General features: G+C 31.8%; 3 protein-coding genes across 3 annotated transcripts; all 3 read left to right on the forward strand.

The window, feature by feature from the left end:
* Positions 1 to 14,814: 14,814 nt before the first annotated feature.
* Positions 14,815 to 16,092, forward strand: LOC149558558 (L-type lectin-domain containing receptor kinase S.4-like). Its single transcript, XM_089830921.1, has 2 exons — positions 14,815 to 15,212; positions 15,306 to 16,092. The coding sequence occupies exons 1-2, from the start codon at positions 14,815 to 14,817 to the stop codon at positions 16,090 to 16,092; spliced, it is 1,185 nt and encodes a 394-aa protein (XP_089687047.1).
* A 6,110-nt stretch (positions 16,093 to 22,202) lies between these two features.
* Positions 22,203 to 24,286, forward strand: LOC149558559 (L-type lectin-domain containing receptor kinase IX.2-like). The gene is made up of 3 exons (XM_089830922.1): positions 22,203 to 22,264; positions 22,753 to 23,358; positions 23,452 to 24,286. Exons 1-3 carry the CDS (start codon positions 22,203 to 22,205, stop codon positions 24,284 to 24,286), a joined length of 1,503 nt encoding a protein of 500 aa, XP_089687048.1.
* Positions 24,287 to 30,686: 6,400 nt separating this feature from the next.
* Positions 30,687 to 41,793, forward strand: LOC149558560 (L-type lectin-domain containing receptor kinase IX.1-like). Its single transcript, XM_089830923.1, has 4 exons — positions 30,687 to 30,834; positions 40,033 to 40,343; positions 40,397 to 40,611; positions 40,776 to 41,793. The coding sequence occupies exons 1-4, from the start codon at positions 30,687 to 30,689 to the stop codon at positions 41,791 to 41,793; spliced, it is 1,692 nt and encodes a 563-aa protein (XP_089687049.1).
* Positions 41,794 to 72,089: the final 30,296 nt, after the last annotated feature.

The raw sequence follows: 72,089 nt of genomic DNA on the forward strand, positions 1-72,089 counted from the left end.
CATACGACCGTGGTGGCTGGCACGCGGGGTTATGTAGCTCCAGAGTGCTATATAACGGGGAAGACCAGTCTAGAGGCTGACGTGTACAGCTTTGGGGCGGTTACTCAGGAAATCGCGTGCGGAAGGTGGCAGGTTGATCACAGCCTTGAAGAATAGTACAATTGCAGACTGGTAGAGTGTGTTTGGGATTTAAATGGAAAGGCAAAGGCACTGGATGCAGCAGATGAGAAACTTGGTGGACATTTCAATGCGGGGTAGATGTGGAGCGGCTGATTGTTGTGGGGCTGTTGTGCACCCAAAATGAGAGAGGTGATAATGGTAATTAGAAGTGAAGTTGGACTGCCATACGTTCCTTCGGATTTGCCGCTAGCTGTGTGCAGCCAGTGTACTCCGGTTATAATGAGTTCAGGCTTGTCGAGCTCTGTGGTGCTTCTTTCCGGGGTGTCGTCAAGTTCACCAGTCGTCAGGTCGACGGCTTTTTTTACTCGCGACTACAACTGGTTGTGAAAATCTGTCGTCGAGCCCTCTACATTTCACGACTAGCCTTGTCAATTTAGACTATATCAAATTGAAGTGGGAATCTAGAATGGAAATTTCATGTTATAAATCTGTGTTTGGAAAAAATTAAAAACATAATTAATTTTGTTTTATAATTTATATTGGCTTTCTTTCCTGTTCAGTATACATGCAAAAGTTTTACCTAGTTCAATTATGCAAGAGGCTCCTAAGCAGATTTCGAATATGAGATGCATGTACACCTTTTTTTGACAACACATGATCTTACAAAATTGCCACACGATCAAATGCTGAAAATTCAGCTATAACAACATATAGTTGCCACAACGATGCTTTCCCAAAAGCTATTGTTGATTTATTAGCATTACAAATAATTAAAAAATTCACATGCTAATATGCTATTATAAAGATTGAAATAAAACTTTTACATTAAAAGATAATCAAGATTAATTTTTAAAAGAGAGGAGAAGAGAGGGAAGTTGAAGAGAGATAGAGAAATATATATGTATATGTCAATGAAAAAGAGGGAGAGCGAAGAAAATAGATAGATAAAAACAAGAGAATGAGGCAGAGGGAAAAATAAATTAAGAAGTAATATGTAGAAATAGATAAGTAAAATATATTCATGAAAACTATCAAATATGTAATAAATAGAACTATAATAATATTGTATAGTAAAATAAATAAAAGATAAATTCTAACATTTAAAATTTAAAAAAAAAACAAATTACAAAAAAATAATATTTTGATATTAAAATATTCTAGTTATTTGTAATAAGATTTTTTTATTTTAAATAATTATTGATTACTCAATGCATATTTTTGTTATCACTTTATTTTTTAAAATGTGTTACTAAATTCAATTATAACTAATTTATTTTTTATTAATTAAATTTTACAATTCGTAGTAGTTTGTAAAGTATTAAGTTTATTAAATTTTACAAAATTGTGTTACCAATCTCTAGAATTCTTGTGACATATTTGTATAATAGAGATTGTGTTTGTGGAGACTTTTGTAGATTATAATCTCATTTTCCTCTAGTGTAAATAATAGAGAAATAGATATGGAAATGGAACAAAAGAAGTTCAGGAATGAAAAATCATGGATCTAATAAGAGTATGCACCATGTGATATCACTTCTTATAATCTGAACTAAATCAAACAATATAATTTTTTATTTCATCTCATTTTTGTTTGGTAAGGAATATATTTCTTAAACTTTTCAAATTTAAAATAATTAGTTTAAAATAATATATTCATATAAATGTAAAGAACAATTATTTATTTTTCTATTAATTTGCTTCATTTAAAATTTTTAAAGAAAATCTAATACACAATATGCAAAAAAAAAAAAAACTAGTCTCGAGTTAAGAACAACAACTAACAAGTGTCGTATAGTGGCTTGTATTTGTCACATTGCTTAATTAACTAGAATAGTAAAAGAATTTTTTTTAGAGTAATACAAAAATTTGAATGATACAAACAAAAATAATTGCATTTGATTGGTTGATATAGAAAATATTAATTAAAATCATTTAGGTCCATAGATAGTTTTTTCACTATTTTGGTTATAATTTTTTGAAATTTAATTTATACATTTTAGTTTTAGAATGTGTTGGAAGTATCAAGTAGAAAGTCTAAATTGAGTTATTCTCAAATTTTGAATATGGTAAAATCTTTGTGCAAAAATGAATTCAATTAAAATAATGAGATTTCAAGGTGTAGGTTTGAAAACTTCAAACATAAGTTAATTGTGTAGAGAGAAGTACTCAAGGATTATAGTTTTCTTGATATCTGCTACAATTGTACAAAACTTCTAGTTTTGATATACAAAGGTATAGTAGTTTACTTGGCACAACATGTGCTCTTTTGGTCAAATTGCTATTGTCATTTTAATATTCTTGTTGAAAATAATTAAATATTAAAAGAAAGTAATGAATTTTTAATTTTCATCCTTACATAGTTTTTTCATTATTCTTATTATAATTTTTTAAATTTAAATTTATAAATTTTAATTGTAGAATGTGTTAGAAGTATCAAGTACAAAGTCTAAATTAAGTTAGTCTGAAATTTTGACTATGCTAAAATCATTTTGCAAAAATGAATTGGATTAAAATAATGAGATTTCAAGGTATAGGTTTCAAAACTCACATGGAATTAAATTGTGTAGAGAGAAGTTCTCAAGGATTATAGCTTTCTTGATATCTACTATATGTGTACAAAACTTGTACTTTTGATATACAAAGATATAGTAGTTTACTTGCCATAACATGTCCTCTTTTCATCAAATTGTCATTGTCAATTTAATAGTCTTGTTGAAAAAAATTAAATATTAAAAGAAAGTAACAATTTTTTTTTATAGAATCAACTTTCTTACTTAAAGATTTAACCCACATAAAGATAAATGAACTAAAAATGAAAAGAAGTTATAAATAATATTAATAAAAATAAAATTATTTATCAATTTTTACATTAAAAAATACTTTTAAATATTGAATTGAAACAAACCAATCAAAAAAATTGGAAGATTTGCATTTGTCACTATTACTATCATATGAAATCATAACATTGAAATTTTAACACCTTACAACCTTAAATTCAAAATCTCAATTAAAAACCTTGAATTAATAATAATAGTAGCCAACTTGTTATATAGCTCCACTATTCAATCATTATGCTTTAAAAGATTAGAATAAAAGTCTATAGTTGGTAAGTCTTTTATAAACTGCTAAGGTGGATAAACTTAGTAGGTAACCCTCAAAATGAGGAGGAACTAGATTTGAAGTTTCTATTCTTGAAAATTAAGAATGTAGTTATAATAAGTTGAATTCATACAAATTATACATCTCAAGTCCTTTTCAAACCATTAGTTTCTATTACACTTAATTGTATTTTAGTGTATAAATCTTTTAATTAAATTGAGAATTTATTAAACATGTTTTATATGGTTGATATATATATATATATATATATATATATATATATATATATATATATATATATATATATATATTAGACTGCAAGAATTGGTGCAACACGACCCCCCTATAAATTGTAGTGCGCCTGGTAAACTTTTTAACGTGATCGGTAGCGCTGGCGCGACACGCCCACCGGTACCACGAGGACAGGGGAGACTAGAACCCGTGACCAACCCCCTGCAATAGGGAAGATTTAGCCAACCAAGCTAGGGCCCTTGCCTTATATGGTTGATATTTTAATATATATGTGCATCCTAAAATATTTGTGTACAATATGAGTAGTGCTTCCTTCAAATTGGCTCCTATAAGATCCAATATAAATGAACCAAATAAATTAACATAAAATACTTTTAATAATTTTAAAACTTAAAATTTCACATTTAAACATTAGTCAAATGAAAAATGAAAATAAAATAAAAATAATTACATTTGATTTGTTGAAACTAGGACTAACTGATTGAATAGTGTATTGCCTAGATCAAATACAATAATAAAGACCAAACTAAATTAATCTTGTTTGTTTATGTTTATATAAATATATATATCATGTGATTTAATAATTAATAAAACATGTGTAAATTCATGGGTACGAAATGAAACATTAAAGAACATAAATTTGTGATTGAAGAAACACTTACCTTACAATTATTAGTTCCTGTCGAAGCTGGGATACTAGTGTTTTTGCTTAATCCAAACTCTTGATACTAGTGTTTTTGCTTAATCCAAACTCTTTTTCAACCGGCCAATGAAATTTAACAATTTTATTGCTTGTTGGTAATAAGCTAAAGTTACATTATTAAAATTTATTTAAATAATTCAAATATTAGTATTTATTTGCAGTCCAATTGGAAGCCAAGGGAAAAGGCAATGAGAAAATTAGTTCATTTAAAATGTTTAAATAAAGAAAAATTAAAATGACACTTGTGAGACAATGGCATATGTTTGAGAAGTTTACTATATATTTATGCTATAGTGTATCTGTAATGGCTTCATTGACTGCATTAAATGAAAATTAATACTAAAAGATTTAGCTGGATTTCTCTAGCTCATACATTTAGTGATTATTAAATGAATTTGTTCCAACATCATCCTTTATCCATTTTGTATCAGAATTATGAGGCATTCTAACACCAAATTTTTTGTCATATTTTCCACATTTATGTGTTTCTAGATTGAGGCTGATGCAATTAGCGCAGCAATATTGTTTTAGATTTTCCCTCTTATTTTGTAGGTTGAAAAATGTTTTCATGGATAGATTTTATTGGTAATTGAGCTAATTTTGTTTCTGGTCTAACTTGAGATTCATTTCTTGCAAGCCATTTTTCCACTAAAGTCGACATTCATCACTGGATGACTTATACCAGTCAAAGTTTTATCTGCAACAGATCAACAGGAATCAGTTCACTTAATTATTCGTCAATATAATTGCTAAATTGAACCCAATGTATCTTTTATTCTAGAAACTTCGCAAAATTTACTTGTGAATACAAAGTCAAAACTACACTTGAGAGTGCTCAGTGAATCTTTTTGAATTGAGTTCTCAAAGTTTTGTTTTATATTTCATGAGAGCGTTGCCCAAAGAAAAAAATTGCAGAGCTTTTTGTTCCTAAAGTGAAAAATAACATATATAGTACTTAGCTCTCATAAAAATAATTGCTCTGACCTCACATGGCCATATAGTTTATTCTTGTGTATAAATTTATGCTCTATCATGAATAATATACCTAGTTTATTTTTGGTTCTTTGGATTTCCAAATGATTTTTTTCCAGGGAATATTTCCTTCTTTCTTTGTTTTTTATTCTTTGATGATAACCACTTTGAAACGAATAGGAGATCAATAATCAGGCACAATCATTGCATATGGTTTGAACAATCAGTTGCTAAAAATCACAATGTTGATGATATTTGAAAATAAAATCAACATTTTCAATCTCTAATATAGAATGAAAGCGATCAACGTAGGTGACTTGAAGGTCCTATTTGGCCACATGAAGAGGGGCTTCGATGCGCTTGTAATGTGTTCATATCAAGTTAGAAACTATAAAAGGTATTAGGTTAATGATGGGTTTAATGTAAAGATTTATGACTTATCATAAAAAGAAAAAACTAATAATATGTTTCAAACATTTTTACTTTTATTTTTGTTAGGGCTTGAAAACCTAGTACTATATAAATTGCTCCCTCATAGCTCTATATAAAAAGATAATTTCTTAGATTCATAGAGAAAGAAGCAATAAAAAATTTAGGAAATTGTAGGAAAGCACATGAAAAGTTACCTTACATGCCTAATTTTGACACAAAAATTGTTCCAATTTTTTTTCCTGTATTGCTTGGAATATTTCTACTACTCAGACGAAAAATAACAAGATGTTCCATTCACCACTCAAATGGTACAAAAGACCATTGGCATGAATCCATTTTAGCAATGTAATATTTAAAGATAATGGTTGTAGATCGCCTTTTACAATGGTATATCTAGTGAAATTAAAATAGATATTTCAATAATCTCACATATTCCATTGTAATACCATTTTCTGAACCCAACAAAGAGATGCTGTGGAGACCATCCAGATTCTCAGTGCAAATTTCACAATTCCTTGATGAGTTGAAGACATTGGCAGCGAAGACAAAACTCTACTAGATTTCTTTGCAACACTTGATAAGTTTCATTTGATTTCCAAATCCTGGTGCACTTGCCTGGATTTCGAGATTCATCCCCTAGAATTGTTTGCCCAATATCTAAATTTGGATGATCATGATCCATTCAGATAATACCCTTAGGTTTGTAATGTATTTTGAGTAGTGACGTTGGATAGGTTAATATGAGAATTGAGATTTAAATCTTCCTCGAAGCTAATCCCAGTCTCTTTATCAAGGAAGAATTCTCTTTCTTGGAAGATCATTAAAAAAGAGAGAAGTAAATGCCTGAAAAGAATAAAATAACAAGCCTAAAATATGTATGTGCATCCATAACCTGTGCATGTGAATCCATGAATACTAATAGCATACTATGCTTAATTATCATCTTTTCAGACTATCATTTTGTAAATTTTAGAAACAACGGTTGATTTTATTTCATTCAACTTGAGAAATTCTGAACATGTTACCTCCATGAACCATGTCTATATAGCAACATCTAACTTTCACTTGATTTCTGTTGAGGGACTCTGTTCACTTACTAAATCCATTTGCTCCAGCTGCAATATCAAATTGCCAAGTGGCTTCCTACCTTTGCATAAATGACACTTAGCCATCTTTGTAAAAAAGCACGTAGTTGCATTGAAGATCTCCACATGTTAGTGTGGACTCCATGTAGGGGCTATGTGGCTTCTTGTAGAGTCTAAAAAAATCAGCAACTAATTTATGGTATAGAATTAAAAAATATAATTAATCTTGTTTATCATATCAGGGGATTGCTTTTGGATGGTTTGGTTTCTTGTGTTTTCTTGAAGGCTCGGCTAGAAATAAATTATGAATTCAAATAATTTTATTGAATGTCATCAATACAAATTTTGTCTAAAGAACTTCACATTGACTGAAAACCAAGCATTGGTAAACTAGGCATTATCAATTTCAATTGTCGAAAAAATAAAATATAATATCACTATTTTAAACTAAAATCTTAGCATTTATTTAGTTTTAATCATAAATAAATTAATATACATCCTAAAATTAATGTAAAGTTGTTTAATTTTATAATTTAATTTGATTAATTGATTTTATTTCAATGATATGTATTCATATGGCATACTTTGATTATGTCATATTACTTTTTATAAAATTGATTACTAATATATATATGTGTGTGTGTGTGTGTGTGTGTGTGTGTGTGTGTGTGTGTGTGTGTGTGTGTGTATGTATGTATGTATGTATATATGTATATATATGTATATGTGTATATATATATGTATACATATATATATGTATATATGTATATATGTATATATATATATATGTATATATGTATATATATATGTATATATGTATATATATATGTATATGTATATATGTATATATGTATATATATATACATATATATATTTATATATTTATATATATGTATGTATATATGTATGTATATATGTATGTATATATACATATATATACATATATATATATACATATATATATATATATATATATATACATATATACATATATGTATACATACATACATACATACATACATACATACATACATACGTGTATATATATATATATATAACATCAACAACAACATTTTAAAATAATTGAATATCAAATTTTACTTTAAATTGATTTTAATATATGTTAATATTAACTATGTTTTAAACTTTTCTATACATATCAATTTTAATAACATCAAAAACTATTTTTATTTTCATTTAATTATTTATTAATTTAATAAGCTTACATTTTTATTACAAAATTTATAAATTAATATTTAAATATTTAATTAATTTTTTGATATTAATATTTGAACTTTTAATTTTTCATGTAATTTAATTTTAATTTAAAATATTTTGATTGAAGAAAAAAATAATTTATAATCATTTTAAATTTATTTTTTAATATATTTCAATTATTGATAATCTAGAATAGTTAACTTGGTCTTCACAAATTGAAAACCCTCTCACATTTGACATTTTGTTTCAAGTTCACAATGAAATGTACAACTAGACATTACCTAAACCCCACCACGCTAACTTGCTTCCCTCGGTTTATAGGGAATAACGGATCATAATATTACTAGCTTATATATATATATATATATATATATATATATATATATATATATATATATATATATATATATATATATATATATATATAAGCTGAGAGTTATCCTTCTCGAGGCGCCTATTGCACTTAGTTAGATTATGAAAATAGGTGCCTCGAGAAGGATAACTCTCAGCTTTTTTATATTTATAAAAATATATATAAGCTAGTAGTAGATGCGGCGCACAACTAATAATGTTATTTGTTTAAATATATTATATTTATTTTTCTATTATTATTTTTATTTTTCAAAATATTATTTTAATATATTAAAGTTATTTAATTATTAGAATTAATAACTTTAATTATTAATAAATATTAAAATAAAATTTGGCATAATGCATTTGAATAATTAATTTTGAACGACTTGATAAAATGTTATTTTTTTAAAGGGTCAGTATCGATTTTATATTTTTATATAGTTTATTATTAGTTTTAATGATTGTGCATAGATAATATGACATCTAACATATGAATAAGAGCATAAATTTTATACATAATATACATATCAATGTCAGCAATTCCATAAATATTATTATTAGTGTTGATGATTATGCATAGAAAATGTAACATCAAATATCGTAAGTGTACCTTTAAACATCATTTGAAGAGTGGAATTTATTTATTTATTTTGTTGTTCACAAAATTCACATAGATGAAATAGTGAAAATAACTTATTCATGTTGTTGTTCATAAAAATTACATAGATGAAATAGGAAATATAAGCCCAAGTAGAAGTATTCAGATGAAGTATAGGAAATATGAGAAGAAACTAAAAAAAGAACATTTCTCCATAATGATGTAGTTGCATCACATATTGCTTAGTGATAAGGATGGTGTTGCGACCTTTATTAGAGCAATGATCGTGGTGGACTTCTTTCATCATTTTTGGAAATGCATTTGTTTTTGCAGATGTGTCACGCATAACTTTGGCAACATCTACCATTTCCATTATTTCTAGTTCATCAACAGTATCAATTGACAATGCAGCATTCTCCAAAGCTTTGATTATATGTGAGCACGATTCCTGGATTATTCGTTTACATTTATCTAAATCAATCTCAAAGAAATTATTTGAGGTTATGGAAGTAGCAGGACTCGTAACAATGATATTTGACTCTCCAATAGAAGAATCCATGGCTCAAATGATATGCTGCAAAATTTTAGGCAAATATCAATAAAAAAAAATATAAAACAATTATAAGATATAATCAAATACAGAACACACAAATTAAATGTAGCAGTTATACTTAAATATAGACCAAATGAAGTCAATACAAATAAAGTTTAGTTCACTAATTTTAAAATTATGAAACAAAACCAAATTAATATTGAATGATAATTAGAATAAGTAAATTATATTCATTAATTTTTTTCCTTCAAATTATATAATGAATCTTTTATTTAATAGTTTAAATAAAGAAAAGTTATCCATAATATTGTCATCAAATATTAAGAGACATTGAAGCAAAAGTAAATATAATTTGTAAACATAAAGTGATATCAATGAATGAATCAGTACAATAATTACTTAAAACATAAGTAGAATTAGTTAAGATATAATTATTACTTAATACATCATTACAATTAATTAAGATCTATAAAAATAAAATATCATGAGAAAAAGATAGGATTTCTCAAAATAGAATAAATTAAAATGAAGAAAGTTATTTTTATCATTTATCATTGTATAATAGAGACATTTGTAAAACATGGAATATAGTAGGAAGTGTTACAAACAAAATACTAATGTGTTCAAAAATATTTTTACAGACACAACATTTAAGAATAAAATATCACATCAACTATCTTCAAGGCACTTAAAGTCTATTTTCTTCATCCTTGCGCTTGGAAATTTGTCTACCCTTTTTCATTTTCTCATAATGATCATATGTGAAAGGAGGCATTACTCTCAAACACTGGAGAGATTTTACACGTGAAACTGCCTAAAATGTCAATCTTGCTCTTTGTCTTGGTCCTATATCAATTGTTGTTTTAGGAAGAGTCAATCCCTGATATTTGTGAATAGTCAATGCCCATGCCAACCTCAATGGCAGTTGAAGTGTTCTACCCTTCTGTATTGGTGGTATTGGAATTATCTTTAGATTATGATCTTTGAATGGTAACCCTAAATAACCATCAAACTCAACCATCACATATGTTGGAGGCTCAGGTGGAGCACTACCTTGCTTGTAGACAATTTTTCGAATGTATCCAAGAGCCCCATTTACAAGACTAGCCTCTATACATACATTTGAAGTTAGCATGAACCTTGAATCTTTACTTATTAACAACTCTAGATCAAGCTCATCATTTGAACAGTCATCTATTGTATTAATAGTACCTGTTTTTGGTGCAACACAACGTGCAACGAGATGCTTCAATGAATGTAGCATTTTTTTATTATGAGCATGAACATTTTCATTTGTTGATAACAAATGAACATCATTATCAAATTCAAAATTTGTTGCAACATCTATGTTGATAGGGGTCCTTGACATTAGCAACCTCCAATCATCAATTTGTGGGTTTGCATCTCTTAGATTCATCAAAAGTTGTCGAAATCTTTGTTGGTCAATATCTTCCCCATCTTGTCTAAATATCTTATCTAATGTGAGAACAATCTTGAATTCTTTCCATAGCAAATTTGTGCCCCCATTTTTGTCATACGTTGCTCTATCATTGACAGGAGGCAACTAGCCCAAATCTCCCACCAATATTATAGATACACCTAAAATACAATTGACGAAGATAATTATTTTTAAAACTATGTATTAATTCATAAATTTGATTCAAATATATTATATTTCACACATGAGTTAGCTATTCATGATGCAAAAATAGAATCTTTACCTCCAAAGCTTATATAGTATATTTCACACATGAGTTACTTATGAAATTGATTGCTCTGGAAGTGTACTCTTCTCCTTGATAATCAATAGACCAATTTGTTTGTCTATCAACATCTCTTCTCCCCAACATGTCTATTTCTAAGCAATGTATATTTTAACCCTGGTGCAACCTAGATATAATCTCCCATTCATGTTTTGTAGTATTTCTATGGACATCTTCATTGTCTTCAATTTCATAATCATTTGGGTTTTCAACATTTTCTACAGACATTATACGTTGAACATGCCAAGGGTTGTAAGTGAATGTCTCCCAACTTTGTATGATAGAGGCATCATCATGACCAATATCCCGTTTAATATCACAGAATGGCTTGTAGAGAAGTAACTCTGATAAACAAAACTCAATCCATTTACCTGATTCACTTGAAGGGATAGATACAAACCTAGGAAATACTCTAACAATTGCAGCGTTTCCCATAGGCTCCCATTTGTTGTCTCTTTTTCTCTTAGGATTATATATCCATGATCTAGCTACATTAATTAATGTAACACCTTCCATACATAATGGCCTTTTTTTATAACCATCAATGAAAGATTTTGTTTGTTCTTTATTATTCTCTTCATCATTTTCATTTTCATTATTTAGAGTTGCAGGTTTGAACATCTCAAGTGAGACATTTAGATTGACAAATCTTCTACTACACTCCACTAATGGAAGCTCTAATAACATATGGCAAGTTTCTTGAGTACCAATGTCTCTTTCTACAATTGTCTTAGTTAGAAGCCTCCTATATGCCCGTGCTACTAAATCATCTGGATTTTTCATATTGGATAGACGCATCAACATTTGCTGGTATGTTTCTGAGCTTTTCTCTACTTTTGTTGCATACTTGGCGATATATTTTATGACAACATGTTTGAAAAGAACAGGTTGCCAATTTATACTTGCTCTCCATAATTGTAGTATGTGGCGATTATGTGAATTGACTCTACCATAATTTCTCATTGGTTCAAATTTCTTTTCCCCTGTTTCCATGTCTTCATATAATTTTGATCCCCCCAGGTTTAATGGCCAAGGAGAATTATACCTACACTCCATGTAAGAAATATTATATTAAGCTCTATCATTTTGTAGTAATTATTTATATATATTTAGTAAATATTCATTGGGATGAAATAATTACCTGCAAACCATCTTTCCCTTTTTTTCGTAGGCATGCACCCTCCTTACAATTCGTGTGTCGCTCCACACAATTTAATATTTCCTCATAGTCACGGTCCAAATCCACCTTTGCAAGTTGTCTTGTGTTTTTGAGACATGGATGTTGTTGAAAATTGACCAATGCCTACAATTGAAGGTAAGAAAAGATAAGTACACTAATTAATATCACATTACATGAATATATATAAATTGATTAACATGCCTGTATATTTCATTGATGAGGATCATTTCTAGGGTTCCATGCATGAACAATGGAGTGAAAATATCTTTCAACACTTCTTCTTTCCTCCTCATTTGACCAGTAAATTTTATCCACATCAGGTGCTCCTTCAATCCATATGAATCCATGTATGTGCGGGGACCTCGTATGTTGCCATTCATATCTACACCAAAAGTCCTTGACATTCATTCCCTTTTCTAGAATCTCTTTTCTAAACATTGAGTTTATTAATTGGATATAGTGTGCAACTATGTGAGGATAGTCAATAATATTTTGTCTTCTCCAATTCTAAGGTTCTTGTGGATCAGTTGGCATTGTTCCTAGCATAAGTGAATGCAAATCAGGCCAATACATATTTGTTGCACTTAATGTGAAAAATATTGTAGGAGTACCAATTTGATGAAGCAAATCTGTCAATTCAGCACAAGATTTAGTCCAATATGACCGTGTTCCCCTTAATGATATCCCAAACCACATCAATTTATTTTCTAGATTGCAGTGGGGTGTGTTTTCCATATTTTTTCGCAACTCATGGATGGTAATGGGCATGTCTTTAAAGTTTCTTTTCACAAACACTGACGATGAGTTTTGTGCACGATGTCTCATTATCATGTTGAATACAAAATATCTAAATCTGGGATGTTTTCCAAAATGATGATCCCTATAACGCATCAGATGTTTCAAAAATTCGTGAAGATAAACCTACCACAACCATGGCTCTAACCAATCACAACTTCCATTAGGAAACAATGTTGGAAATGCCATATCAAGTAATCCTAATGTCACATATTCATTAATGGGAGATACACCTATTCTTGGCCAATCTATCAATGATGTTGGATTCACATCACGGTTATTGACCCATGCACGAATAAGTTCCATTTCTTTTTGGGCATTAGGTGGTCTTCAAGCCATTGATGTTGTATGATCTATTATATTTCCTTCATCTGACTCCATGAATGGACCAACAAAAATAATCTCATTTGCACTTGAATCAAATTCCATATAGACTGTCTTTAATTTGGCAAAGATATTTTCATCTGCATTTCTAGGTAGATCATTGAGAGCATTTTCATTAATTTGGACATCTGAATAAAATTTATCATGCTCTACTTTGTATTTGAGTGCTTTGTAGATACAATCCCTATTCACAGTAAAGTTATAGTTTGTTCCACATTGATCTCTTCGTCTAACAATAATAATTGGAAAATTATCTATTGTGTGTGGCAATATATTGGAAACATGTTCTATATTTTGTGGGAAACTTATTTTATGCCCTTTATATTTATATTGACCGCCTGTTGCATGTGTAACTTGAAGTATGGGGCTGACACATGCAATTAGCATTTCCTCAACTTGGGTCAAGTTCGCAAGCTCCTCAGGTTGTGGCCCTAGATCCATATTATTTAAAGCTGAAAATCTATTGTTTCCCTTTTCTTGTCAACATCTATTGCATACTGGACCTTCTAATGTATGGACCACTTTCATTCGTAGATAGCATTCCTGACAAATATAACACATCTGTGGCATTTTCAAGCTATCCAGTTGTTGTCGAAACTACATTTGGGATCTATAAAAATTATCCTTAAGAAATACAGTTGGGTTTTGTATATTTTCTCTGTTGCCTTGTCCACCTAAATTTATCCTATTTTGGCTTGTGGGATGAGGTGCTTTAGGAACACGCTCTGTTGTTCTTGAATTTTCATTCTGGTGACTCATTTCCAAAAATATAGGTAATGCTTGATTGTACCTCTCACTTGACTCAAAATCAACTTCATGTCTCCCTTGTGTTTCAAAATGAGGTACTTCATTGAATGTTCGTTGACGAGTAATTCTATCCCTATTTTGTAATTCCAATTCTTGTATTAGCAATCCTGCCCTTTTTCTAGGATAATTTAATCGTCGAACTTCATTTTTCCTTCTTCTTTCTTCTTCTCTTTTAGCTTGTGCCATTTGTTCTTATCGTTGTCTACGATACTCTCTCTGGTATTCTCTCTAGTATGCTCTTTCTTGCTCCATTTGGTATTGTCTTCTTTCTTGATCTGATTGGAAATTCATACTTGATTTATTCATTTCTATGAAATAAATTTGCAACCAAAAATTAAAAAAATAGTAGATTTAGTAAATTATTTTTTATAAAATTGGTTTAAAATATCACATTAATTTAGTGGCATTGCACTTTAGATAAGATAGATATTTATTCATTTCTAATTAATAGTTTAACAATTCAAAAATACATATAGGAGGAACTTTTATATAGTCTTGTATGTATAATACATCCAGTCTATTAAATCGCTATACACACCAAAATCTCACAAACGCGACATGGGATGCCTGGGTGGATTATGACGGTGTAGAAAAGGTTCTGCACTTCTTTCTCTGGTATAATTCTTCTAAACCCAAAATCCCTCTATTTAACCACACAATAGATCTGAGCAATTGTCTACCAGAGTACATCAACATTGGCTTCTTGGTTGCCACTGGAGAGTACACAGAGACGCAGACCGTAAAAGTTTGGAATTTTACTTCTGAATGTTTGTGGGAAGTCGGACCTCTTGGTGAATTACTTAGAAATGGCAATGCAAACAGATTTTCTGTGAAAGTTTATTTGATATGCGTGTTCTTCATTGTTGTGGTCCTATGTGGCTTCATAGTTGTTCGCTAGTGGTAGCATTTCAGAAAAAGGGGAAGAGAAGGTAAGGCTAGGGAAGAGAGCGATCCAGAGCTGGACAAATGCTGTTCTCATGGTCCCCGTAGCTTTTCCTATGCTGATCTCAGTGCCGCGACAGGAAATTTCTGCAAGAAAGAAAAGCTTGGACAAGGCGGCTTCGGCTGCGTTTACAAAGGAATCCTGCCCAGCACCGGGGAGGCGTTGGCTATGAAAAGAATAGCTCAAGGATCAAGACAAGGAAGAAAGGAGTATGTCTCCAAAGTTCAAACAATCAGCAGGTTGAGACACCGTAATCTTGTGCGGCTTTTAGGATGGTGCCACGAAAAGGGAGAGTTACTTCTGGTCTACGAGTACTTGCCAAATGGGAGTCTGGATAAACACATTTTTGGGGAAGAGAAGGATACGCTTGATTGGAGCCGAAGATATAGTATCGCCTGTGGCATTGCCTCTGCTCTTGTTTATCCCCATGAAGAGTGGGGCCAGCGTGTCGTTCATCAAGACATGAAGGCAAGCAACGTAATGTTGGATTCTGATTTCAATGCCAAGTTGGGTGATTTTGGTTTGGGGAGACTGATGGAACGTGACCATGATTCTTCCCATACGACCATGGTGGCGGGTACAAGGGGGTATGTTGCTGACGTGTACAGATTTGGGGCGGTTACACTAGAAATTGCCTGCGAAAGGCGGCCGATTGATCACAGCCTTGAAGAACACAACTGTTTCCCTTTTCTTGTCAACATCTATTGCATACTGGACCTTCTGATGTACGGACCACTTTCATTCGTAGATTGCATTCCTGAAAAATATAACACATCTGTGACATTTTTAGTTGTTGTCGAAATTACATTTGGGATCTATAGAAATTATCCTTAAGAAATATAGTTGGGTTTTGTATATTTTCTCTGTTGCCTTGTCCACCTAAATTTATCCTATTTTGGCTTGTAGGATGAGGTGTTTCAGGAACACACGCTGTTGTTCTTGAATTTTCATTCTGGTGACTCATTTCCACAAATACAGGTAATGCTTGATTGTACCTCTCACTTGATTCAAAATTAACTTCATGTCTCCCTTGTGCTTCAAAATAAGATGCTTCATCAGATGTTCATTGACGAGTAATTCTATCCCTATTTTGTAATTCCAATTCTTGTATTAGTAATCCTGCCCTTCTTCTAGCATAATTTAGTTGTCGGACTTCATTTTTCCTTCTTCTTTCTTCTTCTCTTTCAGCTTGTGTCATTTATTCTTGTCGTCGTCTACGATACTCTCTCTGGTATTCTCTCTCGTATGCTCTTTCTTGCTCCATTTGAAATTGTCTTCTTTCTTGATCCGATTGGAAATTCATACTTGATTTATTCATTTCTATGAAATAAATTTGTAACCAAACATTAAAAAAATAGTAGATTTAGTAAATTATTTTTTATAAAATTGGTTTAAAATATCACATTAATTTAGTGGCATTGCACTTTAGATAAGATAGATATTTATTCATTTCTAATTAATAGTTTAACAATTCACAAATACATATAGGAGGAACTTTTTTGTTTAGATAAGATCTACAAATATACTAAATACCAAATAGTCTTGTATGTATAATACTAAATTTATTTGAGAAAAAGGAAAAATAACATACGTTCATCAAAATTGATAAGTTGAACAAACAAATTAATAAAAAAAATTGATAATGTCAAATAATATGACTCCTAGATTTATTATACTGATCCAAAAACATGTGGAATTCATCAGTGAGGAAAAGGTTATTTTTGCCATCCATGTGCTCTTTATCATAGAAGATGTCTTTCATAAATTCAAAGAACCCAAATGATTTCTTCCATGCGTCATGAATTTCCTTTGTATATTGTCCCATCTGCAAGATTTGAGAATCTTGGACACCTCGAACATGAAAGCTCGCATTATGAATTTCATCTGGAATTTTTTTACAAGACTCAGAAATGATTGTTCCCAATCTATCTAAATAAGTTTGAACAATTTGGCTTGATTGCACCAAGTTGTTTGGAAGAAGTGGGCTTGTGATAGTGTTCTCAGAATTATTTTGTTGAGCATCGATAGTTAATTTTTTTTTGATATCTATAATGTAAGGATAAAAAATGGTCAGTATCAAAATGAAAAGAATTAAGCTATGCATATATAGCAATAAATTGGTATTTGAAAGAGAAGAAGATTTGTTTGATTCTTTCTTATTGACATAATTCTACGCATTTAATTTCTTTTAACAAAAAACTTATATCTTCTTAATATTATTTATATAATGTTCTAATCTTTGATGTAAAAATTTAATAGTAAAACCTAACTTCAAATATTAAGGAGAAAATAGATAACATTTCATGAAATATATTTTTTTTATTTTCTTCATATTTTGATAGACGTTAAAATTGAGATTTATAAGTAGAATAAAATTTATAAAAATTAAAAGACATTCTTAAATATAAAATTTAAATTTCTTGATGCATCATTTCATTTAAATGTGTATTAATCTTTCAGACTTAGTTGATAGATCTAATTGAACTTTTCTAATCTATTTTAATATAAGGTTGAAATTTATAAATTTGAGAAAATTTTTACAAAATGTTAGAGATTATATCAAGGCCTAGACCCTACTTCTTACATACATCACAAGACAAGGTAGAGACCATGTAGTTTCTATTGTAACAAAGTTTTTAAAACTTATTTTTCATAAATATTGTTCTTTAAAAATACATAACTAAATGATACCTATAATTTTAAACTTTCTTTTATTATCAAGCAATAAAAAATTATTTGCCCATAAGTCTATTCTCAAAAGATGCATAACAACAATACAATAATATTGATCAATCAATATAACATGAAAAATAGTATAATCTAAAATTTTATATATTAAAAATGATCTATCTATTAAAAAGATTACTACTCATTAATAAAAATTAATGTATCATGCATTAAAAATATATAAATTAATTATAATTGTACATGTGTATCTATGTTTATTTATCTAAACTTGGATGTTTGATAAACTATATAATGGATTGGTTTCAAATCAATTTTTGATTTCTTAAAAAAAGAACTCCTATTTTTATTAAAGAGTTTCCTGAAAGTATTAGATTTAAATTGCTTCATGATGTATAATGAGCTTATCTAAATTATTCTTGTTAGAATCTGAAAAGATTAATAACCCAGAAAACTAGTGCAAAGAGTAAATATCTAAAATATGAATGCAAATGATACAAAATCAAAATAGCATCATAGAGTTAGTCTCCAAGAGAGTAATGCAAATGCTGGAAGCAAAATAGCATTAAGAGGATGCAAAAACAATCGATACAAATACAAGCCAGGTAGCATGCTTATATAGGCTAAGAAGAGGGAGGAGGTGGCAACACCAACCAATGAGGAGCAACCATCTATCGAACTAAAGATAGCAAAGTATCTTCCCAAGATAGCTAATGGATGCTCACATGTAGGAAGGTGACACCTCACAACCATTCACCTAATAAGACATGCTTTATTAACCTAAGCGAGATTATTAAAAGTGTAGGAAAAACCTAGCAAAATAGAAAAAATAAAAAACTACACTAACACCCCCCCATAAGCGAAGCTTAGGTGGATGTAGAAATGGGTCTCGGCAATGAGGCCATGTTAGGTACCCAAGTACAATGCAAGAAGATGCAACCTCTGAAAGTGGGAAAAGAGAGAAAACCACAAGGGAAAAACCCTCCCCCAAAAAGAGGTAAGAACCTAGTGAAGAACTGAAGAAGTCTCCCACTAGGGAAATTGTCCCCTAAAACAGGAACAAGGAGTGATCATGAAGAAACAGCATCACTGAAGCATGAAGAACCGCAAAACTCTATCAAAATGCTGATCTGTAGAACCCCCATGGAAATAGAAGGCACGAACCATCAACCAAAGGAACCTCCATGGAAATAGAAGGCACAAACCATCAATCAAAGGAACCTCCATGGAAATAGAAGGCACGAACCATCAACCAAAGGAACCTCCATGGAAATAGAAGGCACGAACCATCAACCAAAGAAGCATAGAACAATAATATATCCTCCCCTTAAGGTAGGTGAGGTGACAGGCAGCTGAAAAGATGGGCCAAAAATCTCCTACAACACAGGAGCCAAACACATCGAGACTGAGGTAAAAACACAAATAAAGGCATGTGTCATCGACACTGCATGAGGAATTAGAGAAAGAGGGCCTATAAGCGGCAAGCAACTATCCCCCCCATGGCACTTTATATAATAGTGCGAGTACAATGAATCACAATGATGAAAAGGATCCTGAATCGCAAGAGTGGCACTTTATCTCAGTGCGTTGCATAAAGATGCTTACAGTGAATATCAACAATGATAAAAAAAAACATAAGGCTGAAACAACAGAAGGTAAAGCCCAAAACGAAGCAACTGAAGCAACAAAATCGATCTCCGGACCTGAAACAAACAGAATATCCACCAGAATGCTAAAATGCAAAAGACTGAATAAGATGTGTCTGGAATAGAATCTGGAATAACAACTAGCATCACTAGAAAGAGCACAGAAAGAGCTTTCCAACGATATAAAGAAGTCCAGAATCGGAGATCGGAAGCTCAAGATACGCCTCCCAGAGTGCAAAATAGAACATCCAGATTTGACTGTCATAACAGGCAACCAAACTGCATCAAAAATAAAAAACACCTATACCAACATCTCCGTCTCGGAACCAGCTTTCCAGCGCTTCTTTCAGATCGAAAAAATACCTCCGTATGCAAAAGTTATGGCCAAAAAACCGAAGGTAGGTCCAAAAGAGAATTTGAAGGAGAGTGCAAGCAAGGCTGATGACGTCAGCAATTTAGGGCATTAAATTTGACGGCTAGACAGCCGTGGCCGCAAAAAAGAGTGTCACGTGGCATCGCCACATGGTAGTACGGATGACGGGGCAGTGGTGACGTGGCGGGTCCACGTGGCAGTGTGCCACGTGGTGCCCATGCCACCTGTCACCCCCGCAGTGGCTGCAATGGCTGACGCGGCTGCAGAGCTGTCGGGCTGAGTGGAGGCTGCCGGGGCGGCGGAGCTACCGGCAGAGGTGGCCGTAGGGCAACGGACGAGGAGGAGCCGCCGATGGAGGGCGGAGGACCGAAGGCGGCCGGGCCGCGGCTAAGCTCGGGCGGCGCTGCCTGCTGCGGCCACTGCGGGCTGCGCGTGGGTGGCGGCCTCGCGGTGGCGTGGCTGTGGCCCCGCGGTGCCGCGGCGGCGGCGCCCGAAAATTTAAATTTTTGATGCCGAAAATCGTCTGTACGATCCATACGGAAGCCCTGCAACCAAAAATTTTTTTTGCCTCGCGGAGCTCTGTCTCCAAAAATGACAAGTTTTATATGAATCCTGACTGCAAACAGCCTTCCGGATCCAATCGTGATGTCTGTTCGGGCCCAAAGTGCTTCGAAAATTTGCTGATCCCCTGATTTGAAGAAAAATTGCATTCAAATCTGTGACTGCCAACGGAGAGGGGTATGGCTGTAGCTTTGCATGCTTGATTCTGAAAAATATACAGCTTGCATGCAAAATCTAAAAGATACCCAGATGGTTTTTCGGGGCTGCGAACAAAACCCAAAAAGAGTTTTTTGTCAAAAATTTTCTGATTCTCAGGATCATCCAAAGATGCAAGAGAAGAGCATACTTCATTTTTCAAAAAACTACAATAAAGTTTATTTGCCCCCCCCGAATCTCTCAAATAAGGAAACTAAAATCTACTCTTACACATAGAAAAGCTCTGATACCATGTTAGAATCTGAAAAGATTAATAACCCAGAAAACTAGTGCAAAGAGTAAATATCTAAAATATGAATGCAAATGATACAAAATCAAAATAGCATCATAGAGTTAGTCTCCAAGAGAGTAATGCAAATGCTGGAAGCAAAATAGCATTAAGAGGATGCAAAAACAATCGATACAAATACAAGCCAGGTAGCATGCTTATATAGGCTAAGAAGAGGGAGGAGGTGGCAACACCAACCAATGAGGAGCAACCATCTATCGGACTAAAGATAGCAAAGTATCTTCCCAAGATAGCTAATGGATGCTCACATGTAGGAAGGTGACACCTCACAACCATTCACCTAATAAGACATGCTTTATTAACCTAAGCGAGATTATTAAAAGTGTAGGAAAAACCTAGCAAAATAGAAAAAATAAAAAACTACACTAACAATTCTACTACTATTTAATATCATGATAGTAGTTGATAAAACCTATAATAGTATAATTAGCTAATCTCAAATCCATCTACTTTTATTTAATAGTACAATAATAGTTCATAGGACCTATAGCATATAATTAGTTGATTAAAAATTACTCTACTTTTGTTGAAAATCTTAATAATAGTTTGTAGGAGCTATAATTGATATAAATCTCATCTACTTTTATTTAACATCATGATAATAGTTCACATGACCCATACTATATAATTAGTTGATCTAAAATCTATCTACTACTCTTCAACATTATGATGATAGTTCATAGAATGCAACTCTTATATAAAGATTTAAAATCTTACAATATCAAATCTAAAAACAACGTTGAACCCATCTACTACTACATTTTTTATTCTTGCTAAAATATTTTGAATATTAATTTAACTAAATCATAATTTTATACTAATATATTTCTCGAGAACAAATTATTTATTTAAATAAATTTTAAAAATTGTAAAACATATAATTATAAAAAATTGCAAACAATTATTATTATTATTTACTAAACAAATAAGTAAACTTTGTGTAGATCATTTAGTGAGGACCTTGACTTGCCATCATTTCTTATGCAAATAAGTTTAAATTTTCTTTCCACTTAATTTTTTTTTAGAATATAGGAAAAACCAATGAGTCCTTAATCTTCCAACATTTCTTTCAGTGAGTCTATTCTTTTCTCATATATTTCTATTTAAATAGAATAATTCAATTTTCACCATGGAGCTTCTCATTACATGGGAGACCATCATTCCTTAAGGAGAGATGGGAAACCTACAGGCCGTCGAAGGTCCATCCCGACTAACGAATTGGAAGGTCCTAATCATGTAAGATAATAATGAAGAGAGAGGCCTATGTGTTCGTTCCTATCTCGAAATGGAATCGGCTGAACAATTGCAATAGCCTTCTTCCTATGAAAGGCACTAAAAAATATAATTGCTAACAAATTACCCTCAGAGACCCTCTAAATCACATATTAGGATGGCTAAATTCACTTACCCTACATGGGCCTTCCTTTTCTTAACCTATGTTTCTCTTTTCCTATTATCATGGCATGCAGGAAACGTTACTTTTAGCTTCCCTCCTCTAACAGGTATAGAAAGGAAAAATGATGCCACATATCAAGAGAGTAATCAAGGAGCCCTGCAGCTTACACGAAATGAAGCATTAGGGAACCTTAAGAACAGTTCCGGCTAGGTGTATTATACTGACCATATTCTGCTATGGAATAGGTCTATTGGAGCTTTGGCCAATTTTTCAAGTTACTTTAAATTCAATATTGATCTGAACAACAAAATATACGATAATCGTGGAGATGGACTTGCGCTCTTCATGGCACCATTCAAACAGAACCACCGGAGGACGCTTATGGTGGATTTCTTGGCTTGTTTAATGAGGAAAGCTTTAAACAATCATCTTATCAGATGGTTGCTGTGGAGTTTGATACATACAATAACGATTGGGATCCTGATGACAATCATGTTGGGATCGACGTCAATAGCATTTTCTCGAAGTTCATTTTTCCCCTGAATACATCCAGTCTATTCAATCGCTCTACACACCAAAATCTCACAAACGCGACATGGGAGGCCTGGGAGGATTATGATGGTGTAGAAAAGGTTCTGCACTTCTTTCTCTGGTATAATTTTTCTAAACCCAAAATCCCTCTATTTAACCACACAATAGATCTGAGCAACTGTCTACCAGAGTACATCAAGATTGGCTTCTCGGATGCCACTGGAGAGTACACAAAGACACACACCATAAAAGTTTGGAATTTTACTTCTGAATATTCGTGGGAAGTCGGACCGCCTGGTGAATTGCTTAGAAATGGCAATGCAAACAGATTTTCTATGAAAGTTTATTTGATATGCGTGTTCTTCGTTGTTGTGGTCCTATGTGGCTTCATAGTTGTTCGCTGGTGGGAGTATTTCAGAAAAAGGGGAAGAGAAGGTAAGGCTAGGGAAGAGAGCGATTTAGAGCTGGACGAATGCTGTTCTCATGGCCCTTGAAGCTTTTCCTACGCCGAGCTCAGTGCCGCGACAGGAAATTTCTGCGAGAAAGAAAGGCTTGGACAAGGCAGCTTCGACAGCGTTTACAAAGGAATCCTGTCCGGCACCGGGGACGCGCTGCCTATGAAAAGAATAGCTCAAGGATCGAGACAAGGAAGAAAGGAGTATTTCTTCGAAGTTCAAACAATTAGCAGGTTGAGACACCGTAATCTTGTGCGACTTTTAGGATGGTGCCACAAAAAGGGAGAGTTACCTCTGGTCTACGAGTACTTGCCAAATGAGAGTCTGGATAAACACATTTTTGGGGAAAAGGAGGATACGCTGGATTGGAGCCGAAGATATGGTATCGCCTGTGACATTGCCTCTGCTCTTGTTTATCTCCACGAAGAGTGGGACCAGCGTGTCGTTCATCGAGACGTGAAGGCAAGCAACGTAATGTTGGATTCTGATTTCAATGCCAAGTTAGGTGATTTTGGTTTGGCAAGACTGATGGAACATGACCAGGAGTCTTCCCATATGACCATGGTGGCGGGCACGCGGGGGTATGTTGCCCGAGAGTGCTACATAATAGGTAAACCCAGTCCAGAAGCTGATGTGTACAGCTTTGGGGCGGTTACACTAGAAATTGCCTGCGGAAGGCGGCCGATTGATCACAGCCTTGAAGAACACAATTGTTTCCCTTTTCTTGTCAACATCTATTGCATATTGGACCTTCTAATGTACGGACCACTTTCATTCGTAGATAGCATTCCTGACAAATATAACACATCTGTGGCATTTTCAAGCTATCCAGTTGTTGTCGAAACTGCATTTGGGATCTATAGAAATTATCCTTAAGAAATACAGTTGGGTTTTGTATATTTTCTCTGTTGCCTTTTCCACCTAAATTTATCCTATTTTGGCTTGTAGGATGAGGTGTTTCAGGAACACGCTCTGTTGTTCTTGAATTTTCATTTTGGTGACTCATTTCCACAAATACAGGTAATGCTTGATTGTACCTCTCACTTGATTCAAAATCAACTTCATGTCTCCCTTGTGTTTCAAAATGAGATACTTCATCGGATGTTCGTTGACGAGTAATTCTATCCCTATTTTGTAATTCCAATTCTTTTGTTAGCAATCCTGCCCTTCTTCTAGCATAATTTAGTCGTCGGACTTCATTTTTCCTTCTTCTTTCTTCTTCTCTTTCAGCTTGTGTCATGTGTTCTTGTCATCGTCTACAATACTCTCTCTGGTATTCTCTCTGGTATGCTCTTTGTTGCTCCATTTGGTATTGTCTTCTTTCTTGATCCGATTGGAAATTCATACTTGATTGAGTCATTTCTATGAAATAAATTTGTAACCAAACATTAAAAAAATATTAGATTTAGTAAATTATTTTTTATAAAATTGGTTTAAAATATCACATTAATTTAGTGGCATTGCACTTTAGATAAGATAGATATTTATTCATTTCTAATTAATAGTTTAACAATTCACAAATACATATAGGAGGAACTTTTTTGTGTAGATAAGATCTACAAATATACTAAATACCAAATAGTCTTGTATGTATAATACTAAATTTATTTAAGACAAGGAAAAATAACATACGTTCATCAAAATTGATAAGTCGAACAGACAAATTAATTAAAAAAATTGATAATGTCAAATAATATCACTCCTAGATTTCATTATAGTGATGCAAAAACATGTGGAATTCATCAGTGAGGAAAAGGTTATTTTCGCCATGCATGTGCTCTTCATCATAGCAGATGTCTTTCATAAATTCAAAGAACCCAAATGATTTCTTCCATGCTTCATGAATTTCCTTTGTATATTGTCCCATCTGCAAGAGTTGAGAATCTTGGACACCTCGAACATGAAAGCTCGCATTATGAATTTCATTTGTAATTTTTTTACAAGACTCAGAAATGATTGTTCCCAATCTATCCAAATAAGTTTGAACAATATGGCTTGATTGCACCAAGTCATTTGGAAGAAGTGGGCTTGTGATAGTGTTCTTAGAATTATTTTGTTGAGCTTCCATAGTTAATTTTTTTCTGATATCTATAATGTAAGGATAAAAAATGGTCAGTATCAAAATGACAAGAATTAAGCTATGCATATATAGCAATAAATTGGTATTTGAAAGAGAAGAAGATTTGTTTGATTCTTTCTTATTGACATAATTCTACGCATTTAATTTCTTTTAACAAAAAATTTATATCTTCTTAATATTGTTTATATAATGTTCTAATATTTGGTTTAAAAATTTAATAGTTAAACCTAACTTCAAATATTAAGGAGAAAATAGATAACATTTCATGAATTTTTTTTAAAATTTTCTTCATATTTTGATAGACGTTAAAATTGAGATTTATAAGTAGAATAAAATTTATAAAAATTAATAGACATTCTTAAATGTAAAATTTAAATTTCCTGATGCATCATTTCATTTAAATGTGTATTAATCTTTCAGACTTAGTTGATAGATCTAATTGAACTTTTCTAATCTATTTTAATATAAGGTTGAAATTTATAAATTTGAGAAAATTTGAACAAAATGTTAGAGATTATATCAAGGCCTAGGACCTACTTCTTACATACATCAAAAGACAAGGTAGAGACCATGTAGTTTCTATTCTAACAAAGTTTTTAAGAATTATTTTTTCATAAATTTTCTTCTTTAAAAATACATAACTAAATGATACCTATAATTTTAAACTTTCTTTTATTATCAAGCAATAAAAAATTATTTTCCCATAAGTCTATTCTCAAAAGATGCATAACAACAATACAATAATATTGATCAATCAATATAACATGAAAAATAGTATGATCTAAAATTTTATATATTAAAAATGAGCTATCTATTAAAAAGATTACTACTCATTAATAAAAATTAATGTATCATGCATTATAAATATATAAATTAATTGTACATGTGTATCTATGTTTATTTATCTAAACTTGGATGTTTGATAAACTATATAATGGATTGGTTTCAAATCAATTTTCTATTTCTTAAGAAAACAACTCCTATTTGTATTAAAGAGTTTCTTTAAAGTATTAGATTTAAATTGCTTCATGATGTATAATGAGCTTATCTAAATTATTCTACTACTATTTAATATCATGATAGTAGTTGATAAAACCTATAATAGTATAATTAGCTAATCTCAAATCCATCTACTTTTATTTAATAGTACAATAATAGTTCATAGGACCTATAGCATATAATTAGTTGATTAAAAATTATTCTACTTTTGTTGAAAATCTTAATAATAGTTTGTAGGAGCTATAATTGATATAAATCTCATCTACTTTTATTTAACATCATGATAATAGTTCACATGACCCATACTATATAATTAGTTGATCTAAAATCTATCTACTACTCTTCAACATGATGATGATAGTTCATAGAATGCAACACTTCTATAAATATTTAAAATCTTACAAGATCGAATCTAAAAACAACGTTGAACCCATCTTGTTAGAAATGGAAAAAGAAATATGGAAATAACCAAAAATTAGGAAAGAATCTAAGTGAGTTAATGCATGAAAAGATATTACCATAAGATAGGAGAGAGAAAGCGTCAAGATCCAACACCATGAGACAAGATATTTGGAAAGGGGAAAGCAAAGAAAACCCCTCGTGACATTATGAATGAGGCATGGAAAGCCTAAGAAGAGAGAGAGAGAGAGAGAGAGAGAGAGAGAGAGAGAGAGAGAGAGAGAGAGAGAGAGAGAGAGAGAGAGCAATTGCTCATACAATAATTAAGAAGAAGAAGAAACCTCATTAGAAATGAGAGAGGAGGGTCATCTCTTAAATAGAGATTAGAGAGAGGAGTTAGAATGTAACACCCATGTCTATGAATGCCACCATTCATAAGTTTGTGAGGCCAAGTGTGAGATTCCTCTTAAGGAGGAATAATCTAAATTACAAATTACAATAAATATTTTTCCTCACATATTCCACTAGATGAAAAAATAAGATGTAGTGGAAAAAGGACAAAAAAGAAATATATTAGGAAACCTTGGCTTATATCCTAATATATTATAACAATAAAGAAAGGAGTTCTAACCTTGGTTTATAAACACACCAAGGAAAGCTTACAACTTCTAACACCCGTCTTTAATCTCTACTTGGGGTAATTATATCAAGGGGTATTAAACCCATAATTTACAAAAATCTGTAACTTAATCTTCAATACGAAGTAATTTGATTGTCTTCAAGCCATATGGTACATTTTAAAATCCAAGAGAAGTACATGAGTCCTTTGAATTTGATCAAGTGGAAGCATAGACACATCTTCTTATGTGAAAAATCGAGAAGGTTCCTTGATGGATCACCTAAAAAAAAGCAAAAGACAAGACAACTATCCACAAGTAGAATTACATTGAATGGACAAGTTAGTAGAAAAAAATGAAGTTATAATAATTTAATCAAGGAGGAATAAAGAGAGATTAGAATAAATAAATATGTTCACCAACATGTAATGGAGTTAACATGATATCTAAAAATAAGTTGTAAGCTCAAAATGATCATAATAGATGCAATAAATCTCTCATGAAAGGAACATACTGATGCACAAATGACCATAGACAAGGCCAACTAATGAAACCTACATCAACATTGCATTAATCACATAGATATAGACAGTCCATTAATGAGTCATCCCACTACAAGTGAATGGGTCAGGACTCCATAACCTACATGACCCACGATCTAGGCAATAAAGTATGCAGAACATTATCACATTGTATATTTATCAAAGAAATATAAGAGAGACAATAATAAATAAGTAGAACATGTGCCTCAAGCACAAAATAATTCAAGTTACAGTTTTTCTAAGAATTATTGCCGATGTGGACCAAAGGAAGGGTTTATGAGGAGTAACAACATATTGCCTTCAAATAAGAAATTCATCATGGACAAGTAACATCATTGCCACGAGGAAAAAAATCAGCATGGGTCAAAAAAACTTCTCAAATAAAATCTCCAATATTGGAGTGCTCCAAGATATGGTGGCCTCGTCACCTATACACTAAAAAATGAGCAAGATGTAGGAAGTCATACCATGAATAAATCACAACTAGGAGCATACACCAAGGAGACAAAGAGATTGAAATGGGAAATCCCCATAAAATATCATCCTCACATTGAGGAACAAAGTGGAAAAAATGGAGGGAAACTCCACTGAAGTAATTGCACACCAATTATAGGTTGGAGGGATACTCCACGGGCCAGATAAGGCAAATATGAGTCAGTTTAAAACTGTCGGGTCCACCATAGTTAACCTTGAAAAATTGGCTCCCGATGCAACTTAAAAAAAATATATTTAATAAAAGAATGGTATTAAACCATGAAATGCTACTATGAGCATAAAGAGATACTATAAAAGCATAAAACTGCACCATGTACAGATAGATCAATAGAACAGAGTAAAATCAAATCATTAAATAAGTAAGGCAATAGTGTAAGATTACTCATAAACCTGAATAAATTGAAATAAAAAGAAGTATTTGAAAGAGCAATAAGCATAAATTATTAGATATTAGTTAAAATCTCCATGTAGGGTGAACACAAGTGAGAAGATATTAAGGATGGGCCCACCAACAAAGACAAGAATCCTCCTAGATTATGGCAAGAAAAGGAATTATAAATGAGGATATTTATTTATTTGTTTAAAAAAAACATAAAAACTCTTAACTTTTTATGTAAAAATGATAATAAAACTTTAATTAGTTTTAATACTAAGAAAACTTCTTTAAAAGAAAAATCCTTAAACTTCTCCTTTTTTTTAAAACTTAAAACCACATAATTTTAGATTCTTTTCATCATGGCAATAAGGGTAGCAGAAGAAAGAGAGACCAAAAACCTTTCAATCAAGCCATCAAGCTACCTAAACAAGAAAACAGTTGTTCAACCTAAACCAAAACCAAACACCAACTTTCACGATGTCCGTTTCAAACTCAATAATGTTTGCACACTTGTACTGAAACTCGAGAAATGGATAGAACAACAAGAACGAGATACTGGACCAAAACCAGAAAACTGACTTTCCTGGAGGGCTGTTTCATAATCAATAATATGGACAGATTTCTTCCGAAACTCGAGTAATGGATAGAAATTGAACTTGTGAACCAAACTATATACCAAATTTCTCGGTGGTCTATCTCAAACTCATCAATGTTAAGGCTTCTTCTATAACTCCAATAACAGACCAAAATGGTCAATCTATTTAAAAAAAACAACCTGTCTAGCCAATGGGGAGGGCGACAAAATAAAAATTCCCTTCCCACTGAAATATTCCCACAAGAAAAGACAAGAATAAAGACTGTCGAATCCAACAGTCGAAACTACAAAAGAAAAAAGTACCAAAAATAGAAACCTGATTGTGCACCAGAACAGTCAGACCGTCTTAAGGCCAAATTGGATGATGTCAAAATCAAAATATCCGTGTAGCCCAAAAATTTTAAGAAACAAAAATTTATTCAATGAAACAACCAAACAGAGAAACAAAAGCCCATAAATTTGACCACAAACTGCAGTCGATCAAATCCAGAAACCATCTTTTCCTTCCAAGAATCAATCAAAACTTAGATTTAGTTTGCTCCTGCAGTTGAAGGCTAGAAAACCCAAAAATAAAACTAAACCTAATTTCTAGGCTCTCTGATTCAAAAGCTCAATAGAGAGCACAAAAGGATCCAAATACCACTTATAGTCCCTTGTGGCTTTGCCAAAAACCTGATTGCAAGGAAGCTTGAGAAACCTCAAAGAACAAAAAAAACCCCACTTCCAAGGAAGCCTGGAGAAATGAGCGACGAAGCTTGTAAATAGAGAATATGATACCCAAATGCTTAAAATCCATTCACACTCAACCAAAAAGAAATCCCAATTCCATTCGCTTGGCGACATCGTTTATGACACGTGAACACGAAGAGGATATGAAAGAGTCTACAAAAGAAGAGATAGAAAACATAGATGGTAATGTGGATGACATAGAAGAAAATCAAGATGAAGAATCGGGCGAAACCCCTAGAAACCCTATCAAGACAACCAAAACCTTGAGTAGATACGGAAGGAAGAAAGAAGAAAATAGCAGCCATGTCACCTCGTGCAGCAAAGAAGAACACAACTTCACCGGCTCCAAAAAAGGCTACGGCGAAGCTAAAGTAGGCGGTCAAGGCAGAGGAACCTACCACTGCCGTAAAAATAGAGTTGAAGGAAGAGCCCACGGTCACAGCCATGGAAGAGACTAAGGAGGACGTGGAGAAGGCTCTGGAGCTTGCTATTGAGCCCACAAAAGATGACAAAGAAAATAGGACAGCCACACCTTGGACAAGGAAAAGCGGAATGAAGATTACATGGACAAGAATATGCCGAGCAGTCTTGGGTGTACACTCTAAACACACGCAGAGAAGAATATGAAAAATGACCACAGAAATTTTCATAATATGTTTAGATAAGGATTTCTATTTCCATTTCTTTATGTTAGAAATGGAAAAAGAAATATGTCCTCCAATGTACTGCAACCACAAATGCCATCCTCATAGTAAAATATATACAAAAAAAATTTATAGAAATAATAAATTTTAATTTAAAAAAAAATTGCACACTATATAATAAAAAATACTATTTAAAATAAGAATTATAAATTCTACTTGTTAAAAGAAGAACAAATTTTTTATTTTTTATCAACAATATATCAAAACCTGCACAAATTAGAACAAACAAAAGTTAATCAAGTTTGGTGGTAAACCAGCCAAATCCAAAAAAAATTCAATTTCTTCCATCTTAAAAAGATTAAAGAAGAAATTAGTGAAATCTCTCTCAAGAGTCTCTGAGAATCCTACCTTCATGCAAACACTCAAAACAAAGATTAAACTGCTCTGATACCATGTTAGAAATGGAAAAAGAAATATGGAAATAAGCAAAAATCAGGAAAGAATCTAAGTGAGTTAATGCATGAAAAGATATTACCATAAGATAGGAGAGAGAAAGCTTCAAGATCCAACACCATGAGACAAGATATTTAGAAAGGGGAAAGCAAAGAAAACCCCTTGTGACATTATGAATGAGGCATGGAAAGCCTAAGAAGAGAGAGAGAGAGAGAGAGAGAGAGAGAGAGAGAGAGAGAGAGCAATCGCTCATACAATAATTAAGAAGAGGAAGAAACCTCATTAGAAATGAGAGAAGAGGGTCATCTCTTAAATAGAGATCAGAGAGAGGAGTTAGAATGTAACTCCCATGTCTATGAATGCCACCATTCATAAGTGTGTGAGGCCAAGTGTGAGATTCCTCTTAAGGAGGAATAATCTAAATTACAAATTACAATAAATATTTGTCCTCACATATTCCACTAGATGACAAAATAAGATGTAGTGGAAAAAGGACAAAAAAGAAATATATTAGGATACCTTGGCTTATATCCTAATATATTATAACAATAAAGAAAGGAGGTCTAACCTTGGTTTATAAACACACCAAGGAAAGATTACAACTTCTAACACATCTACTACTACATTTTTTATTCTTGTTAAAATATTTTGAATATTAATTTAACTAAATCATAATTTAAAAGGTTTTCTAATATCAATAATTTGAGAACATATCTAAATTTTAACAATATAACATGAAAAATAGTATAATCTAAAATTTTATATATTAAAATTGATCTATCTATTAAAAAGATTACTACTCATTAATAAAAATTAAAAATTAAAACATATAATTATAAAAATAGCAAACAATTACCATTATTAATGTTATTTTAAAATAGCTTTGTAATGTTATTTTAATAATAGATAGAGGAATATAATCATTGATTCAAATAATCTAATGAAGAAGTCAGATTAATTAATACTATAATATCTAAATTCTAAAAATGTAATGTTTTGAATGAAGAGAAAGAAATAGAAAGAAATTTGCAATTGAGTAGAATTTCTAATATAACAAAGTTTCTAAGAAAATTTAAGGAAACTATGCAGATTTCAAAATAGGAAAAAACTACACAATAAAAGTTTCTAAAATGGAAGAAATACAAATCTACAATGTTTCTAATTGAGAAGAATTTCTATTCTATCAAAGTTTCTAAGAAAAATTAAGGAAATTATAGAGCTTTGAAAATAAGAAAAAATAACACAATAAAAGTTTCAAAAATAGAAGAAATCAAAACACATAAACATACATACTCAGAATAATGATCCTGTTGCTCAATCCAATGTTGAATAGAAATCATAATATTGATCCTGTTACTCAATCCAATGTTGAATAGAAATTAGAATATCGATCCTGTTGTTCAATACAATGTTGAATAAAAAAGAAAATAGGCTCTTGCCATATATAATGTTGATGTGCGATGGTTCAACTTCAAAGAATTGAAAACATGTAATGCGTAAAAATGGAGCATAAGGCAAGACATTTGGTTTTCTTGTCATAACAAATTATTGGCTTTCTTCTTGCTCGAGTCAATGATGAAGAAATATATTTAGAAATGTCTAAATGTGTCTTCACACTGTCAGCAAAAATTTTTTATTTCATGACGACCCGACTGGACCTGACGTTTGCAAATATGGACTCGCAGGACGCGTGTTTAGTGTTTGGAAATATCGAACCGTTCAAATCGAAAATATAGTGTGGTGAACAAGGGAATGGGAAGCGTCAGTGTTAAGCATTGCTGGTCAAGTCCGAATGGAATTTCAATAAAGGACGTGGTATAACTGTTCAACTACCTTTCAAATTTTTTCAAAATGTTAGATTGTTTACAACAAAATGTGCTCCCATTGTAGAAGCTTCTCGGCTCAATTAACACCTCTTAGAGAAAACAAATTGACGAGGCATTAAAATACTATACGAAAAAATGGATGTCTATGATATCCGACATTTGTGGACCATGCCTATTTGCCTCGAAAAAGACTGAACTCGTTGAACGTCACAACGACAACCCCTGAGAGTTTCAACCTATTCGATGTTTTTCATTCGTAATGGCCAAAGGCATTCCCTGACAAATTCTGTAGTGGATGACAACGAAAATATTTCTTTTGCACGCTCTTCATATCTCAACCAAGACCTTGATGGAACCTGCGCGTCGTCGAGGTTTCATCATCACTAACAATTTCCAAGGTCTTATTGGTAAAAAAATAATAATGAAATTTAACGCAACACAGAGAGGCCTATGTGTTCATTGGTATGTAAAAATGTAATCACCCGACCGACTGCATTATGAAATGCTCAACTTCTATGTGTTTTCTAGGAAATGCCGAATCATAAAATCAGTAAGTAAAATAGAGACAACAAACTAACGAGGAATTTAACATTTTATAAAAATAACTCGACTTATATGCTAACCACCATCTTATGCACCATGCCTGTTTGCCTTCAAAATGACTAAAATTTAATATCAAACAAGAAGCCCATGAATTTCAACGTCAGTTTTGTACTTTGTTAGAATATCCATGAGGATTTCCACTAAGAATGCCATATCACTTGGTATCGAAAACACTTTCCCATCTGGTGTCCCAAGATTAGAGTTTGGCAAGATGAGTAGAATATTAGTTGGGAGGGTTTAAAGATATTTAGTCAAATGTTGTGAAGTGAGCAATATCGGTTGAAATTTTATATTATATCATATAAGGACAAGGTGCTCAATATTATATGTGTATCATATGTGTTTTAAATGTTAAAAGAGTAAACAAGATTAGCATTAAAATATCAAGAGCACCATATTGGTCTAGAGTATTTTCTCTTCCATGCGAGATATCCAAATACAAATAACAAAGAGTGATTGTCACTGTATCACACTTTTTAAGCTGTATGACGAATTCTAGATGATGCACTCCACATTGGATGGTTAATTTTAAACTCCATGATGTTCCAACTAGGTAGTGAATCCTCCATCGGTCGTTGCATATACCTATGCACTTAATCAACTCTTCTAATACATTCATCCTTACTCCATTATTACAAATCTAAAATCTTTCTCTAGCTCAAAAATATGATATAGTGCAATACATTTGAAAAGATGAGAAATTTTTAAATGGAGAAATCACAATATATATAAACTTGCCTGCCACCAAAAAAAAATACCTTATACATCACCGAACCTGTAGACACTGAGACAGACAATAACAGAAAAAAGAGTTTAAATAAATGGAAAACTACAACATCGTGTAACAGTTATCCTAATGGTTGAATAATTTTGGAGTGGCATGAAAGAAATAGCCACCAAAAATAGAATAACAAAATATTCATTTTTCAAATTTAAATAACAGAAACCAATTACTTAAGAATTCTAATCATAGAAAAACCAATGCAATCACCTCTCCTTTATCATAAAATCTAAAGACTGCACTACGAAATGGGGGAAATCATACCAGAGTTAAGCTCTACTACCATAGATATCCTTAACAAGCCTAATATTTGTACAACTTAACACACAATCTCAATGTGGAAGTGGGAGAAAACCTTGCACAAATTTATCTACAAAATTGTATTTCAATAATCTGTCAAAAACTCACAAATTTGATGACAACAAAAAATTACAGATAACTTTTGATAGTGACCCCAAAAGGAAAAACAAATATCAAATCAATTTTCACTTTTGTTTGCAGGGAACTTAAAAATCATCGTAGACTCTAGAATAGATCCAAAAGGTCTACAACAATTCACGAGAAATTTAGGAACAATCTGGAACTATAAATGGAAAGGCATTCACCCACGACAGTTGTAACTATAGTATTAAATGTCATATTTAAAAAGTATTAAGTAATCTTACATTATTCTTGCATTTCAGTTTTCTATTTTATCGTTCCAGTCCACTCTAGCCTGGGCAATAAAAAAAACATTACAATGTGTTAATAATTTTAAACTCCCATTTGTTCATTGGTTGGAATAGTTTTCTTTTAAAATTCTTAATAGATAAAATATAAAACCCCTAGCAAAATGCATACGAACTAATGAGAAAATAAGAATAACTAATAAAAATGAAATTAAAAATATGTATGCACTACATAATATAGGATAAATTTTATTGATGTGTGATATTGCTATCAAGATTTAACTGTGTAGTTTTTGAGTCAAACTTATTGACCCATGTTTCATGAATAGTGATTCAACATGAATCCATCTCTCATTAGAATAAATAGAATTCTTGGTTTCTGAAATTAATAATTCTGCATATTGTAGGAAAAACTATTCTACTATCTTTTTGATTGAGGTTTTTGGTGTTTCACTTTTAATTTTTCTTAGTATCCTATTTGGTAACCATGCCACTTTCTTATAGTTTTTCAAACCCATTGAGCTAAATAAAAAATAAATTAAATCGATGTAAATTCTCTCAACTCATTACATTTTTGTATTTTTGCATGGCTCTAGTAATGATTTACTCTACAAAGAAATCCCTATATATCTTGCGCCAAAACATGCAATCCATCAAGTAGTCTCTTGAAGTGTAAATAAATGCTCATATGATGATAATATTATTGAAAACAATGCAATATATTTTGTCGCTCATTTTAGCATTTGACAAAATATATATGTGCTTAGGTCTTTGCATGGATTTCGATTTGGAATTGCTTAAGATTTGTTTTTTAATTAGTTTTTTCCTAGTATACAACATCAAAATATTTACAAACATGGCAAATTTTGAATCTATTATAATTCAATTTTTTGCATTTTGCCAATAAATATTTTCCAACATCAACCGTCTATCAAATTTTTTTGCATGTATGTTGAAATTTTCTCAACTGACTCAATGAGTACATTTTTGTTTGCAGATTCATAATTTCTTACATTTTGGGGTGCTATTCTTACAATGGTAAGGGATAAAAGTAGCATTGGGGACCATAAATTACAAATGGAACAACAAACAAACTAAAAAATAGGTTTCCTCTTGTCTTATATTGCCTCAAAATTAAATAAAAAATAGATTTTCATTTGTCATTAAATGTTTAATTTTTTAAAAATTGTTTATTCGTAAATTATTTCTAATTATTGATAATTTTTGTAATTTGGATAAATAAATGTAGATAATTTTAATAATCCTTATAGGACTTAGATTAGTCTAGTTTAAATTAAATATTTATGTGCTAAGCTAAATGAGTAAAGACATAATAATTGAGCTTGTATGTTTGACAAAGATATAACTATGTTATTGGCATGGGCTTTTCAGTATTGTAGCTGGTAGACATCAATGGAGTTGTCCTTTTCTCAAATGATACGTTTTATGAAATCATTGCATATAGAGCATGACATCGGAACTATTATACTGCTACATCCTAAGCTAAATGAGTAAAGATATAATAATTTAGTCTAAGACCTTCAAAGTAAAGGTGTAGGTGGGAGCTTGTATGTTTGACAAAGATATAACTCTGCTATTGGCATGGGCTTTTGAGTGTTGTAGGTGGTAGACATCAATGGAGCTATCCTTTTATTAATTGATATGTTTTATGAAATCATTGCATATAGAGCATGACATTATTGGAACTATTATACTATAGCCAGCCTATGAATATGTTTTTTCTACTATTCTTGATTTCCTCTTCATGCCCTCTTGACTCCATATGTCATATACAGGCTTGTTTCTCTTCACAAGAGTGCACATATACTTACAAGACAAGCATGTTAAATACTCCTATTGTCTGAGACTGTAAAGCTTAACACATAGAAAATAATATTTATTTACAATATGTGTATATCTAGTTTCTATGATATTACAATTTCCATAAGACGTCCTACTAATTCCATTTGTCATTCCTCATTAATACAACTAAATTGGTATGTCGCTAAGCTTCCATTAACATTTGCAAGAACCATGCGATCTTGAACAACACTATAGCCATGATTGTTGTCAAGTCTTCCCTCATTTTACATGTTATCACAAGTACCTACAAGTAAAATTTCATCCAATTTAAAGTTCAATGCTGTATGCATTATCTTCAATTCCATTCCTAGACTTCTTAAGATGTCCCTATGATGTACCTGCATCATGAACTTCATGAATCATTTCTACATTTGATTTTTTTCCATGCTTAATGTCCAATTTTTGTTATAATTTGAATCATTATGCTAAGATGGGAGCTCTAATTTTGTAAAAAACGTAGGCTCCATCAAGATCAACAAAAGCTTTTAAAGTAATAGCATAGAAGAAACTAAAGAAAAGAAATGAAGTCTTGTAAGTAAAAGGATCCTAGCAACCTATGCAAAGGAGAAGAAAATACATGTCAATTGAATTACAAGAATGTAATCATTGATAACGAGGACAATTTTTCCATAGAAAGCCAAATTATGATAGTGCTAAGAGGGTTTTACAATATAATCATTTGTTAATAAAGAAGGCAAATTTTAAATTCTAGAAAAACTAAGAAAGATTTAAGTTAGAGGCCTTTCCTTATAGATGATCATATTATGATTTATGATGAATCCATAAAGGCTAGATTTCTTTTCTTCTCTTAATATATATCGATAGAGAAATCTAGAAACCCCTTGGATCCATGTATTTGGGGTTCCATTATAGGAAAAAATAGGAGATAGAACAGTAACCCAGATGGTTGCTAGATATGCTAGAAAAACCATGCTCTTTCGTAGGAAAATCGTGTCCAAAGGTTTCAAAAGAATGTGTAAAACATTTAATGTTCTTTTACAAAAAAAATGCATTTTATGGTCCTAAAACAACTTAATAGGTCATTTCTGATATGTACTTATGTTCTACTTGCTTACTTGTATGACAATTAAACACAGTAGGCTGATTGTATGTTATCATTGGCTGGCCCATCTTGTCCATAGTTAGAGAAGCTTATTTTATTGTTGTGAATCCACTGCGTGTTGTGTAGGGGGAATGATAGCAAAACCAAGTCGAAAGAAAGATCTACTTTATATTATGCTATTAGTCAAATATCTATTTAAAGAATTGGCATAGATATGCTATTTTATAAGTTTGGACATCTTAAAGTGACACAAAAATTTTTGAAGATGAGGTAGAAAAGACATCAATTGCTAAGAAAGATTTGGAGAATGAGCATAGAATGCTTGGATCAATGTATTTCCCAAAAAAGCATGACACAAGAGATTTCAACAGAGAATACCTAGACCAACACATTGTCCACAAAGTTATGACACAAGAAAGTTCAATGGAAGACTTTCTAAAAGAAAATGGAATCAAACACTCATTTCCAAAATAGCAAGCTTGGATTAGGAATTAAATTAAGATGCAACAATTCATATTTTCTAAACTTGGAGTACAAATACATTGAAAAAAAAATAGCATGATAGCCTTGGTATGCTTAGCATAACCTATACAGTCAACTAAGAGAAACTGAAAAAATTGACTTTAACACTCAAACCATCTAAAATCAGTTCTTATTGTTTTGTAACTATATATAATTATTGATGACTACTTGTTTTGCAAATTTTTGGTTGTATTGAATCAAGCTATGGCAATTACTTCCTTGAATGTCATGCTTTTTTAAGTTTTAGCTACTATGATGGCTTTGTTTATTTGGATATCCAAGTTTAAAGCTTGGTTGCAGACAAATTCTGCAGTAGCATGTTTGCACCATTTGTTGGAAGGTCAACTACTGAATTTTAAAAGCCTTACCTCTACATACTAGATAGACATCTGTATGCTAGACAATAGTCTGCCTTGGTTAGTTAAGCATGGTGAGCTTGTATTTACCTGTAGATTGTAGCATTTGATCAACAAAACATTTATGCATTTTACTTATATCCCATTCACATTTTGTGTCATAATCTTTATTGAAAATATGAATACCATATTGTTCAAGCCAATGGTAAGACAAACTCTTGACACAAAGTTTGGTCATTACTTGACTTGGCTTTAATATGTTGAGGGGAAGCACATGGTACAGGTGGTTGCAAGAAGAACCTCTTATAGAATTATCACATGAATGAAGAATGAGACAAATCTCAAACCACATTGTATGGTTCTTTGACCTTTCCTCTTCTTTTCATAACTAGTGGTTGGTCAATAAAAAAAGGGGAAATTTGGTTTAATGTTTAAATACTAATAGTTGCCAACTAGAATTTACAAGGTCTAAGTAAACTTTGTGTAGATCATTTAGTGAGGACCTTGACTTGCCATCATTTCTTATGCAAATAAGTTTAAATTTTCTTTCCACTTAATTTTTTTTTAGAATATAGGAAAAACCAATGAGTCCTTAATCTTCCAACATTTCTTTCAGTGAGTCTATTCTTTTCTCATATATTTCTATTTAAATAGAATAATTCAATTTTCACCATGGAGCTTCTCATTACATGGGAGACCATCATTCCTTAAGGAGAGATGGGAAACCTACAGGCCGTCGAAGGTCCATCCTGACTAACGAATCGGCAGGTCCTAATCATGTAAGATAATAATGAAGAGAGAGGCCTATGTGTTCGTTCCTATCTCGAAATGGAATCGGCTGAACAATTGCAATAGCCTTCTTCCTATGAAAGGCACTACAAAATATAATTGCTAACAAATTACCTTAGAGACCCTCTAAATCACATATTAGGATGGCTAAATTCACTTACCCTACACGGGCCTTCCTTTTCTTAACCTGTGTTGCTCTTTTCCTATTATCATCGCATGCAGGAAACGTTACTTTTAGCTTCCCTCCTCTAACAGGTATAGAAAGGAAAAATGATGCCACATATCAAGAGAGTAATCAAGGAGCCCTGCAGCTTACACGAAATGAAGCATTAGGGAACCTTAAGAACAGTTCCGGCTGGGCGTATTATACTGACCGTATTCCGCTATGGAATAGGTCTACTGGGGCTCTGGCCAATTTTTCAACTTACTTTCAATTCAATATTGATCTGAACAACAAAATATACGATAATCATGGAGATGGACTTGCGCTCTTCATGGCACCATTCGAACAGAACCACCAGAGGACGCTTATGGTGGATTTCTTGGCTTGTTTAATGAGGAAAGCTTTAAACAATCATCTTATCAGATGGTTGCTGTGGAGTTTGATACATACAACAACGATTGGGATCCTGATGACAATCATGTTGGGATCGACGTCAATAGCATTTTCTCGAAGTTCATTTTTCCCCTGAATACATCCAGTCTATTCAATCGCTCTACACACCAAAACCTCACAAACGCGACATGGGAGACCTGGGTGGATTATGATGATGTAGAAAAGGTTTTGCACTTCTTTCTCTGGTATAATTCTTCTAAACCCAAAATCCCTCTATTTAACCACACAATAGATCTAAGCAACTGTCTACCAGAGTACATCAAGGTTGGCTTCTCGGATGCCACTGGAGAGTACACAAAGACACACACCATAAAAGTTTGGAATTTTACTTCTGAATATTCGTGGGAAGTCGACCTCCTGGTGAATTACTTAGAAATGGCAATGCAAACAGATTTTCTATGAAAGTTTATTTGATATGCGTGTTCTTCGTTGTTGTGGTCCTATGTGGCTTCATAGTTGTTCGCTGGTGGCAGTATTTCAGAAAAAGGGGAAGAGAAGGTAAGGCTAGGGAAGAGAGCGATTCAGAGCTGGACGAATGCTGTTCTCATGGCCCTCGAAGCTTTGCCTATGCCGAGCTCAGTGCCGCGACAGGAAATTTTTGCGAGAAAGAAAGGCTTGGACAAGGCGGCTTCGGCACCGGGGACGCGCTGGCTGTGAAAAGAATAGCTCAAGGATTGAGACAAGGAAGAAAGGAGTATGTCTCCGAAGTTCAAACAATTAGCAGGTTGAGACACCGTAATCTTGTGCGGCTTTTAGGATGGTGCCACAAAAAGGGAGAGTTACCTCTGGTCTACGAGTACTTGCCAAATGAGAGTCTAGATAAACACATTTTTGGGGAAAAGGAGGATACGCTGGATTGGAGTCGAAGATATAGTATCGCCTGTGACATTGCCTCTGCTCTTGTTTATCTCCACGAAGAGTGGGACCAGCGTGTCGTTCATCGAGACATGAAGGCAAGCAACGTAATGTTGGATTCTGATTTCAATGCCAAGTTGGGTGATTTTGGTTTGGCGAGACTGATGGAACATGACCAGGAGTCTTCCCATACGACCATGGTGGCGGGGACACGGGGGTATGTTGCCCGAGAGTGCTACATAATAGGTAAAACCAGTCCAGAAGCTGACGTGTACAGCTTTGGGGCGGTTACACTAGAAATTGCCTGCGGAAGGCGGCCGATTGATCACAGCCTTGAAGAACACAATTGTTTCCCTTTTCTTGTCAACATCTATTGCATATTGGACCTTCTAATGTACGGACCACTTTCATTCGTAGATAGCATTCCTGACAAATATAACACATCTGTGGCATTTTCAAGCTATCCAGTTGTTGTCGAAACTGCATTTGGGATCTATAGAAATTATCCTTAAGAAATACAGTTGGGTTTTGTATATTTTCTCTGTTGCCTTGTCCACCTAAATTTATCCTATTTTGGCTTGTAGGATGAGGTGTTTCAGGAACACGCTCTGTTGTTCTTGAATTTTCATTTTGGTGACTCATTTCCACAAATACAGGTAATGCTTGATTGTACCTCTCACTTGATTCAAAATCAACTTCATGTCTCCCTTGTGTTTCAAAATGAGATACTTCATCGGATGTTCGTTGACGAGTAATTCTATCCCTATTTTGTAATTCCAATTCTTTTATTAGCAATCCTGCCCTTCTTCTAGCATAATTTAGTCGTCGGACTTCATTTTTCCTTCTTCTTTCTTCTTCTCTTTCAGCTTGTGTCATGTATTCTTGTCATCGTCTACAATACTCTCTCTGGTATTCTCTCTGGTATGCTCTTTGTTGCTCCATTTGGTATTGTCTTCTTTCTTGATCCGATTGGAAATTCATACTTGATTGAGTCATTTCTATGAAATAAATTTGTAACCAAACATTAAAAAAATATTAGATTTAGTAAATTATTTTTTATAAAATTGGTTTAAAATATCACATTAATTTAGTGGCATTGCACTTTAGATAAGATAGATATTTATTCATTTCTAATTAATAGTTTAACAATTCACAAATACATATAGGAGGAACTTTTTTGTGTAGATAAGATCTACAAATATACTAAATACCAAATAGTCTTGAACGTATAATACTAAATTTATTTAAGACAAAGGAAAAATAACATACGTTCATCAAAATTGATAAGTCGAACAGACAAATTAAATAAAAAAATTGATAATGTCAAATAATATCACTCCTAGATTTCATTATAGTGATGCAAAAACATGTGGAATTCATCAGTGAGGAAAAGGTTATTTTCGCCATGCATGTGCTCTTCATCATAGCAGATGTCTTTCATAAATTCAAAGAACCCAAATGATTTCTTCCATGCGTCATGAATTTCCTTTGTATATTGTCCCATCTGCAAGAGTTGAGAATCTTGGACACCTCGAACATGAAAGCTCGCATTATGAATTTCATTTGTAATTTTTTTACAAGACTCAGAAATGATTGTTCCCAATCTATCCAAATAAGTTTGAACAATATGGCTTGATTGCACCAAGTCATTTGGAAGAAGTGGGCTTGTGATAGTGTTCTTAGAATTATTTTGTTGAGCTTCCATAGTTAATTTTTTTCTGATATCTATAATGTAAGGATAAAAAATGGTCAGTATCAAAATGACAAGAATTAAGCTATGCATATATAGCAATAAATTGGTATTTGAAAGAGAAGAAGATTTGTTTGATTCTTTCTTATTGACATAATTCTACGTATTTAATTTCTTTTAACAAAAAATGTATATCTTCTTAATATTGTTTATATAATGTTCTAATATTTGGTTTAAAAATTTAATAGTTAAACCTAACTTCAAATATTAAGGAGAAAATAGATAACATTTCATGAATTTTTTTTTTTTTTTTCTTCATATTTTGATAGACGTTAAAATTGAGATTTATAAGTAGAATAAAATTTATAAAAATTAAAAGACATTCTTAAATATAAAATTTAAATTTCCTGATGCATCATTTCATTTAAATGTGTATTAATCTTTCAGACTTAGTTGATAGATCTAATTGAACTTTTCTAATCTATTTTAATATAAGGTTGAAATTTATAAATTTGAGAAAATTTGAACAAAATGTTAGGGATTATATCAAGGCCTAGGACATACTTCTTACATACATCACAAGACAAGGTAGAGACCATTTAGTTTCTATTCTAACAAAGTTTTTAAGAATTATTTTTTCATAAATTTTGTTCTTTAAAAATACATAACTAAATGATACCTATAATTTTAAACTTTCTTTTATTATCAAGCAATAAAAAATTATTTTCCCATAAGTCTATTCTCAAAAGATGCATAACAACAATACAATAATATTGATCAATCAATATAACATGAAAAATAGTATGATCTAAAATTTTATATATTAAAAATGATCTATCTATTAAAAAGATTACTACTCATTAATAAAAATTAATGTATCATGCATTATAAATATATAAATGAATTATAATTGTACATGTGTATCTATGTTTATTTATCTAAACTTGGATGTTTGATAAACTATATAATGGATTGGTTTCAAATCAATTTTCTATTTCTTAAGAAAACAACTCCTATTTGTATTAAAGAGTTTCCTTAAAGTATTAGATTTAAATTGCTTCATGATGTATAATGAGCTTATCTAAATTATTCTACTACTATTTAATATCATGATAGTAGTTGATAAAACCTATAATAGTATAATTAGCTAATCTCAAATCCATCTACTTTTATTTAATAGTACAATAATAGTTCATAGGACCTATAGCATATAATTAGTTGATTAAAAATTATTCTACTTTTGTTGAAAATCTTAATAATAGTTTGTAGGAGCTATAATTGATATAAATCTCATCTACTTTTATTTAACATCATGATAATAGTTCACATGACCCATACTATATAATTAGTTGATCTAAAATCTATCTACTACTCTTCAACATGATGATGATAGTTCATAGAATGCAACACTTCTATAAATATTTAAAATCTTACAAGATCGAATCTAAAAACAACGTTGAACCCATCTTGTTAGAAATGGAAAAAGAAATATGGAAATAACCAAAAATTAGGAAAGAATCTAAGTGAGTTAATGCATGAAAAGATATTACCATAAGATAGGAGAGAGAAAGCGTCAAGATCCAACACCATGAGACAAGATATTTGGAAAGGGGAAAGCAAAGAAAACCCCTCGTGACATTATGAATGAGGCATGGAAAGCCTAAGAAGAAAGAGAGAGAGAGAGAGAGAGAGAGAGAGAGAGAGAGAGAGAGAGAGAGAGAGCAATCTCTCATACAATAATTAAGAAGAGGAAGAAACCTCATTAGAAATGAGAGAGGAGGGTCATCTCTTAAATAGAGATCAGAGAGAGGAGTTAGAATGTAACACCCATGTATATGAATGCCACCATTCATAAGTGTGTGAGGCCAAGTGTGAGATTCCTCTTAAGGAGGAATAATCTAAATTACAAATTACAATAAATATTTTTCCTCAGATATTCCACTAGATGACAAAATAAGATGTAGTGGAAAAAGGACAAAAAAGAAATATATTAGGATACCTTGGCTTATATCCTAATATATTATAAAAATAAAGAAAGGAGGTCTAACCTTGGTTTATAAACACACCAAGGAAAGCTTACAACTTCTAACACCCCTCTTTAATCTTTACTTGGGGTAATTATATCAAGGGGTATTAAACCCATAATTTACAAAAATCTATAACTTAATCTTCAATACGAAGTAATTTGATTGTCTTCAAGCCATATGGTACATTTTCAAATCCAAGAGAAGTACATGAGTCCTTTGAATTTGATCAAGTGGAAGCATAGACACATCTTCTTATGTGAAAAATCGAGAAGGTTCCTTGATGGATCACCTAAAAAAAAGAAAAAGACAAGACAACTATCCACAAGTAGAATTACATTGAATGGACAAGTTAGTAGAAAAAAATGAAGTTATAATAATTTAATCAAGGAGGAATAAAGAGAGATGAGAATAAATAAATATGTTCACCAACATGTAATGGAGTTAACATGATATCTAAAAATAAGTTGTAAGCTCAAAATGATCATAATAGATGCAATAAATCTCTCATGAAAGGAACATACTGATGCACAAATGACCACAGACAAGGCCAACTAATGAAACCTACATCAACATTGCATCAATCACATAGATATAGACAGTCCATTAATGAGTCATCCCACTACAAGTGAATGGGTCAAGACTCCATAACCTACATGACCCACGATCTAGGCAATAAAGTATGCAGAACATTATCACATTGTATAATTATCAAAGAAATATAAGAGAGACAATAATAAATAAGTAGAACATGTGCCTCAAGCACCAAATAATTCAAGTTACAATTTTTCTAAGAATTATTGCCGATGTGGACCAAAGGAAGGGTTTATGAGGAGTAACAACATATTGCCTTCAAATAAGAAATTCATCATGGACAAGTAACATCATTGCCATGAGGAAAAAAATCAGCATGGGTCAAAACAACTTCTCAAATAAAGTATCCAATATTGGAGTGCTCCAAGATATGGTAGCCTCGTCACCTATACACTAAAAAATGAGCAAGATGTAGGAAGTCATACCATGAATAAATCACAACTAGGAGCATACACCAAGGAGACAAAGAGATTGAAATGGGAAATCCCCATAAAATATCATCCTCTCATTGAGGAACAAAGTGGAAAAAATGGAGGGAAACTCCACTGAAGTAAGTGCACACCAATTATAGGTTGGAGGGATACTCCACGGGCTAGATAAGGCAAATATGAGTCAGTTTAAAACTGTCGGGTCCACCATAGTTAACCTTGAAAAATTGGCTCCCGATGCAACTTACAAAAAATATATTTAATAAAAGAATGGTATTAAACCATGAAATGCTACTATGAGCATAAAGAGATACTATAAAAGCATAAAACTGCACCATGTACAGATAGATCAATAGAACAGAGTAAAATCAAATCATTAAATAAGTAAGGCAATAGTGTAAGATTACTCATAAACCTGAATAAATTGAAATAAAAAGAAGTATTTGAAAGAGAAATAAGCATAAATTATTAGATATTAGTTAAAATCTCCATGTAGGGTGAACACAAGTGAGAAGATATTAAGGATGGGCCCACCAACAAAGACAAGAATCCTCCTAGATTATGGCAAGAAAAGGAATTATAAATGAGGATATTTATTTATTTGTTTAAAAAAAACATAAAAACTCTTAACTTTTTATGTAAAAATGATAATAAAACTTTAATTAGTTTTAATACTAAGAAAACTTCTTTAAAAGAAAAATCCTTAAACTTCTCCTTTTTTTTAAAACATAAAACCACATAATTTTAGATTCTTTTCATCATGGCAATAAGGGTAGCAGAAGAAAGAGATACCAAAAACCTTTCAATCAAGCCATCAAGCTGCCTAAACAAGAAAATAGTTGTTCAACCTAAACCAAAACCAAACACCAACTTTCACGATGTCCGTTTCAAACTCAATAATGTTTGCACACTTGTACTGAAACTCGAGAAATGGATAGAACAACAAGAATGAGATACTGGACCAAAACCAGAAAACTGACTTTCCTGGAGGGCTGTTTCATAATCAATAATATGGGCAGATTTCTTCTGAAACTCGAGTAATGGATAGAAATTGAACTTGTGAACTAAACTAAATACCAAATTTCTCGGTGGTCTGTCTCAAACTCATCAATGTTAAAGCTTCTTCTATAACTCCAATAACAGACCAAAATGGTCAATCTATTTAAAAAAAACAACCTGTCTAGCCAATTGGGAGGGCGACAAAATAAAAATTCCCTTCCCACTAAAATATTCCCACAAGAAAAGACAAGAATAAAGACTGTCGAATCCAACAGTCGAAACTACAAAAGAAAAAAGTACCAAAAATAGAAACCTGATTGTGCACTAGAACAGTCAGACCGTCTTAAGGCCAAATTGGATGATGTCAAAATCAAAATATCCGTGTAGCCCAAAAATTTTAAGAAACAAAAATTTATTCAATGAAACAACCAAACAGAGAAACAAAAGCCCATAAATTTGACCACAAACTGCAGTCGATCAAATCCAGAAACCATCTTTTCCTTCCAGGAATCAATCAAAACTTACATTTAGTTTGCTCCTACAGTTGAAGGCTAGAAAACCCAAAAATAAAACTAAACCTAATTTCTAGGCTCTCTCATTCAAAAGCTCAATAGAGAGCACAAAAGGATCCAAATACCACTTATAGTCCCTTGTGGCTTTTCCAAAAAACTAATTGCAAGGAAGCCTGAGAAACCTCAAAGAAAAAAAAAAAACCCCACTTCCAAGGAAGCTTGGAGAAATGAGCGACGAAGCTTGTAAATTGAGAATCTGATGCCCAAATGCTTAAAATCCATTCACACTCAACCAAAAAGAAATCCCAATTCCATTCGCTTGGTGACACCATTTATGACACGTGAACAGGAAGAGGATATGAAAGAGTCTACAAAAGAAGAGATAGAAAACATAGATGGTAATGTGGATGACATAGAAGAAAATCAAGATGAAGAATCGGGCGAAACCCCTAGAAACCCTATCAAGACAACCAAAACCTTGAGCAGATACGGAAGGAAGAAAGAAGAAAATAGCAGCCATGTCACCTTGTGCAACAAAGAAGAACACAACTTCATCGGCTCCAAAAAAGGCTGTGGCGAAGCTGAAGCAGGCGGTCAAGGCAGAGGAACCTACCACTGCCGTAAAAATAGAGTTGAAGAAAGAGCCCATGGTCACAGCCATGGAAGAGACTAAGGAGGACGTGGAGAAGGCTCTGGAGCTTGCTATTGAGCCCACAAAAGATGACAAAGAAAATAGGACAGCCACACCTTGGACAAGGAAAAGCGGAATGAAGATTACATGGACAAGAATATGTCGAGCAGTCTTGGGTGTACCCTCTAAACACATGCAGAGAATAATATGAAAAATGACCACAGAAATTTTCATAATATGTCTAGATAAGGATTTCTATTTCCATTTCTTTATGTTACAAATGGAAAAAGAAATATGTCCTCCAATGTACTGCAACCACAAATGCCATCCTCATAGTAAAATATATACAAAATTTTTTTATAGAAATAATAAATTTTAATTTAAAAAAAATTGCACACTATATAATAAAAAATACTATTTAAAATAAGAATTATAAATGCTACTTGTTAAAAGAAGAGCAAATTTTTTATTTTTTATCAACAATATATCAAAACCTGCACAAATTAGAAGAAACAAAAGTTAATCAGGTTTGGTGGTAAACCAGCCAAATCCAAAAAAAATTCAATTTCTTCCATCTTAAAAAGATTAAAGAAGAAATTAGTGAAATCTCTCTCAAGAGTCTCTGAGAATCCTACCTTCATGCAAACACTCAAAACAAAGATTAAACTGCTCTGATACCATGTTAGAAATGGAAAAAGAAATATGGAAATAAGCAAAAATCAGGAAAGAATCTAAGTGAGTTAATGCATGAAAAGATATTACCATAAGATAGGAGAGAGAAAGCTTCAAGATCCAACACCATGAGACAAGATATTTGGAAAGGGGAAAGCAAAGAAAACCCCTTGTGACATTATGAATGAGGCATGGAAAGCCTAAGAAGAGAGAGAAAGAGAGAGAGAGAGAGAGAGAGAGAGAGAGAGAGAGAGAGAGAGAGCAATCACTCATACAATAATTAAGAAGAGGAAGAAACCTCATTAGAAATGAGAGAGGAGGGTCATCTCTTAAATAGAGATCAGAGAGAGGAGTTAGAATGTAACTCCCATGTCTATGAATGCCGCCATTCATAAGTGTGTGAGGCCAAGTGTGAGATTCCTCTTAAGGAGGAATAATCTAAATTACAAATTACAATAAATATTTGTCCTCACATATTCCACTAGATGACAAAATAAGATGTAGTGGAAAAAGGACAAAAAAGAAATATATTAGGATACCTTGGCTTATATCCTAATATATTATAACAATAAAGAAAGGAGGTCTAACCTTGGTTTATAAACACACCAAGGAAAGATTACAACTTCTAACACATCTACTACTACATTTTTTATTCTTGTTAAAATATTTTGAATATTAATTTAACTAAATCATAATTTTAGACTAATATATTTCTCAAGAATAAATTATTTATTTAAATAAATTATAAAAATTTTAAAACATATAATTATAAAAAATTGCACACAATTATTATTAATCCACATAGTAAATAAATCTAAACAAATTTAAAAGGTTTTCTAATATCAATAATTTGAGAGCATATCTGAATTTTAACAATATAACATGAAAAATAGTATAATCTAAAATTTTATATATTAAAATTGATCTATCTATTAAAAAGATTACTACTCATTAATAAAAATTAAAAATTAAAACATATAATTATAAAAATAGCAAACAATTACCATTATTAATGTTATTTTAAAATAGCTTTGTAATGTTATTTTAATAATATATAGAGGAATATAATTATTGATTCAAATAATCTAATGAAGAAGTTAGATTAATTAATACTATAATATCTAAATTCTAAAAATGTAATGTTTTGAATGAAGAGAAAGAAATAGAAAGAAATCTGCAATTGAGTAGAATTTCTAATATAACAAAGTTTCTAAGAAAACTTAAGGAAACTATGCAGATTTCAAAATAGGAAAAAACTACACAATAAAAGTTTCTAAAATGGAAGAAATACAAATCTACAATGTTTCTAATTGAGAAGAATTTCTATTCTATCAAAGTTTCTAAGAAAAATTAAGGAAATTATAGAGCTTTGAAAATAAGAAAAAACAACAAAATAAAAGTTTCAAAAATAGAAGAAATTAAAACACATAAACATACATACTCATAATAATGATCCTATTGCTCAATCCAATGTTGAATAGAAATCATAATATTGATCCTGTTAATCAATCTAATGTTGAGTAGAAATCAAAATATCGATCCTGTTGTTCAATACAATGTTGAATAAAAAAGAAAATAGGCTCTTGCCATATATAATGTTGATGTGCGATGGTTCAACTTCAAAGAATTGAAAACATGTAATGTGTAAAAATGGAGCATAAGGCAAGACATTTGGTTTTCTTGTCATAACAGATTATTGGCTTTCTTCTTGATTGAGTGAATGCCGAAGAAATATATTTAGAAATGTCTAAATGTGTCTTCACACTGTCAGCAATAAACTATTATTTGATGACGACCCGACTAGACCTGACGTTTGTAATTATGGACTCGCAGGATGCGTGTTTAGTGTTTGGAAATATCGAACTGTTTGAACCAAAAATACAGTGTGGTTAATGAGGGAATGGGAAGCGTCAGTGTTAAGCATTGCTGGTCAAGTCCGAATGGAATTTCAATAAAGGACGTGGTATAACTGTTCAACTACCTGTCAAATTTTTTCAAAATATTAGATTGTTTACAACAAAATGTGCTCCCATTGTAGAAGCCTCTCGGCTTAATTAATGCCTCTTAGAGAAAACAAACTGATGAGGCATTAAAATACTATACGAAAAAATGGATGTATATGATATCCAGCATTTGTGGACAATGCCTATTTGCCTCGAAAAACATTGAACTAGTGGAATGTCACACCAAGAAGCTCCGAGAGTTTACACTTGTTCGATATTTTTGATTCATAATGGCCAAAGGCATTCCACGATGAATTTCGTAGCGGATGACATCGAAAATATTTCTCTTGCACGCTCTTCATATCTCAACCAAGACCTTGATGGAACTTGCGTGTTATCGACGTTTCATCATCACTAACAATTTCCTAGTTCCTATAGGTAAAAAAACAATAATGAAATTTAACACAATGCGGAGAGGCCTATGTGTTCGTTGGTATGTCAAAATGTAATCACCCGATCGACTGCATTAAGAAATGCTCAACTTCTATGTGTTTTCTAGCGAATGCCGAACCATAAAATCAGTAAGTAAAATAGAGACAACAAACTAACAAGGAATTTAAAGTTTTATAAAAATGACTCGACTTATATGCTAACCACCATCATTTGTACCATGCCTGTCTGCCTTCAAAAAGACTAAAATTTAATATCAAACAAGAAGCCCATGAATTTCAATGTCAGTTTTGTACTTTGTTAGAATATCCACGAGGATTTCCACTAAGAATTCCATATCGTGTGATATCGAAAAGACTTTCCCATCTGGTGTCCCAAGATTACAATTTGGCAAGATGAGTGGAATATTAGTTGGGAGGGTTTAAAGATGTTTAGTCAAATGTTGTGAAATGAGCAATATCGGGTGAAATTTTATATTATATCAAATAAGGACGAGGTGCACAGTATTATATGTGTATCATAAGTGTTTTAGATGTTAAAAGAGTAAACAAGATTAGCATTAAAATATCAAGAGCACGACATTGGTCTAGAGTATTTTCTCTTCCATGCGAGATATCCAAATTAAAATAACAAAGAGTGATTGTCACTATATCACACATTTTAAGTTGTATGACAAATTCTAGATGATGCACTCCACATTGGATGGTTAATGTTAAACTCCATGATGTTCCAACTAGGTAGTGAATCCTCCATCGATCGTTTCATATACCTATGCACTTAATCAACTCTTCTAATACATTCATCCTTACTCTATTATTACAAATCTAAAATCTTTCTCTAGTTCACAAATATGATACAGTGCAATACATTTGAAAAGATGAGAAATTTTTAAATGGAGAAATCACAATATATATAAACTTGCCTGCCACCAAAAAAAAATACCCTATACATCACCGAACCTGTAGACACTGAGACAGACAATTACAGAAAAAAGAGTTTAAATAAATTGAAAAGTACAACATCATGTAACAGTTATCCTATGGTTGAATAATTTTGGAGTGGCATGAAAGAAATAGCCACAATAAATAGAATAACAAAATCTTCATTTTTCAAATTTAAATAACAGAAACTAATGACTTAAGAATTCTAATCATAGAAAAACCAATGCAATCACCTCTCCTTTATCATAAAATCTAAAGACTGCACTACAAAATGGGAGAAATCATACCAGAGTTAAGCTCTACTACAGTAGATATCCTTAACAAACCTAATATTTGTACAACTTAAAACACAATCTCAATGTGGAAGTGGGAGAAAACCTTGCACAAATTTATCTACAAAATTGTATTTCAATAATCTGTCAAAAACTCACAAATTTGATGACAACAAAAGTTTACAAATAACTTTTGATAGTGACCCCAAAAGGAAAAACAAATATCAAATCAATTTTCACTTTTGTTTGCAGGGATCTTAAGAATCATCGTAGACTCTAGAATAGATCCAAAAGGTCTACAACAATTCACAAGAAATTTAGGAACAATCTGGAACTATAAATGGAAAGGCATTCACCCACGACAGTTGTAACTATAGTATTAAATGTCATATTTAAAAAGTATTAAGTAATCTTACATTGTCCTTGCATTTCAGTTGTCTATTTTATCGTTCTAGTCCACTCTAGCCTGGGCAATAAAAAAAACATTACAATGTGTTAATAATTTTAAACTGCCATTTGTTCATTGGTTGGAATAGTTTTCTTTTAAAATTCTTAATAGATAAAATATAAAACCCCTAGCAAAATGCATACGGACTAATGATAAAATAAGAATAATTAATAAAAATGAAATTAAAAATATGTATGCACTACATACTATAGGATAAATTTTATTGATGTGTGATATTGCTATCAAGATTTAACTGTGTAGTTTTTGAGTCAAACTTATAGACCCATGTTTCATGAGTAGTGATTCAACATGAATCCATCCCTCATTAGAATAAATAGAATTCTCGGTTTCTGAAATTAATAACTCTGCATATTGTAGGAAAAAGTATTCTACCATCTTTTTTATTGGGGTTTTTGGTGTTTCACTTTTAATTTTTCTTAGTATCCTATTTGGTAACCATGCCACTTTCTTATAGTTTTTCAAACCCATTGAACTAAATAAAAAATAAATTAAATCGATGTAAATTCTCTCAACTCATTAGATTTTTTGTATTTTTGCATGGCTCTAGTAATGATTTACTCTACAAAGAAATCCCTATATATCTTACGCCAAAACTTGCAATTCATCAAGTAGTCTCTTGAAGTGTAAATAAATGCTCATATGATGATAATATTTTTGAAAACAATGCAATATATTTTGTCGCTCATTTTAGCCTTTGACAAAATATATACATGCTTAAGTCTTTACATGGATTTCAATTTGGAATTGCTTAAGATTTGTTTTTTAATTATTTTTTTCCTAGTATACAACATCAAAATATTTACAAACATGGCAAATTTTGAGTCTATTATAATTCGATTTTGTGCACTTTGCCAATAAATATTTTCCAACGTCAACCGTCTATCAAAAAAAATTTCATGCATGTTGACATTTTCTCAACTCACTCAATCAGTACATTTTTGTTTGCAGATTCATAATTTCTCACATAATGGGGCCCTATTCTTACAATGGTAAGGGATAAAAGTAGCATTGGGGACCTTAAATTACAAATGGAACAAAAAACAAACTAAAAAATAGGTTTCCTCTTGTCTTATATTGCCTCAAAATAAAATAAAAAATAGATTTTCGTTTGTCATTAAATGTTTAATTTTTTTAAAACTGTTTATTCGTAAATTATTTCTAATTATTTATAATTTTTGTAATTTGGATAAATAAATGTAGATAATTTTAATAATCCTTATAGGACTTAGATTAGTCTGGTTTAAATTAAATATTTATGTCCTAAGCTAAATAAGTAAGGATATAATAATTGAGCTTGTATGTTTGACAAAGATATAACTCTGTTATTGGCATGGGCTTTTGAGTGTTGTAGCCGGTAGAAACCAATGGAGTTTTCCTTTTCTCAACTGATTCGTTTTATGAAATCATTGCATATAGAGCATGACACTAGAACTATTATACTACTACATCCTCAGCTAAATGAGTTAAGATATAATAATTTAGTCTAAGACATTCAAAGTAAAGGTGTAGGTGCGAGCTTGTATGTTTGACAAAGATATAACTCTGCTATTGGCATGGGCTTCTAAGTGTTGTAGGTGGTAGACATCAATGGAGCTATCCTTTTATTAATTGATATGTTTTATGAAATCATTGCATATAGAGCATGACATTATTGGAACTATTATACTATTGCCAGCCTATGAATATGTTTTTTCTACTATTCTTGATTTCCTCGTCATGCCATCTTGACTCCGCATGTCATATACAGGCTTGTTTCTCTTCACAAGAGTGCACATATACTTACAAGTCAAGCATATTAAATAATCCTATTGTCTGAGACTGTAAAGCTTAACACATAGAAAATAATATTTATTTACAATATGTGTAATTCTAGTTTCTATGATATTACAATTTCCATCAGAGGTCCTACTGATTCCATTTGTCCTTCTTGATTAATACAACCAAATTGGTATGCCCCTAAGCTTCTATTAACATTTGCAAAAACCATGCGATCTTGAACAACACTATAGCCATGATTTTTGTCAAGTCTTAACTCATTTTACATGTTATCACAAGTACCTACAAGTAAAATTTCATCCAATTTAAAGTTCAATGCTGTATGCATTATCTTCAATTCCATTCCTAGACTTCTTAGGATGTCCCTATGATGCACCTGCATCATGAACTTCATGAATCATTTCTACATTTGATGTTTTTTCCCTGCTTAATGTCCAATTTTTGTTAGAATTTGAATTATTGTGCTAAGATGGGAGCTCTAATTTGGTAAAAAAGTAGGCTCCATCAAGATGAACAAAAGCTTTTAAAGTAATAGCATAGAAGAAACTAAAGAAAAGAAATGAATTCTTGTAAGTAAAAGGATCCTAGCAACCTGTGCAAAGGAGAAGAAAATACATGTCAATTTAATTACAAGAACATAATCATTGATAATGAGGACAATTTTTCCATAGAAAGTCAAATTATGATATTGCTAAGAGGGTTTTACAATATAATCATTTGTTAATAAAGAAGGCAAATTTTAAATTCTAGTAAAACTGAGAAAGATTTAAGTTAGAGGCCTTTCCTTATAAATAGAGAAATCTAGAAACCTCTTGGATCCATGTATTTGGGGTCCCATTATAAGAAAAAATAGGAGATAGAATAGTAGCCCATATGGTTGCTCCATATGCTAGAAAAACCATGCTCTTTTGTAGGAAACTCCTGTCCAAAGGTTTCAAAAGAATGTGTAAAACATTTAATGTTCTTTTACATAAATAAAATGCATTTTATCGTCCTAAAACAACTTAATAGGTCATTTCTGATATGTACTTATGTTCTTCTTGCTTATTTGTATGACAATTAAACACAGTAGGCTGATTGTATGCTATCATTGGCTGGCTCATCTTGTCCATAGTTAGAGAAGCTTATTTTATTGTTGTGAATCCACTGCATGTTGTGTAGGGGGAATGATAGCAAAACCAAGTAGAAAGAAAGATCTATTTTATATTATGCTATTAGTCAAATATCTATTTTAAAAATTGGCATAGATATGCTATTTTATAAGTTTGGACATCTTAAAGTGACACAAATTTTTTTGAAGATGAGGTAGAAAAGACATCAATTGCTAAGAAAGATTTGGAGAATGAGCATAGAATTCTTGGATCAATGTATTACCCGAAAAAGCATGACACAAGAGATTATATCAAGGCCTAGGACCTACTTCTTACATACATCACAAGACAAGGTAGAGACCATGTAGTTTCTATTCTAACAAAGTTTTTAAGAATTATTTTTTCATAAATTTTGTTCTTTAAAAATACATAATTAAATGATACCTATAATTTTAAACTTTCTTTTATTATCAAGCAATAAAAAAATATTTTCCCATAAGTCTATTCTCGAAATATGCATAACAACAATACAATAATATTGATCAATCAATAAAACATAAAAAATTTTATAATCTAAAATTTTATATATTAAAAATGATCTATCTATTAAAAAAGATTACTACTCATTAATAAAAATTAATGTATCATGCATTATAAATATATAAATTAATTATAATTGTACATGTGTATCTATGTTTATTTATCTAAACTTGGATGTTTGATAAACTATATAATGGATTGGTTTCAAATAAATTTTCTATTTCTTAAAAAAGCAACTCCTATTTTTATTAAAGAGTTTCCTTAAAGTATTAGATTTAAATTGCTTCATGATGTATAATGAGCTTATCTAAATTATTCTACTACTATTTAATATCATGGTATTAGTAGATAAAACCTATAATAGTATAATTAGCTAATCTCAAATCCATCTACTTTTATTTAATAGTACAATAATAGTTCATAGGACCTATAGCATATAATTAGTTGATTAAAAATTCTTCTACTTTTGTTGAAAATCTTAATAATAGTTTGTAGGAGCTATAATTGATATAAATCTCATCTACTTTTATTTAACATCATGATAATAGTTCACATGACCCATACTATATAATTAGTTGATCTAAAATCTATCTACTACTCTTCAACATGATGATGATAGTTCATAGAATGCAACACTTATATAAAGATTTAAAATCTTACAAGATCAAATCTAAAAACAGCGTTGAACCTAGCTACTACTACATTTTTTATTCTTGTTAAAATATTTTGAATATTAATTTAACTAAATCATAATTTTATACTAACATATTTCTCGAGAAAAAATTATTTATTTAAATAAATTTTAAAAATTGTAAAACATATAATTATAGAAAATTGCAAACAATTATTATTATTAATCCACATAGTAAATAAATCTAAACAAATTTAAAATGTTTTCTAATATCAATAGTTTGAAAGCATATATGAATTTTAAAAAATATAACATGAAAAATAGTATAATCTAAAATTTTATATATTAAAATTGATCTATCTATTAAAAAGATTACTACTCATTAATAAAAATTGAAAATTAAAACATATAACTATAAAAATTGCAAACAATTACCATTATTAATGTTATTTTAAAATAACTTTGTAATGCTATTTTAATAATAGATAGAGTAATATGATCATTGATTCAAATAATCTAATGAAGAAGTTAGATTAATTAATACTATAATATCTAAATTCTAAAAATCTAATGTTTTCAATGAAGAGAAAGAAATAGAAAGAAATCTGCAATTGAGTAGAATTTCTAATATAACAAACTTTCTAAGAAAATTTAAGGAAAGTATGCAGATTTCAAAATACGAAAAAACTACACAATAAAAGTTTCTAAAATGGAAGAAATACAAATCTACAATGTTTCTAATTGAGAAGAATTTCTATTCTATCAAAGTTTCTAAGAAAAATTAAGGAAATTAAAGAGCTTTGAAGATAAGAAAAAGCAACACAATAAAAGTTTCAAAAATAGAAGAAATCAAAACACATAAACATACATACTCAGAATAATTATCCTGTTGCTCAATCCAATGTTGAATAGAAATCATAATATTGATCCTGTTACTCAATCCAATGTTGAATAGAAATTAGAATATCAAAGCTGTTGTTCAATACAATGTTGAATAAAAAAGAAAATAAGCTCTTGCCATATATAATGTTGATGTGTGATGGTTCAACTTCAAAGAATTGAAAACATGTGATGCGTAAAAATGGAGCATAAGGCAAGACATTTGGTTTTCTTGTCATAACAGATTATTTGCTTTCTTCTTGCTCGAGTGAATGACAAAGAAATATATTTAGAAATGTCTAAATGTGTCTTCACACTGTCAGCAATAAACTGTTATTTGATGATGACCCGACTGGACCTGACGTTTGCAATTACGGACTCGCAGGATGCGTGTTTAGTGTTTGGAAATATCAAAGTGTTCAAACCAAAAATACAATGTGGTTAATGAGGGAATGGGAAGCGTCAGTGTTAAGCATTGCTGGTCAAGTCCGAATGGAATTTCAATAAAGGACGTGGCATAACTATTCAACTACCTATCAAATTTTTTCAAAATGTTAGATTGTTTACAACAAAATGTGCTCCCATTGTAGAAGCCTCTCGGCTTAATTAATGGCTCTTAGAGAAAACAAACTGACGAGGCATTAAAATTCTATACGAAAAAATGGATGTCTATGATATCCAGCATTTGTGAACAATGACTATTTGCCTCAAAAAAGACTGAACTCGTGGAATGTCACAGCAAGAACCCCCGAGAGTTTCAACCTGTTCAATGTTTTTTGTTCGTAATGGCCAAAGGTATTCCATGATAAATTTTGTAGCGAATGACATCGAAAATATTTCTCTTGCACACTCTTCATATCTCAACCAAGACCTTGATGGAACCTGTGTGTCGTCGAGGTTTCATCATCACTAACAATTTCCTAGGTCTTATAGATAACAAAACAATAATGAAATTTAATGCAACACAAAGAGGCCTATGTGTTCGTTGGTATGTCAAAATGTAATCACTCGATCAACTGCATTAAGAAATGCTCAACTTCTATGTGTATTCTAGGGAATGCCGAATCATAAAATCAGTAAGTAAAATAGAGACAACAAACTAACGAGGAATTTAACGTTTTATAAAAATGACTTGACTTATATACTAACCACCATCTTCTGTACCATGCCTGTCTGCCTTCAAAAAGATTGAAATATAATATCAAACAAGAAGCCCATGAATGTCAATGTCAGTTTTGTACTTTGTTAGAATATCCATGAGGATTTCCACTAAGAATTCCATATCGCTTGATATCAAAAATACTTTCCCATCTGGTGTCCCAAGATTACAGTTTGGCAAGATGAGTGGAATATTAGTTGGGAGGGTTTAAAGATATTTAGTCAAATGTTGCGAAGTGAGCAATATCGGGTGAAATTTTATATTATATCATATAAGGATGAGGTGCTCAGTATTATATGTGTATCATATGTGATTAGCATTAAAATATCAAGAGCACCATATTGGTCTAGAGTATTTTCTCTTCCATGCGAGATATCCAAATACAAATAACAAAGAATGATTGACACTGTATCACACCTTTTAAGTTGTATGATGAATTCTAGATGATGCACTCCACATTGGATGGTTAATGTTAAACTCCATGATGTTCCAACTAGGTAGTGAATCCTCCATCGGTCGTTGCATATACCTATGCACTTAATCAACTCTTCTAATACATTAATCCTTACTCTATTATTACAAATCTAAAATCTTTCTCTAGCTCACAAATATGATATAGTGCAATATATTTGAAAAGATGAGAAATTTTTTAATGGAGAAATCACAACATATATAAACTTGCCTCCCACCAAAAAAACATACCCTATACATCACCGAACCTGTAGACACTGAGACAAACAATAACAGAAAAAAGAGTTTAAATAAATGGAAAACTACAACATCGTGTAACAGTTATCCTGATGGTTGAATAATTTTGGAGTGGCATGAAAGAAATAGCCACAACAAATAGAATAACAAAATCTTCATTTTTCAAATTTAAATAACAGAAACCAATGACTTAAGAATTCTAATCATAGAAAAACCAATGCAATCACCTCTCCTTTATCATAAAATCTAAAGACTGCACTATGAAATGGGGGAAATCATACCAAAGTTAAGCTCTACTACGGTAGATATCCTTAACAAACCTAATATTTGTACAACTTAACACACAATCTCAATGTGGAAGTGGGAGAAAACTTTGCACAAATTTACCTACAAAATTTTATTTCAATAAGCTGTCAAAAACTCACAAATTTGATGACAACAAAAAATTACAGATAACTTTTGCTAGTGACCCCAAAAGGAAAAACAAATATCAAATCAATTTTCACTTTTGTTTGCAGGGAACTTAAAAATCATCGTAGACTCTAGAATAGATCCAAGAGGTCTACAACAATTCACGAGAAATTTAGGAACAATCTAGAACTATAAATGGAAAGGCATTCACCCACGATAGTTGTAACTATAGTATTAAATGTCATATTGAAAAAGGATTAAGTAATCTTACATTGGCCTTGCATTTCAGTTGTCTATTTTATCATTCCAGTCCACTCTAGCATGGGCAATAAAAAAACATTACAAATCCTTAATAATTTTAAACTGTCATTTGTTCATTGGTTGGAATAGTTTTCTTTTAAAATTCTTAATAGATAAAATATAAAACCCCTAGCAAAATGCATACGGACTAATGAGAAAATAAGAATAATTAATAAAAATGAAATTAAAAATATGTATGCACTACATACTATAGGATAAATTTTATTGATGTGTGATATTGCTATCAAGATTTAACTGTGTAGTTTTTGAGTCAAACTTATTGACCCATGTTTCATGAGTAGTGATTCAACATGAATCCATCCCTCATTAGAATAAATAGAATTCTCGGTTTCTGAAATTAATAACTCTGCATATTGTAGGAAAAACTATTCTACTATCTTTTTGATTGAGGTTTTTGGTGTTTCACTTTTAATTTTTCTTAGTATCCTATTTGGTAACCATGGCACTTTCTTATAGTTTTTCAAAACCATTGAGCTAAATAAAAAATAAATTAAATCGATGTAAATTCTCTCAACTCATTAGATTTTTTGTAGTTTTGCATGGCTCTAGTAACAATTTACTCTACAAAGAAATCCCTATATATCATACGCCAAAACTTGCAATCCATCAAGTAGTCTCTTGAACTGTAAATAAATGCTCATATGATGATAATATTTTTGAAAGAAATGCAATATATTTTGTCGCTCATTTTAGTATTTCACAAAATATATACATGCTTAGGTCTTTGCATGGATTTCGATTTGGAATTGCTTAAGATTTATTTTTTAATTATTTTTTTCCTAGTATACAACATCAAAATATTTACAAACATGGCAAATTTTGAGTCTATTATAATTCGATTTTGTGCATTTTGCCAATAAATATTTTCCAACGTCAACCGTCTATCAAAATTTTTTTCATGCATTTTGACATTTTCTCAACTCACTCAATGAGTACATTTTTGTTTGCAGATTCATAATTTCTCACATTTTGGGGCCCTATTCTTACAATGGTAAGGGATAAAAGTAGCATTGGGACCTTAAATTACAAATGGAACAACAAACAAATTAAAAAATAGGTTTCCTCTTGTCTTATATTGCCTCAAAATAAAATAAAAAATAGATTTTCAGTTGTCATTAAATGTTTAATTTTTTTGAAAATTGTTTATTAGTAAATTATTTCTAATTATTGATAATTTTAGTAATTTGGATAAATAAATGTAGATAATTTTAATAATACTTATAGGACGTAGATTAGTCTGGTTTAAATTAAATATTTATGTCCTAAGCTGAGTAAAGATATAATAATTGAGCTTGTATGTTTGACAAAGATATAACTTTGTTATTGGCATGGGCTTTTGAGTGTTGTAGCTGGTAGACATCAATGGAGTTGTCCTTTTCTCAATTCATACGTTTTATGAAATCATTTCATATAGAGCATGACACTGGAACTATTATACTGCTACATCCTAAGCTAAATGAGTAAAAATATAATAATTTAGTCTAAGACATTCAAAGTAAAGGTGTAGATGGGAGCTTGTATGTTTGACAAAGATATAACTCTGCTATTGGCATGGGCTTTTGAGTTTTGTAGGGTGTAGACATCAATGGAGCTATCCTTTTATTAATTGATATGTTTTATGAAATCATTGCATATAGAGCATGACATTATTGGAACTATTATGCTGTTGCCAGCCTATGAATATGTTTTTGCTACTTTTCTTGATTTCCTCTTCATGCCCTATTGACTCCACATGTCATATACAGGCTTGTTTCTCTTCACAAGAGTGCACATATACTTACAAGTCAAGCATGATAAATACTCGTATTGTCCAAGACTGTAAAGCGTAACACATAGAAAATAATATTTATTTACAATATGTGTAATTCTAGTTTCTATGATACTACAATTTCCATCAGAAGTCCTACTGATTCCATTTGTCCTTCCTCATTATTACAACTAAATTGGTATACCCCTAAGCTTCCATTAACATTTGCAAGAACCATGCGATCTTGAACAACACTATATCCATGATTGTTGTCAAGTCTTCTCTCATTTTACATGTTATAACAAGTACGTACAAGTAAAATTTCATCCAATTTAAAGTTCAATGTTGTATGCATTATCTTCAAGTCCATTCCTAGACTTCTTAAGATGTCCCTATGATGTACCTGCATCATGAACTTCATGAATCATTTCTACATTTGATTTTTTTCCATGCTTAATGTCCAATTTTTGATATAATTTGAATCATTGTGTTAAGACAGGACCTCTAATTTTGTAAAAAAATAGGCTCCAACAAGATCAACAAAAGCTTTTAAAGTAATAGCATAAAAGAAACTAAAGAAAAGAAAAGAATTCTTGTAAGTAAAAGGATCCTAGCAACCTGAGCAAAGGAGAAGAAAATACATGTCAATTGAATTACAAGAACTTAATCATTGATAATGAGGACAATTTTTCCATAGAAAGTCAAATTATGATATTGCTAAGAGGGTTTTACAATATAATCATTTGTTAATAAAGAAGGCAAATTTTAAATTTTGGGAAAACTGAGAAAGGTTTAAGTTAGAGGCCTTTCCTTATAGATGATCATGTTATGATTTATGATGAATCCATAAAGGCAAGATTTCTTTTTTTCTCTTAATATATATCGATAGAGAAATCTAGAAACCCCTTGGATCCATGTATTTGGGGACCCATTATAGGAAAAAATAGGAGATAGAATAGTAGCCCATATGGTTGCTCCATATGCTAGAAAAACCATGCTCTTTTGTAGGAAACTCGTGTCCAAAGGTTTCAAAAGAATGTGTAAAACATTTAATGTTCTTTTACATTAAAAAATGCATTTTATGGTCCAAAAATAACTTAACAGGTCATTTATGATATGTACTTATGTTCTTGTTGCTTATTTGTATGACAATTAAACATACTAGGTTGATTGTATGTTATCATTGGTTGGCCCATCTTGTCCATAGTTAAAGAAGCTTATTTTATTGTTGTGAATCCATTGCGTGTTTTGTAGGGGGAATGATAGCAAAATCAATTAGAAAGAAAGATCTACTTTATATTACGCTATTAGTCAAATATCTATTTTAAAAATAGACATAGATATGCTATTTTATAAGTTTGGACATCTTAAAGTGACACAAAAAATTCTGAAGATGAGGTAGAAAAGACATCAATTGCGAAGAAAGATTTGGAGAATGAGCATAGAATGCTTGGATCAATGTATTGCCCAAAAAAGCATGACACAAGAGATTTCAACAGAGAATACCTAGACCAACACATTGTCCACAAAGTTATGACACAAGAAAGTTCAATGCAATACTTTCTAAAAGAAAATGGAATCAAACACTCATTTCCAAAATAGCAAGCTTGGATTAGGAATTAAATTAAGATCCAACAATTCATATTTTCTAAACTTGGAGTACGAATGCATTGAAAAAAAATATAGCATGATAGCCTTGGTATGCTTAGCATAACCTATACAGTCAACTAAGAGAAACTAAAAAAATTGACTTTAACACTCAAACCATCTAAAATCAATTCTTATTGTTTTGTAACTATATATAATTATTGATGACTACTTCTTTTGTGATTTTTTGGTTGTATTGAATCAAGCAATGGCAATTACTTCCTTGAATTTCATGCTTTTTTAAGTTTTAGCTACTATGATGGCTTCGTTTATTTGGATATCCAAGTTTAAAGCTTGGTTGCAGACAAATTCTGCAGTAGCATGTTTGCACCATTTGTGGGAAGGTCAACTACTGAATTTTAAAAGCCTTAGCTCTACATACTAGATAGACATCTGTATGCTAGACATTTTCTCAACTCACTCAATGAGTACATTTTTGTTTGTAGATTCATAATTTCTCACATTTTGGGGCCCTATTCTTACAATGGTAAGGGATAAAAGTAGCATTGGGGACCTTAAATTACAAATGGAACAACAAACTAACTAAAAAGTAGGTTTCCTCTTGTGTTATATTGCCTCAAAATAAAATAAAAAATAGATTTTCATTTGTCATTAAATGTTTAATTTTTTTAAAATTGTTTATTCGTAAATTATTTCTAATTATTTATAATTTATGTAATTTAGATAAATAAATGTAGATAATTTTAATAATCCTTATAGGACTTAGATTAGTCTCGTTTAAATTAAATATTTATATCCTAAGCTAAATAAGTAAGGATATAATAATTGAGCTTGTATGTTTGACAACGATCTAACTCTGTTATTGGCATGGGCTTTTGAGTGTTGTAGCTGGTAGAAATCAATGGAGTTGTCCTTTTCTCAACTGATACATTTTATGAAATCATTGCATATAGAGCATGACACTAGAACTATTATACTGCTACATCCTAAGCTAAATGAGTAAAGATATAAAAATTTAGTCTAAGACATTCAAAGTAAAGGTGTAGGTGGGAGCTTGTATGTTTGACAAAGATATAACTCTACTATTGGCATGGGCTTCTGAGTGTTGTAGGTGGTAGAAATGAATGGAGCTATCCTTTTAATAATTGATATGTTTTATGAAATCATTACATATAGAGCATGAAATTATTGGAACTATTATACTGTTTCCTGCCTATGAATATGTTTTTTCTACTATTCTTGATTTCCTCTTCATGCCCTCTTGACTCCACATGTCATATACAGGCTTGTTTCTCTTCACAACAGTGCACATATACTTACAAGTCAAGCATGTTAAATACTTCTATTGTCTGATATTGTAAAGCTTAACACATAGAAAATAATATTTATTTACAATATGTGTAACTCTAGTTTCTATGATATTACAATTTCCATCAGAGGTCCTACTGAATCCATTTGTCCTTCTTGACTAATACAACTAAATTGGTATGCCCCTAAGCTTCCATTAACATTTGCAAGAACCATGCGATCTTGAACAACACTATAGCCATGATTGTTGTCAAGTCTTAACTCATTTTACATGTTATCACAAGTACCTACAAGTAAAATTTCATCCAATTTAAAGTTCAATGCTGTATGCATTATCTTCAATTCCATTCCTAGACTTCTTAAGATGTCCCTATGATGCACCTGCATCATGAACTTCATGAATCATTTCTACATTTGATGTGTTTTCCATGCTTAATGTCCAATTTTTGATATAATTTTAATCATTGTGCTGAGATGGGAGCTCTAATTTGGTAAAAAAGTAGGCTCCATTAAGATGAACAAAAGCTTTTAAAGTAATAGCATAGAAGAAACTAAAGAAAAGAAATGAATTCTTGTAAGTAAAAAGATCCTAGCAACATATATGATCCATAATTGTCTAGAGTATGTTCTCTTCCATGCGAGATATCCAAATACAAATAACAAAGAGTGATTGTCACTGTATCACACCTTTTAAGCTGTATGACGAATTCTAGATGATGCACTCCACATTGGATGGTTAATTTTAAACTCCATGATGTTTCAACTAGGTAGTGAATCCTCCATCGGTCGTTGCATATACCTATGCACTTAGTCAACTCTTCTAATACATTCATCCTTACTCTATTATTACAAATCTAAAATCTTTCTCTAGCTCACAAATATGATACAGTACAATACATTTGAAAAGATGAGAAATTTTTAAATGGAGAAATCACAATATATATAAACTTGCGTGCCACCAAAAAAATAATACCCTATACATCACTGAACCTGTAGACACTGAGACAGACAATTGTTAGAATAATGATACATTTGTCATTAGTTACAACACTTATTTGATTCTGAATGCTTACCAAGTTCATCACTCAGTTTACAGTTCATACCTAGCATTCGTTGGTTACCAAGTATGTTCAGCAGTGTTTACCAAGTCAGAAAGGTAAATGAAGGTTTTAGTGTTTACCGAGTCAGTAAGGTAAACGAAGGTTTTTGGTGTTTACCAAGTCAAGAAGGTAAATGAAGGTTTTAATGTTTACCAAGTCAGAAAGGTAAACGAAGGATTTAGTATTTATCGAGTCAGGAAGATAAATAAAGGTTTCAGTGATTACCAAGACAGAAAGGTAAAAGAAGTATTCAGTGCTTACCAAGTGAATTAAAGGAGTTAGTTTCTACCGAGTGAACACAATGTTTACTGAGTCACCAGTGGTTACCAAGTTCCAAGCTACTCAGAGTGATTAGTATGGACCAAGCCCCTACCTCTACCGAGTGCATGACGATGCCGTGTAATGTACTGGATGCCGAGTGTTAGAAGGTCACCGAGTGAGTTTGAGGAACCTGAGTTTTCTACTATCTGGCCGACTCAGTAATGTTTTGTCCACTTGTGTTTGGCCGACCTTGTTGCTGTAAATATTGGAATGGTATATATGTAATTTACTGTGCCATTTGCAATATAAGAAAATAGATATGATGAAGAGAAGTAACAGTGAAGTAAGAGCGAATTGAAAGAGAATCAGTAGCGGAGTATTCAACAAGGTTATCAAGGAGCAGCAAAGATATATCCGTCACATCAAGTGATCAGTACATAAGATCTAATCAGCAAACCAGTTGCAAGCGGATCCACTGCTTCATCCTAACAGGTGAATCAATTTTGTAAATCCTTTAATAGGGTAGACTTAACAGTCTTTTGTAAATCTCCTAACAGAGTGCATACTTCATTGTATGTTTGTAAATCCTCTAACAAGGTGGATCTAGCAGTCCTACTTGCTCCTACCAGGCCAGATCACCAGAAGTGATCACTGTAATCCTTAATCGGCCAACTTTATACAATAGTATTGAAGTTTCATGGGCATCATCCCCACCCCAGTTTTACTTTCAATTTGAAAGGTTTCTGGGTCACCAAATCAGTGTGTTAATATTTTTCATGCATATAGTAAAGTAGATGAATGAATGGTGAATTTTTTATTATGCTGAATTGGTTTAAATTTTAAAGCTTACTGATTCACCCCTCCCCTCTCAGTTACTTTGTTAGTCCTGAATATTTCCAACAATTGGTATCAGAGCTTTGTGGTTCTCAGGACAAAGCTTGATAGCTTGAGCAAAGATCAAGGACAATGGAGATATTCAAACTTGACAAAACTATTGAGAATGAGAAGCTAGATTTGGAGGTGGCCATGGTTCAACTCAAAGAAGCAAAGGAACATCTTTCTCAATCCCTAAAAAGAAGAAAGGAACTTGCAAGATAAATAAATGACCATTTTTATGTTGAAGAAAGGATTGAAGATTTGTTACCATCAAGTAATACAGAAGAAGCTGACAAAGCAATCAAAGAACTTCTAGAAAAGAATGGATCACTGTGAGAAGAGGTAAGATAGCTTAAAAGAGAGCAAGAAATACAGTCAATCAGGCTATGTGAAGTTTTAGAACAAAGAAACAAAGCACAAGAAGAATTGGAAGATAGAAGTCATGAAACTCAAAATCACTCCCTTGAACATGAAGATCTAGTAGATCAACTATCCAATGCAAATGAAGAAATCAGGATTCTCAGAGCACAAAATAAAAGTCTACAGAATGACTTAAGAACTGAGAGACAAATCAATGAAAGCTTGGAAAATGATCTAAATATTAAAAACAAGTCAATGATAATGATGATGATGATGAGGGTTATGACATTGAAGAAATACCAGAAGACCTGCAATCAATAATGTTAGAAGTTGAAGAAGAAGCTAGAAAGAGAAATGGAGGAAGAAGTAGCCTCTACTGGTGAGATTGTGAGATCAATAGCCTCATTAATTGATCAATCTCCACCTGTCTCCTCTCAGCTCCAGGTTTCTGCAATGCAAGTGCCAAGCACTTCATCTACTGAGCTAGCAGTCACTTCTTCAGTTACCGAGCTTCCAAGCACATCATCAGCCACCGAGTCATCCACTGCAGCAGCTACTTCACCGAGTATATCTCTTCCACCTGCAGCTTGTACAGTAAGTCTTCCCAGTTTCTTACCAATTTTATCTTCCTCAGCCACATTGGCCCCAATTTTTTCTCCAGTCAGTTCTCCAACTGTAAATATACCAGTATGTACATCATTTTTGAGTAGTACATCATTTTTGGGAAGTACATCAAGTTTTGATACAGCCAATACTTCTCTTAGTTTACCTTTAGTTGGTCCCATTCCAGTTTTAACAGCCAGTCCAGCATCATCAACTATTGTTTCAATTTCAAAGGGCAAAGGTGCAGTCACTGCAGAAAAACCAAAGAGATACATGTATTCCAGTAAGGCAGTAGATGAAGAAATAGATCTGGATAAGGACATTTTCATTCCTAAGATAGATCTAGATACTGCATCAGTTGATGAAATGAGAATGATTAGTCAGCTATTAGAGCAGAAGGCCAGGCAAAAACAGCTCAGGCATGAAAGAGACCAGGAGTATAGCATTATTGAAAGTGCTAAAAATATAATAACAGAGGCTATAGGTGTTGATGTGGATTCATCTCAACACATTTTGTTACAACTAGAAGAAGCAGTGAATAAATTCAATGATGATACCTCCAGCCAAGAAAAATTGATTGAAAAGGAAGAGAAGAAATTTGACAATAAGGTGCTTGAGCACATTGCTCAGCATATTGCATTAAAACAGGTTGAATTAACCTCAATTTTGTCTAACATTGAAAATTCTTTTAATAATGTAACCTCACTTTTTGCAAAACTTTGTGATGTTACCGAGTATACAAAGGAAGTAAAAGAAAAGTTGAATAAAATTGATGCAGATATGAAGGTCAGTGTCCAAATGCTGCAATCTGACCACAGTGCAAGTTCATCCCATCATCTGAGAATCAAACTTTTGTCAGAGAAAAAGGAAAAATTACTGAGAGAGGAAGCAAGGATCAGGTCTACTTTGATTGACATCCAGAATATGATCCTTCCTATCATGAACACAATGCAGAAGCACATTGCATATTCAAAAACATTGATCCATGACAATAATTTCTCTATTCCAGACCATGTGATTGAACTTTCTACAGAAGTTCAAGTAGCTCTCTCCACATGTAAAATCCTGCAAGACAATTGGGATAAAACTCTGCAACTAATTCTTCAGGTACATTCTGAGTTTATCGCACATTTTGGTGTCTCCATGTAAATACATTTTTTATTCTTTGGCATTATTGTCAAAAAGGGGGAGAAAGTAAAATATAGAAGAAAATCAGACACAAAAGGGGAGAAGGTAATAAAGTAATAAAGAATAAAGTCATATAACTCATGTAAAAACCTTGTGTATATTGTATGGGGGAGTTATATGTAAGGTAGCCCATGTATATTCAGCACAACAGAATCAAATCAATTTTGTCAGATCTTGCATATAAATTTTGGCTCATAAGTGTTTTTGTCACTAATGCCAAAGGGGAGATTGTTGGAATAATGATACATTTGTCATTAGTTACAATACTTATTTGATTCTGAATGCTTACCGAGTTCATCACTCAGTTTATAGTACATATCGAGCATTCGTTGGTTACCAAGTATGTTCAGCAGTGTTTACCAAGTCAGAAAGGTAAACAAAGGTTTTAGTGTTTACCGAGTCAGTAAGGTAAATGAAGGTTTTTGGTGTTTACCGAGTCAAGAAGGTAAACGAAGGTTTTAATGTTTACCGAGTCAGAAAGGTAAACGAAGGATTTAGTATTTACCGAGTCAGGAAGCTAAATAAAGGTTTCAGTGATTACCAAGACAGAAAGGTAAAAGAAGTATTTAGTGCTTACCAAGTGAATCGAAGGAGTTAGTTTCTACCGAGTGAACACAATGTTTACCGAGTCACCAGTGGTTACCAAGTTCCAAGCTACTTAGAGTGATTAGTATGGACCAAGCCCCTACCTCTACCGAGTGCATGACGATGCCGTGTAATGTAGTGGATGCCGAGTGTCAAAAAGTCACCGAGTGAGTTTGAGGAACCTGAGTTTTCTACTATCTGGCCGACTCAGTAATGTTTTGTCCACTTGTGTTTGGCCGACCTTGTTGCTGTAAATATTGGAATGGTATATATGTAATTTATTGTGCCATTTGCAATATAAGAAAACAGATATGATGACGAGAAGTAACAGTGAAGTAAGAGCGAATTGAAAGAGAATCAACAGCGGAGTATTCAACAAGGTTATCAAGGAGCAGCAAAGATATATCCATCACATCAAGTGATCAGTATATAAGATCTAATCAGCAAACTAGTTGCAAGCAGATCCACTGCTTCATCCTAACAGGTGAATCAGTTTTGTAAATCCTTTAACAGGGTAGACTTAACAGTCTTTTGTAAATCTCCTAACAGAGTGCATACTTCATTGTATGTTTGTAAATCCTCTAACAAGGTGGATCTAGCAGTCCTACTTGCTCCTTACAAGGCAGATCACCAGAAGTGATCACTGTAAGCCTTAACCGGCCAACTTTATACAACAGTATTTAAGTTTCGTGGGCATCATCCCCACCCTAGTTTTACTTTCAATTTGAAAGGTTTCTGGGTCACCAAATCAGTGTGTTAATCTTTTTCATGCATAGAGTAAAGTAGATGAATGAATGGTGAATTTGTTATTATGCTGAATTCGTTTAAATTTTAAAGCTTACTGATTCACCCCTCGCCTCTCAGTAACTTTGTTAGTCCTGAATATTTCGAACAATGGTTAATTTTAAACTCCATGATGTTCCAACTAGGTAGTGAATCCTCCATCGGTCATTGCATATACCTATGCACTTAATCAACTCTTCTAATACATTCATCCTTACTCTATTATTACAAATCTAAAATCTTTCTCTAGCTCACAAATATGATACAGTGCAATACATTTGAAAAGATGAGAAATTTTTTAATGGAGAAATCAAAATATATATAAACTTGCGTGCCACCAAAAAAATAATACCCTATACATCACCGAACCTGTAGACACTAAGACAGACAATAACATAAAAAAGAATTTAAATAAATGGAAAACTACAACATCGTGTAACACTTATCCTGATGGTTGTATAACTTTGAAGTGGCATGGAAGAAATAGCCACCACAAATAGAATAACAAAATCTTCATTTTTCAAATTTAAATAACAGAAACCAACGACTTAAGAATTCTAATCATAGAAAAACCAATGCAACCACCTCTCCTTTATCATAAAATCTAAAGACTGCACTACAAAATGGGGGAAATCATACCAGAGTTAAGCTCTGCTATAGTAGATATCCTTAAAAAACCTAATATTTGTACAAGTTAACACACAATCTCAATGTGGAAGTGGGAGAAAACCTTTCACAAATTTATCTACAAAATTGTATTTCAGTAATTTGTCAAAAATTCACAAATTTGATGACAACAAAAAATTACAGATAACTTTTGATAGTGACCCCAAAAGGAAAAACAAATATCAAATCAATTTTCACTTTTGTTTGCAGGGAACTTAAAAATCATCATAGACTCTAGAATAGATCCAAAAGGTCTACAACAATTCACAAGAAATTTAGGAACAATCTGGAGCTATAAATGGAAAGGCATTCACCCACGATAGTTGTAACTATAGTATTAAATGTCATATTTAAAAAGTATTAAGTAATCTTACATTGTCCTTCCATTTCAGTTGTCTATTTTATCTTTCCAATCCACTCTTTCCTGGGCAATAAAAAAAAATTGCAATGTGTTAATAATGTTAAACTTCCATTTGTCCATTGGTTGGAATAGTTTTCTTTTAAAATTCTTAATAGATAAAATATAAAACCCCTAGCAAAATGCATACACACTAATTAGAAAATAAGAATAATTAATAAAAA

The sequence above is a fragment of the Cupressus sempervirens genome, chromosome 5 (genome assembly GCF_028749045.1).
Source record: "Cupressus sempervirens isolate cs-2001-9-10 chromosome 5, ASM2874904v1, whole genome shotgun sequence".
NCBI lineage: Eukaryota > Viridiplantae > Streptophyta > Pinopsida > Cupressales > Cupressaceae > Cupressus > Cupressus sempervirens.

What these genes read in the sequence shown, in the direction of transcription:
- LOC149558560 (XM_089830923.1), top strand. Translation starts at nt 30,687, where the DNA reads ATGGAAGAGACTAAGGAGGACGTGGAGAAGGCTCTGGAGCTTGCTATT. An exon ending in AATATGCCGAGCAGTCTTGG is followed by an intron (nt 30,835 to 40,032) that starts GTGTACACTCTA and finishes CATCGCATGCAG; the next exon opens with GAAACGTTACTTTTAGCTTC. An exon ending in ACCACCAGAGGACGCTTATG is followed by an intron (nt 40,344 to 40,396) that starts GTGGATTTCTTG and finishes TCATCTTATCAG; the next exon opens with ATGGTTGCTGTGGAGTTTGA.
- LOC149558559 (XM_089830922.1), top strand. Translation starts at nt 22,203, where the DNA reads ATGGGAAACCTACAGGCCGTCGAAGGTCCATCCCGACTAACGAATTGG. An exon ending in AATTGGAAGGTCCTAATCAT is followed by an intron (nt 22,265 to 22,752) that starts GTAAGATAATAA and finishes ATAATCGTGGAG; the next exon opens with ATGGACTTGCGCTCTTCATG. An exon ending in GGCTTCATAGTTGTTCGCTG is followed by an intron (nt 23,359 to 23,451) that starts GTGGGAGTATTT and finishes TGGCCCTTGAAG; the next exon opens with CTTTTCCTACGCCGAGCTCA.
- LOC149558558 (XM_089830921.1), top strand. Translation starts at nt 14,815, where the DNA reads ATGTATAATACATCCAGTCTATTAAATCGCTATACACACCAAAATCTC. An exon ending in GGCTTCATAGTTGTTCGCTA is followed by an intron (nt 15,213 to 15,305) that starts GTGGTAGCATTT and finishes TGGTCCCCGTAG; the next exon opens with CTTTTCCTATGCTGATCTCA.